Source organism: Amblyomma mixtum, chromosome 2 (assembly GCF_055824585.1).
Source record: "Amblyomma mixtum isolate Tamu chromosome 2, ASM5582458v1, whole genome shotgun sequence".
NCBI lineage: Eukaryota > Metazoa > Arthropoda > Arachnida > Ixodida > Ixodidae > Amblyomma > Amblyomma mixtum.
Window position 1 is genome coordinate 225,882,756 of NC_143013.1, and position 72,089 is coordinate 225,954,844.

At 47.5% G+C, this 72,089-nt stretch overlaps 1 protein-coding gene and 1 long non-coding RNA gene across 2 annotated transcripts; one reads left to right on the forward strand and one right to left on the reverse strand.

Moving 5' to 3' along the window:
* Positions 1–12,461: 12,461 nt before the first annotated feature.
* Positions 12,462–50,752, forward strand: LOC149362787 (monocarboxylate transporter 12-like). The gene is made up of 5 exons (XM_089569815.1): positions 12,462–12,660; positions 26,879–27,022; positions 43,898–44,240; positions 49,512–50,044; positions 50,613–50,752. The coding sequence occupies exons 1-5, from the start codon at positions 12,462–12,464 to the stop codon at positions 50,750–50,752; spliced, it is 1,359 nt and encodes a 452-aa protein (XP_089425941.1).
* Positions 33,028–36,049, reverse strand: LOC149362788 (uncharacterized). The gene is made up of 2 exons (XR_016288530.1): positions 35,002–36,049; positions 33,028–33,214 (listed from the first exon to the last, which is right to left on the reverse strand). It is a non-coding gene; the product is annotated as an uncharacterized LOC149362788 (long non-coding RNA).
* Positions 50,753–72,089: the final 21,337 nt, after the last annotated feature.

Sequence of the window (72,089 nt, forward strand, 5' to 3'; positions counted from 1 at the left end):
GGATAAATTGCGCTCATATTTGGCAGCTGATTCTACAGAACCCCGTACTGTTACTGACTGGACTGACCGTCTGGTGAAGGCCATCCAGGCGAACAGCAAAAGCATTAAAAATACCCCTAAGGCACCGCAGATTGATCCGCATCTTGGTCATCTATGGGAGGCCCGACAGGGACTTCTCAAGCGCTGGCGTCACCAGCGACACAATCGTAAATTGAGACTCCGCATAGCCGCTCTCACTCGCGAGGCAGAAGAATATGCGAACACGCTAGCCCGCTCAAACTGGGCAACATTTTGTAACGACCTCAAGGGTACATTAAGCACTAAACGCACGTGGTCCCTCCTACGTGCTCTCTTGGATCCAACAACCACAAAATCTCAGACACAAGTAAACACACAACGTCTAATACAACTAGAGCTCCAAAAGGGCACCGACGTAATTGGCCAACTACGGGACACTTATATACCCACATCTCTTCAGTTGGCAGATCCACCTAATCTACCTCCACCTAACCCAGAACTTGATGCCGACATCACCTTAAACGAAGTCCGCCCAGCACTCTTCAGTATTCGCCGCTCTACGGCGCCGGGGCCGGATGGCATAACGTACAATGCACTACTCAATCTGGACGATGTCTCCCTCCAGGAACTCACGGAGCTCTTTAATAACCACTGGCAAGCTGGGACGCTCCCATCAGCCTAGACCCATGCCAGCATGCGATTTATACCCAAACCGGGCAAACCCCTCACTCTTCAAAATTTGCGCCCAATCTCCTTAACGAGCTGTGTCGGCAAGCTCTTCGAGCATGTCATTCTCAATCGTCTGCAACCGTTTCTAGAAACAACAGGCTTTCTATCCAACGTTCAATTCGGCTTCCGCCCAAACATCTCGGCGCAAGACGTACTTCTTGCCCTTAAAGAGTCCCTCTTTTGCACCAGGCGCCGTACAGCCAGTACGCGATCCATACTGGCCCTGGATATTCATAAGGCTTTCGACACTATAAGCCATGACCATATCCTCTCGACATTAGCCACCACGGGATGCGGCACCCGCATATGGCAATATATTCGGGCCTTCCTTCAGGGACGCACGGCAGAACTCCACCTTGGGGATATTGCCTCCCAGCCTTTCCCCCTGCCTAACCGGGGTACCCCACAAGGGGCGGTTCTCTCACCTTACTTTTTAACATTGCCCTAGCGCCACTGGCAAAGGCCCTTGCTGCTATCCCAGGGCTGCACACAGCCATATACGCAGATGATATAACCCTCTGGACAACGGGAGGATCCCTTGGAACAGCCCAGGATATCCTGCAATCTGCCATAGACATCACCACCACTCATTTAGCTAACACAGGCTTCCGTTGCTCTCCAAATAAATCGGAACTCCTGCAACTGAAGCCCCTCCCCAGTGACCCCCAGATCGAACTACACATGTACGGCAATCCAGTGCCCATTGTGTCTCAGGTGAAGATTCTCGGCCTTCTCATTAGCAACACACTCGATGCAACCACCACCCTTCAGCTCTTGCAAAAACAGACCAAACAGCTCGCTGCACTTATCAGGCGGATAGCAGCACGCAATCATGGGCTGTCTGAACGGGAGACCCTCAATATGACAAATGCACTAATCATTAGCCGCATTATATACCACCTCCCATACCACATACTCACTAAGCGGCAAACATAATAGGCAGACATCCTAATACGCACGGCTGTCACCTCCGCCCTACGGCTTCCACGGACGGTTAGCACGAAACGTCTCCTGGCCACTGGTACCCACAATACAGTGACCGAATTAATAGAGGCTCAACGCACCAACCAATTAGTCCGCCTGAGTCGCACAGAAACAGGACAACGCCTACTGCGACAGCTACGTCTCAATCCACCCATTCCCACCCCAACAAGTCCTACACCTTACATGATCTCTCTGCGCACTCAGGATCACATATATCAGAAGCCCCTAACGCGCAATATGAGCGCTAGTTTTCATCAAGGTAGGCGGCAGGCACGAGCGAGCTATTACACGAAAACATACAGCAACCGCTCCGATATCCTTTATGTCGACGCGGCACAAAATTCGAAACCAGGATATTTCACGGCAGTCGCAGCCTATGAAGACGGCACAGTGGGGCCGCCGCCACTATCCGGACTAATTCGCCTGCAGAAGCGGAAGGAGCCGCCATCGCACTTGCTTTGGCCCACTCCACCATTGACAAAAACGTAACCGAAATTTGCACAGATTCCCAGGCCGCGTACCGCCACTACCTAAAGGGCGTGGCGACGATCGTATTCTTGCCACAGTCACCTCTCTCGACCGAACGGTTACTCTGTCGTGGGTCCCTGGGCATGCCTCGATCCCCGGTAATGAGCGCGTTCATGCGCTGGCCCGAGAACTCTACTCCCGGACCCCGGATGATCAGGCACCCAACCCTGCGAACGAGGCTACATCGGTCCTGTATACATATCATCAAATTACAACATTCTACAAACTCAGCCGCATGACACTGCCACCACCCCACAGTACCTTGTCGCCCTCATCCAGCGCCACATGGCGGCAATTACAGACAGGCTGTTTTATTTCTCCCCACCGTCTCTCATGCTTTCACCCCACCTTTCCTCCTGATTGTACCACCTGTGGCGTGCCCAGATCTACACTTTTCCACTACCTTTGGGAATGTCCTTCCCCAAAGGCAGTACTCCCCATCCCCAATCCCACTCATTCTTCCTGGGAGGCTGCTTTACGGACCGCTCAGCCCGCCGGCCAGAAATGGCTAGTGGATCGGGCTTTACGTGAAGCGCAAGCCCGTGGACTCCTGGACCAGTAGGGGACCACCCTGACAGATTTTTTTTTTTGGTGTAATAAAGTTGTTTCCATCCATCCATCCAACCCGGATACACCGGCCCGATAGACGAGCGCGTTACCACTGTTACCGCGGCGGGTCATAGTGGATATCTGCGTCCTGTCTCCTGGGTAATTTCGACCATCTGGAGATCTTTAATCTGCACTGACATCGCACAGCACGCGGGAGCCTTTTGCGCTCAGCCTGCATCGAAACGCCGCCGCCGGGGTCGGGTGTGGGGAACTCAGCACGGGAATACATCAGGCGTGGTCCGTAGTCGGCACGACCATCATAAGTAGAGCGAAGATGAGGTGGCGAAAACCAACAGCTGCGGAATTGGCGGGAAGTGTGGCCGACACGAGAACAGGTGATGCAGAGAGAAAAGGAATTTTAATGAGGGAAAGGTGGAGAGGTCGGCCGGATGCAGATGCAGATTGGTTGGTCGTCCAAGGTGCGGCAATCCGCAGGATTCCTGTAGCGGTAACGTGGCGCTATGGTCGGAGCCGATGAAGCAGCAGCAACCAGTGGTGCGGTGGTTGGCTGACAGGGCGACGCAGTGGGTTGGCCACACTCCTGGCGAACGACTGCCTGGATCAGCGCAATCGTAGCGACGGGCGGCTAAGGGGCGATGGGGACGGGAGTCACAGCCTCCAGTTCTTGCGTACAATTCGGGTCAAATTGAAAGGATAGAACGGCTGTTGCACTGATGGCAGGTCTTCGCACGAAGATGTCGCCACCATGTTCGGAAGGCGGTTCCGTGTTCGGAAGGAGGATCAATACGGCGGTGTTTTGCTTGCTCCAATTGCCGGCATACCTGGAGGACGACCGCTGCGAAATCCTTGCACAGGAGAAGGTTGAAAGTGTCATCAGCGATCCCCTTTAGGTTATGGCCCACCATGTCGGTCTCTGACATGGCACTGTCTACTTTACATCAAAGAGCGTGGGCATCCTGGATATAGGAGAAGTATGACTCCGTAGGCGACTGAGCTCGAGAAGCAAGGTCTTTTTAACCGCCCAGCTTGCGCCCGATTGGCAAGCCAATAAGTCCCGGAGCTTTTGTTTACAGATCTTCCAGGAGAGGAGGTCTTCCTCATGCGTCTCAGACTAGACACCCGCCGCGCCCGCAAAGTAGAAAATAACGTTAGCAAGCATGAGGGTCGTGTCGCATCGGTTGAGCTTACTGACACGCTCATACATGGTGAGCCATGTCATCGCTGCCACAAAAGGTCCCTGAGTTGCGACGCTGTGCCACAACAACGGTCGGCGCTGGTGGCGACGATGCGGCCGGAGGTGCGTCGGACGGCATAATGATGGCTTCAAGCTGACGACCGCTGTGGAGGTCCAGGGCGGGGTCCTGGTGTGATACCCAGAACGACCTCCATCAAATATCACGGGGCTTAGCTCAGCAGCAGGCGCGACTGCAGGCAGGTACTGTGTTTTCATGTGTGGGTGGGTGGGTGGTCAGAAGTGTGTCTGGTCGGTGGCGGCGGTCTCGGTTCAGTGGGGTTGTAGGTCATCATGTCTGCTAGGTTCTCATGTATGGTCGATCGATAGGGTCTAGGTCCGTGGCGACGGTCGTCGTGCCGTCGTGTCTTCTAGTCTGAGCTTCGGGCGGGGCAGAGGTGAGCGGCGGCGTCAGGGTTTATCTGGAACGGTGGGGAAGCGCCTGGCGACGCGAAGCCACGAGCACTCCGTAGAAGACCTCCGTGGACAGCAGGCTCCTAAGCTCCGAAATCCGGATATGATGAAGGTACCCAGCACCTCCATCAAATGTTACGTGGCGGCAAGTTGATGAAGAGAGGACTCCATGTTGGATGGCGATGAAATGATTAATGGCAGCGGGCCTAGAGCGAGCACACCGTGTCGCGCCACTGCCCACTTTGTCGACTTTTAGTCCATGAGACTACATCTCTAAATACCGCTATTCTTTGCCACTTGCGGCCACTTCATCCCCATAAACTACATCATCTTTCCAAGCGTATAAAACTATAATAAGAGACTCTGTTTCAGTCTTGCACCAGCCGCGTTTGATAGAAAACATACAGGAGGGCTCTCTATGAACGTGCAGCGCCTTCCAAACACTATCCTTGGCTTTTATTAGACTAAGTGTATGCAGAACTCAAACTTCATACTACATTAATGTCATTACTGCATTATTCTTGAACCAAAATTTTCCTCCTTTAGTCGCATGATCGTTCCCAACACTGGTAAACGCTTGACTGGGTAATGTCAGCGCTTCCGTTCACGTTGTGCGCTTATCAAACAGCATGCGCACTGCAAGGAGTGAACCAAACGATAAAAGAACAGAATGAAACAAGCACTCTGGAAAATCTATGTAAAAAAAATTGGTTGAGGCTTAGCTTGGTTAAGCACGGTAATTGCGAAATCAATTTCCCCAGGCTGCGCCGTTTAGTCGCGTTCCAACGTTCTACTCTAGAAAGAGATGACTCTTCGGCATTATTGAGCGCACTCATCAAACTCACACCCGAATCTTCTTCAGAGTTTGTACGTAGTCGCCGAGCTGCATATGGAGCACGTCGCCTCGAAAGTCGTTCTTCACGTTCTTCTTCTGTCTCCGTAGCTCGTTGTTTCTTCCTCGTTTCACACTGGCGAGCCGCTTTTTCCTTTAGCTTGGCAGTAGACGGCATCGTACACGGTACGACAGATCCGCCGTTGATAGCTACTGCCGCTCCACACTGATGGCGCGTTGTTGTTGTTGTTGTGACTGGAAGAAGGATGAAAAATTGAAGGCTTATCAAGGTTAAGCCCAGTGGATGCGAAGCATGTCCTTAGCGTTTGGAGGCATCTTGACCGCATACACGCCCGGCGCAAAGACGCTGCCGCGGTTGCGGACACAGAGACTGACGCGACGGCGGGCGCGCGCCGCCTCATCCCTGGCGTGACGTCACATATCACGTGATGCAGCGATGGTGGCGCCGCCGCCTCGTCGCGCGCGACGGCGCGAACCAAAGCGTGGACGCCTCCGCCGGGCGACGTCCGACGGCGCGATATGAGGCCCCATCTGCAGCCGGTGTGACGTCATCACGTGACGTCACATCATGTGATCTCACTTCAAGGTCAATGGTGGCCACCGCCGGGAGGCGACCGACGGCGCGATATGAGGCCCCATCTGCAGCCAGTGTGACGTCATCACGTGACGTCATGTCACGTGACCTACTTGAAGGTCACTTGAAGGTCAATGGTGGCCACCGCCGGGCGTCGCGCGAAGGCCCGAAACCTATGTTAATATGCTTCGCATAAAAGAAAATTGTACGGGCCTGCCTACTGGCTCGAGCCGAGCCACCACCGCTGCGTCGTGCAGATAGAAGAGAATTAAAAGATCAGAGGAAAGAGAGAATGAAAAGAGCGCGTCGCAGCAACAACCGCGTCCGCCGAAGAGGACGCTTAAAACCAATTAAAACCAATTTTATTTTCATTTTCCTTCTCTGACGGCACGGTTCGGGTGTCCACTGAGATATGAGAGTTTCCTGGCGCACTGCTTTCTTTTATTTATTTTTTATTTGTGCCGCGTGTGACGTCCCTCCTTTAGGGTGTACAAGATATGAGAGACAGGCATTTCCTTTCCTTAAAATCGATTTTCATATGATTTCATTTTCCTTAAGGCCCTTACGGCGCGGTTCTGGTATGGACCGAGATATGAGAGGGACAGGCTTCGTTTGCTTTCCTTAAAAGCAATTTTCTTTTCATTTTCCTTCTCTTACGACGCGGTTCGGGTAGGGTGACACCCTAGTTCGGGTGTCCACCGAGATATGACAGTCACGGCGGTTGCGGCGGCGGCCGCTCCGACCGCCTGCGCCTCTTTTGTGACGTCACTCGGTTCTTCGTACGCGCAGCTGTGGCTAATTCTTGATCACGGAGCATACGTCAGACCCGGTGTTGACTAGCCCCGTGAAGCTTATCGCTTCAAAATAGAACGGGACGGCCTAGAGGGAGCGAACATTCACAATGCCTTGAACGTTGTCAGCAACTCGGCAGATAGTGCAACGCCAGTCGATGAAGGCTGGTGCCTGCCGCGTTCGTTATGAAGAGGCATAACGTCTTTTAGCGAATACAAACGACATACGTTTATTTCAGGTTACATGAGACGACTGCCGCCCCAAGGGGCGCTCGTAGTTCCACTTTCCAAGCTTCCTTGGCTTCGCTTTCCTTCCGGCTTCGGTCTTGTTTTGGTTTCTGTTCCGCAACAGTGCTATCATTACAGAAGATAATGCATTACATTAGCATATTAATCGTATATTATAGAAAAGACACGGCAGCATATTCCATTATAGCCTTATTGTTGTTGTTCTTGTGACTGAGAGAAGGATGAAGAGGAAATTGCACGGGCCTGCTACTGGCTCGAGCCAAGCCACCACCGCTGCCACGTGCAGATAGAGGAGAGTTAAAAGATCAGAGGAAAGAAAAAAAGGAAAGAAAAGACGCGCGTCGCAGCAACAACTGCGTCCGCCGGAGCGGACGCTGCTCAAAAAGAAGCGGCCGAAGCAGCGCTCGCCGAAGCGAGAACAGATACTCCTCGCGGCCGAAGCCGCCTCCGTTCACTCAGTTTTCCTTATAGCCTTATTACCGATGTACACTCATTACAGTGCACAGCCTTATTACGGATGTACACTCATTACAGTGCACGTGGCGACCAGTGTGGAGCCGAGTAGGAGAGAGAGAAAACTATTTCAACATAAATTCGGGGCACGCCCCAGGGTCCCCGCACGACCCCACTGCACTCAAGTGTTTATGTTCCTGAGGTCCATAACACTGGCAGCACGGCCGGTGGCGATGGTCTGCACGGCCGGGTCCTCCGAGCGCAGCAGGGTCTCCCAGTCCTCCCATGTCTTGAGGTTCTCTAGGTCCCGCGGGGGAGGGTCCGCCAGGCAGAGGGAAAGGATATGGAGGGAAGAAGCGAAGGGTTCTGGGCATAGGGCACATGCGGGAGTGGGAAAGGATGGATGATAAAATGTTTGTAAATTTGCCCCCTAAACTACCAACACCTTCGCTGCTCAAAGCCTCTGCTATATATTTCTTACCAGGGGGTTTTATTTTTTCACGTACCAACTAGCCCTCGTTCGCACGTTAACAAAATTTATTTTTTAGAAGCAACCTTTTTTCCTTACAAGGTTTTTCCATGCGTGGGATGCACCGCGACATATTTCTGCGCCCTTTTCAAGCTTGCGCTTGCTCCTAACGGCTATAGTATACCGTTATCTCGCCCAGTGTGCTCGTTAACATTGAAAGAACACCGGTGTGCGCCGAGCCCGAGGTAACTGGGGATCGAGCTTTTCCACCCGATCGGGTGAATGTGCGGGCAAACGCTTTTATGCTCACGATTAGCTTTACCTTAACAGCAAGGAAAGCAAGCATAGCTCCATGCATCCGGTTGCCTGTCAGTTCAGTAATGTTAGTGTCGTGTCTGGTACACAGCTGCGGCTGGAAACGTAACCTTCCACCTCTTCCCCTCCCCAAACAAGGCCCCATCTTTTCAGAGCAGTTCACATGTTAGGCGGTTTTGTTCTTGTATCATTTCTGTTTGTTTAGAGAGGCGCAACATTATCCACAGCTCAGTCTCTGTTTTCACCGCCAGTACGTCGTTTTCGCAGCGCATTACTCAGTAATCAATAAGTGAGTAGAAATATTTCTGGATGATTTTTTTTTCAGTTAAAAATTGCACCCTATCCACCAGATTGCACTGACCCCCAACTTGTGCAATGTAAGGAGAGAATTTAATGGTGAAATAAATTGCTGTGGAATTGATATCAAAGCAAATAGCCAATCTCCTTAGACGAAATCAATACCTTGCGACTGAGGAGTAGGTTTTAAAAACCGGTAAAGAATATGGCCCAGACCAGATATCAAAAATGGCGTCTCCCCTTTCTCTGTCTGATATTAAGAAAAGAAAAGGACAAAGCAAAAATTACAGCACGCTAAAGTTTCATCACAATGCACAATTATAGTTTTTTTTGCGTATAAGGCAGCGCCGCATTCCTTGCGCCGCCGCTGAAAGCTAAGGGGCAAATTCACTAAATAAAAAAGGCGCTTATGATTGATGTAGAAGCACATCGCCCCTAAGGAAGCGAAAGCATCATTGAATATTACAAACAAGCTCTCGACCTCTGAAGGAGTCGCTGTTTCTATCTGTTTGAATATGCTGAGAAGCAACTATGGGAACGCATGTTCATGGCGGCTACGATAACGAAAGGAATATACGCAGTTTCTTTTCATCTCAGTAATCCAGAGGTAAAAAATTAAAAAGCGGCTACGAGAGAGTCATCGCACGTGATGTTCCTTCCAAATAGAATTACCACCACATTTCAGACGCAATATTTCTGGAGTACGTGAATATTAGCAACACTCTAAATTGAGCGTAAACATCAAGCAATCTTCCAAGAAGGCAAGTATTACACCAGTTAATAGCCGCCATATCTGTTAGCCTATTCTTGTTTTTTACTCAAAGTGTGACATAACGGCAGAAACGAAAAAATTCTTTCAAAATTATCACACGAAATTTCCCTACTTGGGGCGTACCCTATGTATTTGTCAAGACACTGTATAAGATGTGCCCAAAGGCCTATTTATTTTATTGTAATGTGACCGTCGTGAGCAGGCTATCTCGGGGGATGGCCTGACACTCCTGACTGTGTGTGCCGCTTACATCGGTAATCAGGGAATTTCCGCTCCTTGCGATCACACAAAATGGCAGACCCAAAGTACTTGATAGTTGTTCAACCTTGAAATAACCTTGAAATAATAATGAACAAAGCTGTCGGGAAGCAACAAGAAAACAAAACACGTCGCCCTGCACTCGTCTCCAATAAGTATAAAGGCTCCTCAGTGCGTGTTCCATATGCTAGCTGTAGCGGTGCGAAGAGAACTTGCTTGTCAAAAGGCGCCATCTTCGTTGTTACGCAAGAAAACAGGGTTCTAAATTAGTGCTTGAAACACGATGGATTTCAAGAGCTATAATGGACTTCGAGGTAGAAAAAAATTGGCAGTGGCTTAGCTCTGCTATGCCAGGATATACGTAGCGTGAGGTATTGGTATATCTTGGTTAAACTTGTTGTTATTAGCTTGGTTTTCCCCCCTTTCAAAGCTTGAAAATCTGGCACGTGTAACTCTGACTAAATTAAAAACTTGACAGTGTGCAGTATCAATTGTCATTGGCAGTGAAACTGCCAGGTTGGTATCGCTTTTCCTACGCTCAACGGCGAACTGCCACGCGATAACCTGGAGGTCCGATGAATTGCGTTTTTCAAATCTCCTGCGCCGCTCAGCAGCAGCTCGACTCTCTCTTTCCTCCATGGTACACGGCACAGTAGCTGTGTATCCATCCTCACGCATGTGTATGCGCAGTAGCCATGCGCATGCTCCTCGCGCATGTGCAGTAGCCAGCTGCGGAGAGCGCGCGTGATGTCCACATCTCGGTGGACACCTGAACCAGATGGAAGGCGCATATAACTGGCCTCTTGGAACGGTGGACATCACAATCGTGCTTTAAGCTAAGTGACGGTAGTGACAGGTGCGCACTGCATGCGTTGGCATTGAGAACGTTGTGCCAGAAACGCGGCACTGAAGCCATAGGCCGTTGGCGTTCGTTCTGTTCAATCGTGCTTTAAGCTAAGTAGCGGTAGTGACAAGTGTGTGCTGCATGCGTTGGCATTGACAACGTTGGGCTAGAAACGCGGCGCTTAAGCCATAGGCCGTCGGAGTTCATTGTGTTCATTGGCGTTGGAGTTTACACTCCCATCATTTTAAGGAAAGGAAGTTCGCATAATGGCTACCTGGGTGAGTGGGCGCCTGAATCGTGCTTATAAGTACGTGCGGTGATGAGAGAGAGAGAGATGTCGGTGTATGCGTTAGCGCTGACAACGGTGAGCGAATTCTCGCGATCAACCATTAACTGCCACCTGCCAGGGTGGCAGTTGGGTACCCCGCAGCGGTGAGCGCGCGCGGGGAGGCAGGCCAATGTGCGAGGTGACGTCACTTGATCATTGCGCATGCGCAGTATGGTCGAGCAACAGAGCACGCGAAATGGCGAGACTGTGGCCAATGTAGCTCACGCTACAAAAATTACACGTGTGAGTTACCGCTGGCAGGCGCGTCTTCCTAAATTTCCCGTCGCTGTCTATCTTTACAGAAAAGCCTCCATATAGGATTTTCTGCGCGGCAGAAAGCGTCGCCTTCATTTCCGCGCTTTTCTTCCCCTAAGTACTTAACAATAAATAATTCACGTATTTTCCTCAACTTCAACGGCCCAGTTGTCCAACTAGAGTCGAGCAGGGATCATTAGGTCTGTTTGACTGCAATTGCCAGCACTCAGGGAGGGGGGAGGTCGTCTATGATGCCCCTTCCAGTTTGCCGTTTTTTACCGCTTGTCGAGGTCTAGAACTCTGCGAACGATTTCCCAAATCTTCTTTGTCGCACAATTACCAGAGAGAGATCTCTTTTGGGCTGCTCCTTTCCTCGGCACACAAAAGGCGCGACACGCGATGCATTAAACGGATGTGGTTCTGGGCGAAGCTTTACTACCCGAAACAAGTGCTTAAGACGAAGAGTGCATGAAACCGTTCGAAGTAACTAGAGCGATGGCAGTGCTTGCTATGCACCTAATTACAAGAAGAACTGTCATGTGAACAGCGGCAGATGACAACATATTATGCGACGTGATGCCCCAATAGAGCGGTTAAGGTATGGCAGTAAGCAGCAGTAAACAGATAAGCAAATTACACCTGTTCTTTAAGTGAAGAGCGTGACTAATTCGGGGGCCGACATACAGTTATGGTTGAACGACCTTCCAGGAAACATTTTATCGTTACGATGTCTATTCTCTTCGGCAGACCGGGGGCGAACGCTTTTGGCCGCGCACCAAGCCCGGAGCTATGAAGGACGAATAGCCCTCGCGTGATTAAGCAGAGCTTCCCAGGTGTGTGCGGAGATGCTGGGGTGGTGGAATAAGCCTGATCGCTCCATCATTAGATTAATTTCAGCGTTGGGATTGAAGCAGCCTCTGGTACACATCCGCCGAAGTTCGGCTATTTACCAAGAATAACTGCTCTGTTGTCAAGCAAAGCCGAGATTACTAGGTTTTGGAACACAAAATTGCTGGATGGGAGCAAAGTAAATCGTAGCGAAATTAAAGCATTCTTTCTTTCGCAGTTCTTATGCACATAATACCGCCAATATCTAGAGAGTGCATGCTGTGGCGGTAAGTGGAACTCGCAGTAGCCAAGCAGTCATAACTGTACTCAGTCCGGCCCAGTTCAATTCGTTTGCCTCTCGAGTGAGCTCACTGAGCCTCGTGTAACATTTCTCGACCATGCAATCTCATGTTATTGACGCAACGTTCATTGCTATGAGCAAATGCATCGCTGTTTTAAATGTCTTGATGAATAAAATCTGAAGACGGCTGTCTCCGTTCTTGCGTGCCTTAGATCGGCGGTTTGCATTAAAAGTTTTAAATTCACTTATCATGCTTATGTTAAACTTTCCTCTTTTTTATGTTAAATATTGTAAAAGTTTTAACGCATTTCTTTTTTCTCAATGATACGCTCTTCTGCCACAGGCACATATCATCATGCGCAGAATGGCATCCTGTTACGACCCTGAGATACCGGAAAGCATGCCTGTGCAGAAATGCTCTCCGTCCGTTGACCAGTGCTGGAGCGTGCCAGTGGCATTGGCCGCTGCTGCTCTACTGCTTCTCATACCTACATCATCTTTCGGCCTGTTCTATGTGCTGTTCATGGACAAATTTGGTGTTAGCAGGGAAGACGCTTCATGGCCTCAAAACGTTGCCTTTATGGTATCCCATTTATCAGGTGAGACGGCATGAAAACGAAAGCTAAAAGGCGCATAGACCACCACGACTCTGCCTGCGCGTCATTTTTGTAGTAGATATATAACACCTCTGCACAATTTACCGATAGCACATATTGCACTTTTAAAAACCATTAGCCAAATAATTAGCCCCAATCGGAGTCTCATTACATGCTAAAAAAAATAATGGCTAAAATAGAGCGGAATGAGAGAGAGAGAGAAACAACTTTATTGCCATAGATTGGCGGGATTTAGGGCAGGTGGGCTTGGTGTGGCCCCCAGCTGAGGGCGACTTCCTGGGCCCACGAAATGAGTGCCAGTTGGATGCTCTTGTCTGGCCTTTTGAGGAGTTGGTTCCATCCGTCTTCGGAGGGAGCTGGCAGTAAGGTTCGAGGGGGTGGTGGTGGTGACAAACTTTAATCAAAGAGAGCTTGAGGGTTAAAAAAAAATAATAATAACCCTGCTGCGTGGTCGGTATCCTTAGTCCGGGACACCGCATGACGAGGCCCCGTCTCGCGCCCGCTTGACCAGAGCCCTTTGGGACTCCAGTGTGGAGCAGTTGAGGAGGGCAGTCTCCCATGCCTCTCAGGTGGGGGAGGGGGGAAGGTGAGGATTCTGAGTACATGCCCACACCATGTGAAAGATATCGCAGATCTCTCCACAGTGCGGGCAGCGCCTATCTGTGTTCGGATCGAAGTGTTTTGCTATTGCAGGACAGAGAAGGGTTCCTGTCTGCAGGCGCCGCAAAGTTCGCTCCTCCGCCTTACTCAGCCCCTTGGCAGGTGCCGGGTAGAGACGGTGGCTATCGCAATAATAAATTAGGATTTCGCGGAACCGCAGAAGCGGTTTATGAGCTTCTGAGCCATGAGAGCTAGGATGAGGAGCCCGGTGTGTGAGCGCTCGGGCGGCCGCGTCAGCGGCCTCATCCGCGCAACCCCAGAGGATGTGAGCCTGGGTGGCCATTTCTCCCTGGTAACAATTTTGGCAGACGGGGTCGTATTCCCCGTCTGTGATGAGTGAAAGTCTATAATGGCTAAGGATAGAGTGTGTCTGCAACCTGCGGAGCAAGGTGGCTTGCGCTCGATTCAAGTCGGGGTGTGGAGGCGGGAACTGGCGTCTCATCTCTCTGTAGAGGTTGGTAATTTCGGCAAAGGTCTGGGGAGCCTCGGCAAGAGCGTCTGGGTCCGTGGGGCCGGCCGCCCGGTTGGTTAGTCCTCGGGCTAGTCGGTCGACCCCTTCGTTTCCAGAGTTTCCCGCGTGGGCGGGTACTCAGACCAGGTTGATCTTATTGTCGGGAGTGCAGCCGCGAAGGATGCGTGCAGCGGGGTGGCAGATAAAACCTGCCGAGTAATTTTGTATTGCTCTTTTGGAGTCGCTGAGGACTGTGCGCGTACGTGGGTCAGCGATGGCCAGCGCGATGGCGGTTTCTTCTGCCGCTGTCGGAGAGTGAGCTACTACTGTAGCGGCGGTGACGAGAGTAGACTGTGGCGTGGTTGCACAAGCCACGTATGTGTTTGCACTTTGCCGTGCAGCATCTACGTATATTGCGTGTTCGTCGGCAATGTATGTGGCATCTAGTGCTTGGGCTTTCAGCTGACGGCACGTATCATGGCGGCCAGGTAGCATGTTTTTGGGGATTGGTTTTATAACTAGGCGGCTATAGACCCCTATCGGAATGGGCGTTGTGGGGTGGACGTCGCCTATGGGGTTGACGTTGAGACGGTCAAGTATGAGCCGCCCGTGTTTAGTGCGGGAGAGGCGGTGGATTTGGGCGGTCTTGTGTGCCTCTATGAGTTCTGTGAGCGTGTTGTAGATGCCGAGTTGGAGGAGGTGCTGTGTGCTGGCGTACTGAGGTAGCCCCAGTGCCGCTTTGTACGCTGAACGTATAATGCTGTTCACAGCTTCCTCGTCCTTCCGGCGGAGGTGATAGTAGGGGTAGGAGTAGACTATCCTGCTAATGAGGAAAGCTTGCGTGAGCCGACAGAGGTCATCCTCCTTCATACCTCTGCGGCGGGTGCTGATGCGGCGGATAAGAACATTGATCTGATTGGCTGTGGTGCGGAGGCGCTGAATGGGCTCCGAGTTTTGCGTGTTGTTCTCTATTAACATACCCAGAACGCGGATGGTGCGGACCGGAGGTATGGGACGTGTGTCGACTTGAAGCACAATAGGTTCTTGCGGGTCGGGGACGGGCAGGCGAGCTCGTCTATCCCTGATGACTAGTAATTCGGACTTCGTGGAGGAGCATGTGAGCCCGTTCGCCTGTACAAAGGAGTGTACTTTATCGATTGCTGTTTGGAGGGAGTTTTGGATTTCCCCGTCAGAGCCAGAGTTGGTCCACAGGGTAATGTCATCGGCATATATTGAGTGTTTAATGTGAGGTATCTCTTCCAGGAGCGGAGGGAGGCCTCTCATTGTAGTGTTGAAAAGGAACGGAGATAGGACTGCTCCTTGTGGTGTTCCTCGGGTGCCTAGTGTGATCTTCTCGCTGTGGAGGTCTGCAATGTGAAGTTCTGCTGTACGGTTATGAAGAAAGTCGGCGATGTAGTTGTAAGGTCGAGTGCCTACATTCATTTGTGAGAGGTTTGCCAGGATGGAAGCATGTGACACGTTGTCGAAAGCCTTGCTGACATATAGGCTTAGGATGGTTCGTGTAGCTCGGATGGGTCTCGGATCGAGGATGTCGTGTTGGATTTGCCACATAATGTCTTGAGTGGAGAGGCCGGTTCTGAAGCCGATCATAGTGGGGGGAAAAAGGTCCTCTTGGTCTACGTGAGTGTGGAGTCTATTGAGTATGACGTGTTCCATGACCTTTCCCAGGCAGGACGTGAGCGAGATGTGCTGAAGGATGCCTAGCTCGAGTCGTTTGCCTGGCTTAGGTATGAAAATCACTTTGGCATGCTTCCAAGTGTCTGGAAGGCGACCCTCATGCCAGTGTTGGTTGAAGAGGTCTGTGAGTGCCTCGACGGACTGGTCTTCGAGGTTACGAAGCATCTTGTTGGTTATGTGGTCGTCGCCAGCGGCCGCGGTGGTTTTAATCTGGTTGAGGGCGGCGTGGACTTCTCCTGCCGTGATGTCGGCGTCCATGTTGGTGTTTTGAGCACCCGTGTATCCTGAAGGGATGGGAATTTCAGTGGAAGTATTGATGTATTTGTCTTTCAGGGTAGCGAGGAGTTCCTCATTTCTTCCCTGAAAAGCGTGTATGACACGGGTGAGGTTCTTGGGAGATGTGGATTTGGTGTCAGTTGGGTCCGGTAGATGTCTGAGCAAGAACCACGAGTTCTTGCATCCTAACTGGCCGTTAAGACGGTCGCAGGTTTGATGCCATTACTCCTGACTCCGTTTGACGGAGTAAGCTTCGATCTCTCGCTCGAGGCGAACGAGACGGAGCTTGAGGGGTCGATTGTGTTTTTGGCAGAGCCAGCCAGCCCTAAGACTGCGCTGGGCCTCCCACATGTGTATGAGTTTGGCGTCGGGAGAGGGGCCATCCTCGTTCTGGGTAGTCGTGGAGGTGGCATTGGCGGTGTCTTCGAGAAGCGAGTTTGTCCATGCGTCCAGGTCGTCTATGGGGGCCGAAGTGCGTTTGGCGCGCACGTATCGGAAGGCGTCCCAGTTAGTGTGCCTGATTGTTCGGTTGGGGGCTTTGCTGTGTGTAGCCGTGAAGGTTGTGGTGAGAACATAGTGGTCGCTACCTATTTTCATGCCGAGGTTTTCCCAGCGTGCGTCTGAAATGTTGCGGGCGAAAGTGAGATCGGGGCAGCTGTCCTGTGTGACACTGTTTCCAATGCGAGTAGGCCTGTCGGGGTCTAGGAGTAGTGTCAGGCCCAGTGTTTGGGCTGTCTCCCACCCTTTGGCTCCCTTACGACCGCATGCTTTGCGGGGGTAGCCCCACTCGGTATGCGGCGCATTGAAGTCACCTAAGATGAGTAGCATCCCTGTTTGTGCAGTCGCGCAGGCCTTACGAACGAGGGTTGCCACTCGTGTGCTTTTGTCGCTAGGGGGGCTGTAGACGTTGAGGATGTGGAGCGGGGCATGTGAGCGACTGTTCGGTAGGATCTGTACGAAAGTGTGCGGAACCTCGGGGTAACTAAGGTCTATATGATTAGGTGCTAAATTTCGGTGGACCAGGATGGCGGTGTTGGGCCGGTGGTCTGGTGTCGTTTGTTGGTTATATGCGGCGTAGCTGGTAAGTTTCGTGTCCATGTATGTTTCCTGAAGTGCGATGATGTGGGGGGTGTGCGGCTGGGCCTGCAGGATGTGCTCCAAGGCTCGCCGCTTCGCCTTGAAGCCCCTGAAGTTCCATTGCCAAACTGTGAAGGGGGAGCTAGCCATCGCGTTTCCCGTAGGGTTCGGGGCGCTGTGATAGCGCGACGGGTGATTTAAGAATGCCGCCTGCACGTGAGCGCGCGGTTGCACTCTTCGATGTGGCGACAATAATGGGTGCTGGGTAGTTAGGAGGGGTTGTCGACTTCAAGGGGGTTGCTGATGTCGAGGGATTCGTGAGGGTATCTAGTCTGGCATGAAGGGTTTGGATGTTGGCTGCCATTGCGGCGCAGCTTTCTACTAGACGGTCAATGGTGGGGGCGAGTCGAAGGAGGGCGCCCTCGAATTGGGCCATTCGCGCATCAGCTGCCTCGAATTTGGCATCAATGTCTGCTTGTGAGGAGGGGGGAGGTGCTTTACGCTTCGTGCGCTTAGGCTGCTCAGTGTCCATGCGTCGATCACCTACAGGGTCGTTTGTGGGAGCGTGAGCCACCTGCTGCGGTTGCAATTTGGGGTTTGCCTGTGCTGATTCTAGGCTATGAATTTTAGCGTTTGCTTTGGCCAATTGTAGCTGTAGTTCCTTGACCATGTCTGCCAGCTCCCTTACCTGTGAATCTGGTGGAGAAGCGGTGACTTGTGCAGGAGTCTTCCATCCAACTTGTTTGGCTGCTTTGGTCTCCGGCCGGGCTTGAGAGCTGGCCCGAGAGCTGCGTGAGGCGGATGTCGAACGGCTGCGAGTGCGGCTGAAAGGGCTGTCGCTGCCGTCGCTGCCAAGCGGGGGGAAGGAGCCGTCCCGCAGTAGGTTGTGGTCGCCGCGTTTGCGGTCTCGGGACCGGGACTGGCGTCCGGGGTTTGCCGAGTTGGAGCCGGTATTGGTGTCAGTGACCGACGGGGAAGGCTTGGGCCGAGTGGAGGACGTGAACCGGTATTTGCAGCTTCTGCTGCCTGTAGGGTGGGCGCCTTTCCAGACGATACATGAGGCTTGGCACGTGGGTGGTTGTCCAGCTGGAGGAGGGTCATGGGCTGCGCCACAGCGTCGGCAGGTTGGTTGTCGCGGGTGGGGGCACACATCCGCCCTGTGGCCTAGCTTCCGGCAGTTGAAGCATGCCTCCGGACGGCTTTTGTAGGGGAACACCTCAAAAGTGAAGCCCAGATACCTCACGTAGCGGGGTAGCTTGGCATTGGCGATAGTCACCACGAAATGTCGTGTGCGGCCCATGCGGCGTGCGGCGACTACGGGGAGATCGGGGTTTCGAGCTTGGAGCTCAGCGAGGATCTCAGCGTCGGTCTCGTGACTGTAGGCTCTGTATATGATTCCTCGAACGGAGTCATCGGGGGCTGGGGCGTACGTGGCTACCCGGATGGCATTGGAGTCAATGGTTAAAGTTTGTATTTTAGCATACAGGAACGCCCGTTCTTTTTCTGGTGTGCTGATGGTGACAGTGTTGTTTGTGGGGTGGATGCGGCCTTGGTCGGCGGTGATTGCGAGGCGGCCGTCGATCTTGGCGGCGTTGTAGATGGCCATCGCCAATTTGGCCGGGCCAACTGCGTTGAGGGCGACGGTACCTTGCGGTCGGAAGACGAGTTTGTAGTCCTCTGTAGGCAGGCGAGGAAGTGGTCGTCTTTTAGTCGGCGGTGGTGGACGGCCGCGGGGTCGTTGGTCTGACAGGACAGTGGTGGCTGCAGGCGTTTGGGTGTTGGCCGGCGGCGTTGCCGGTGGTGGCGGGCGTCTGTAGCGGCGTTGCATTTCGAGCGCCGTCCAAGTGCCATCGGCCAGCTCCGCGGCGGTAACATCCGTGCCGGTGACTGTGTACTGCATCTTTAAATGCAGGGAAGCGCCGTCGAGGCGAAGCGGGCGTCGCCGCCGCAGGTGGGAGCAGAGCACGCACTAGGCGTGCTGAGCCGCTAGGCCTAGCTCCCGCGGTCGGGCGTGGCCGCAAATCGGCCGTAAAGTTGAAGACACTCGCCTGAAAGTGGTTAAAAGTCCCACAGGCGACGCCGGATGGGTGGCGGGCCGTCCTCTGAAAAATTGGTGGCTGTAAATAGCCGGAAACTGGTGAAATCGCCGGAAAATCGCAGACCGCATATAAGATGCGTCCGCTCGCTCCGAGCGCAGTCCGCCGACCAGCGGAATGAGAAATAGCCTGCGCCTGATAGGCATGCTCGCCTCAATTGTGTCATTGATTAAAAATTGGTAATCCTGTTGTGAACACCAAACGATTCACGTTAGTCTTTATGTAATCAAAATTTTTCCCGCAACAGCAGCCACACTGGCTTACATTGAACACAAATTAGGAAATTCTTCATCAGCTATCCGCAAATTACGCTATATAATTTTTTGTGGCCCAAAAAGAATTTTTTAATATTCTGTTATTGCGTTTGCTTTAAATCACTTAATTAATTCAGGCTAATTTGTACCACCCGCTTCTACTCACGCGAAAACTACTGAACCAGTATTCACACTAAGTGATCATTGCGCTAGGCCCCTTAGCAGTTAGTCAGAATTTATCCATTATATTCTAATTTCATAGACATATTACTTGCTGAACGTAACCTGGCTCAGAACACTAGAAGTACCGTTGCCTATTGCGTCTAGGTTTTGTGCGAATATTCTTAACTTTGTGATAGCGAACACCGGAAAGTGTAAAAGTAGGAGCGAAAGTTGTTTTTTTCGTGCTTAATGTATTTATTCGAATATCATTGACTTTCTTCCTAATATACATGTATTGACATCTCAGGTTGCCTTTAAAATTTTCTCGGGATTTTTTGTGTACACATTTTTTCATGGTTTGCATATACTATTTTTCATGTGTAAATGCGTATTTGTACTTTTGCGTATGTCTCCCACTTGAGACATGTCAATATGAAATATCTTCACTATCATAGCACTGAAATTATGTCTTTAGGTACAGATAGGCCTTATTTTTAATATCATGGTGTCTTGTCTCTGTTTCATGCTCATTTGCGGGCTATTTTTTGTTGTCTTCCTGTTTTTGTTTTTCTCCCCCAGATCCCTGCCGTCCCTGTGTTTATTTCTATATAATGGAAATTGAAATTCCGTCTTGTCATTCGCTGAACTCTGCCTTTGTGGAAGCAATTGTATATTTTAAAGGGGGGGGGGGGGGGAGCTAGTCAAGCTGTTTACCTTTTTTCCCAACCTCTTTCATCAAACTGATGAAAATAAAGGCTATTACTATCACTAGAATCGCCTGAACAAACCAATGTGTGCTTTTTTTAACTTATTCGAATGGAGTCATACAGGTTCCGAATTTGAAGCGTTAGCGAGTAATAGCGACTGGGCTAGGTTAAGGCAGCTGTTCGTTCTTCAATTGGAGGGGGCACTTGAGCTCCGCCTTAAGCGTATGACGCGATAGCCTAATGGGTTAATGTCCATATATGCAGAAGCTCATTCTCTACCTTCCTAAATCCCTGGGAGTCCTCACACCCCTCGTGGCGCAGTGGCGCAGCTTTTAAGAGATACGCCACTGCAGTGGCAGGTGGTTGATTCTATCAGAGCCGCCGGTAGGGATTGTGCGACCCATGATTTCCCCAAGCAACCTCTCGCCGAACTGGCACGACGCTGCTCAGAACATGACCGAACTTAACAGAGCTTACCCGGTTAAGCTGGGATAGTAACTCGGGATGGAGCGCAGCTGAAGCGGTTGCTAGGCAACGGCGACTCAAGGTCGTTTGGTAGCCGCATCGCCACGACCATACGCGACGAGCCGAGCTGGGCACCAGTAGCGTTGCTTTCGCAACAAAAACAGGAAGCTCCCTCGATCAGTCTGCACGAGAATGTGGGTTAGCCTATTCACATCTTCCGTTCGTCTGGCCGCGCTTATATTGCTGACACATGCCCTAAAATGGTGCATGGCTCGGCAGTTCTTAGGCAGGTTGTGGGCAATTCCTCTGCACAAGGACTCATAGACAGTGGCTGGAGCCAGGTCTTTATAATAAAGTGATTTACTCTCACATTGTTGATGCCGAGGCAGGGGGGTCTGGCGTCATTTGGGCAAAAGGTCCGTTGGTCATCGGGGCAGGTGTCAAGAGACCGCCTCGGCCGTCGAACCCCCCTTAAACAGGCTCGACCGCGTAGCCTGGTTCACCCTGCCCCACTCGGAAGAAAAGGTGGTCGAGAGTACCCGCGGTGAGCGGCGTGGGATTAGAGTCAGGCCGCGAGCGGGCCCTACGTCTCTCCCCCTACCCCCTCAAACACCCGTTCCGGGGACCGCCAGTAGGCGCTCGACGACCTCCGGGTCCGGTTGGGCGTCCTTGGTGTCGTCGAAGGCGGGAGGGGAGCTCGCCGGGGAACCGCTCACCACGGGCTGGATCAGCTGACCACCTGTCTTCTGCGGGAGCGGGGCGCTTGGCTCCAGTGGAGGCCCTGCCGGCAGCGCCTTGCAGAGCTCCTCGGCCGCCGGGGACAGCAGATCTGGGCGGCTGGACTGGAGGATGCGGGAAGTCCGCCTACTCCGCGCTCCCCTCTAGAGAGGCCGCAGTGGCGCAGCGGGGTAGATGCTACAGCCGCCATACACTGTTGCGCCGCCTCCTCGCGGGCTTTATGGAGCGCACCGGCCTCATGGCTGAGCCGGTGCACAGCGAGGGTGCCGCAGATGGAGCACAGGCCGGCCCGCTCCTCGTTGTTGAACTCGGCCGCTGGCTCCTGGTCCCGCTCCTCCAGGGTCAGGCCGCGGAAAGGCTGCGGCACTGCTTGGAGGTCGTCGCCGCGATGGGGCTGCGCCTGGTCCCGCCACCTGAGCCTCGCGCAGTAGGAGACGGCCGCTCCGTTGGCGACCGTGGTCCAGGTGGTCACGTGCCGCAGGACCCTGGACGCTTGGGTTGCGGCTGCTCGACGGCCGATACGCCGGCTTGGTGCTGAGGGGGGCCCTGCGCTGCTTGGCTATGGGATCTCTTGCGCTGGCCTGCACCACTGGGAGGTGCTCTCCAGTGGTTTGCCGCGCAGTCAGGCTGGCGCAGAGGCCACCGCGGCGGTGGAACGTGCGCCAATCACGCGGCTCCCGCCGCCAGCCGGGTGGCGCGCCTAGTTGGTGGCCCCCGTTCGACGGCGGTCGACCTTGCCTGCTGCTATCCGAGCCACGGATGCCGGTCCACTGCAGCTTCCTAGCAGGCATACTAACATGTCGAGAGGGAGCATTTCGAGTGAATTTTAATCGAGAGACACGGTTGCTAGCTGGCCCTCAGGTTGTAACGTGAGTTGCGAACCGTACCGATACCTGCTCGTCCTCCCGGGGGTGAGATCGCCGCATCGCACTGATTTTCCACAGCTTCGCAGTCATCATCCTAGCGCAGGCGGAAAGCCTTCAAATCAGCGACATGCACCGGACCGGCGGTTTCGCCTTTTGTCAACAACCGCAGCTGGTAGGTGAGCGGCGTAGTTCGTGCCGTAACTTCGTACAGCCCAGTCCACTTGTGCGCTAGCGACGCGGCGACACCGCGCGCAGCGTTACTAAGTGGTTGCCTTCTCTTGAGTACTAAGCCACCCAGGTTGAAAACGATGTAACGGCGACCTTTGTTGTACTGATCCGCCTGCTCCATGCGCGCGATATCGAGGCTTTCGCGAGCCGCGCGCTGCGCTGCCTCCAGGTGTTCCCAGAGCCTTGTGAAAGCGGAGGAGGCGTGGGCCCTGCCGCGTTGAGTGGGGCATTCTCTAGCCGAAAAGCGATCTCTCTCCCAAAATTGAAGTAAGCTGGTGTTATACCCACTGATGTGTTCACGGTTGTCTTTGTAGCGAACGCCACTTCGGACAGCCGCGCGTCCCAATCCCTGTGTTGCTCGGTCTTCGCGACCAGCATGCTCTTCAGATTTCGATTCACCCGCTCGGTTAGGTTACTCTTAGCGTGGTTAGGACTCGTTCTACTGTGGCGAATTGGAAGCGCCGAACAGGTGTCTACAAAGACTTTGCTTGTGAAATAAGAAGCATTGTCTGTAATGAGGTCTGAAGCCATAGAGAGGAGTTCACGGGTGCGGCTGCGCACAAAACAAAAATGACGCTGCATAGCGTCGCTACTCCGCCAACCGGGAGTTCGAGCCTAGAGAGAATGCATGCTCCCTCTGCTTTCTTATCGAACTTGCTCTACTGACGGCGCATATATTTTCTTCCTCCGTGAACGCGCACCTCGTAAATGTTTGGGCCCGGACGTACTGTAAGCAAAAACGGCCACCACAGTTTTTCAGAACAGGTACCACATAGCCAGCGGTATAAGTACAGTTAGTTACGCAAATACCGGTGAGGTACGCTTTGAAACCCAGGTTACTTTCATGTCCGTTGTAGCATGTAGGAATTAAAAAAAAATCACGCTAAAGTACGGCACTTAATTTCCACGTCATGGTCCCACTTTTTCAGCAAGGACGCTCAACCGGCCGCGGCGGTTGAATTTCTTTGGAGGAGAAATTCGAGGCCCGTGTACTGTGCGATGTCAGTGCACGTTAAAGAACCCCAGGTGGTCGAAATTTCCGGAGCCCTCCACTACGGCGTCTCTCATAGCCTTAGTCGCTTTGGGACGTTAAACCCCATAAACCAACCAACCAACTTTCTGAAAAAGCCCGGTTGTTAACGGTTCTGACTGCCGGAAAACAAACGCACTAGTATCTTCCCGAACGCCTATTATTGCCACCGATCAAAAGTTCAGGAAAGATGTTCAAGTCGTTGAACAGCCGTTGAAAAAAACTGGGCATTTTCAACGTATTGGTGAACTGATATTTAGAGGATTTGATTAGACGTTAACACTAAAATGCAATAGCGCCTAAAGCCAATACTCTTGAATGGCATTAACAGCTAAGAACCAATAGAATACTGTGGATGGTCTGTTATATAGCTTTTAATCAGGCACAGATTTCCACAAAAATTTTTTCTGAATGTTAGTCTGGTTGATTTTAACGCAACAGATAAAAGGGCGCTCAAAGAGCCGTGTATCCACTAGAGAGTTTTATGTGCAGCTAAGCACCGCAAGACTCAAAGCATAGCGAAAGATGAAGCTGCATTGAGCACAGTACACCCCTCGAACTCACCAGTCACTAGGTGAGAATTGCTAGACGGCATTGAAACGGCACACTGATAGTTTACGTTTTAAAAAAACATGCGTATTTCAGCGCTTTCGCGCGCGTTTCGCTATGGTTGCCTTTTGCGGGGTCAGATTTCAATGGCCGAGAAACGGAAGGTAGAGATGCACGAAAGTGCAGCTTCTAAATATAAGCCTACGAAGCCCTTGTCGTTACAGGCAGTTGCATTGCACTAACATTAGCTAAATATGTGACTGGAATAAGTCAAGATCCTCTTTGGTATGATCCACGTTTTTACTATCTGCCACGAACGCGTACATTTCCGCCGTTCTTTTCGGCTTCAAACAGCTTGTCACCTGATGCCAGAGCTTATATTTGTGCGGAAATGTAGGGGCTGCGATTCTGAACGAATAAAGGCTCATAGCATCACCTCGCGCAGCAAAACGATATCCAAAAGAGCATTTTGCTGGCATGACTGCTACGCAAACCACCTCAAGCATGTAACTGAACGAAAAAGAGTCGTTCATTTACATGCAATGATTCGCCTCGCAGATCAGAGGTGCTAGTTTCTAAGTACTGCGCAGTATTGCCGCAGTACCGCAAGCTTTCTAACGGACACTATGCTCCTCCGGAGAATTTCGCGATTACCGATTTTACCAGTTCAAATATTCTATCGCAACTAATTTCACCGCAATAGCTATATATATTGTTCGACAGTGTAACAAAACGCCCACCTGTCGACGCAGCAGTTTGCCTAGAGACTGGTTCTATTTTTTTTTTGAAAGCGTGGACTATTTTACCCCGTGGCTTTAATGAGTGATCAGGAGTGGGCTATCTAAATACAAAGCTTGACCTGTGACTTTCATTTAAAGAAAAGAGGTGGTTCAATTACCCTTCTTCTAGGGGCACAGTTCCGGTGCCATGCAAAGGCAGATTCATGCTTTGAAACTTGTTCAGGCGGAATATTGCATGCGCGTCCTTGCTTCATTTTTTTTTTCACTTAATACACTGTAGGTTTCTGTATCCTAGATATACAAGCGCGGATGATAAACGAGTCCTCATAATTTCCGATATGAAGGTGAAAGACAATCGTAAACCGCCTACAGCTGAGCTTATAAAGTGCTTCTGTGAAAGTGCCGAAAGAAAGATAGAATGCTGGCGAAGAGAGCAATGCATTGAGCTTCTGTATCTAATGCACACCATGGCTAACACTAGAAAAACAAAAAGAAATTGGCTCTCAGGACCTGAAAGGCGCAGTAGCTATCTTCTTTGTACGTAGACATGACAACTTCTGCACGAAGGAAGGAAGAAAGCTGCGAGTGAAACAAGGAAGAGTAAAATAATGATTTTTATCTCAAAGAAATTGCAGAAATGAAATTACGGCACGCTGCTTATAATACAAGGAGCACAGAACAATGGCAGATACCATATACACGAACCAATTACGGCCGGCAGATGCTACGCTACACCTTACCAAGTGTATTAAATGGTGCTAATATCGCTCACCCGTAATCAATGTGCTCTCAAACTTCTTACCACACTTCTGTGATTTTTATTTCTATATGTATTTTTTGCGAGTTTTAAATTTCCTAGAATTCCATAGCTATCCCTTGCCTTGTAACTAGTCTTTTTCTTCTTTCTTGTATCTTGTATTTTTGTATTGTATTTTGTATCTTGTATTCTTGTATTTTTCGCCTTTCTTGTATCTTTGCTACTTGCACTGTAATTCCTGCCTTGACGTATCTTTGTTCTTCTTTTTGTTGTACATGAAATAAGAATGCACTTGCCTTTTTTTTCTTATCATGCTGGTTTGTGCGTCTCTCCGCCATCTGCAACGGGGTGCAGGCCCTGTCAAGCCATTTTCAGGCTTTTTGCTTGCCCCCCCCCCTCAACATCACACCTGTCTAGCGGACGTCTGATGTTGAAATTTGACTTTGACGTGCAGTAGTGTAGGGCTCCGGTATTATTTCGACCTTCCTGGGGATCTTTAGCGTGCACTGACATCACCCACCACACTGGCGCTTTTGCAGTTCGCCTCCATCTAACCCCGCCCGTCGCGGCCAGGTCCGAACCCGCGTACTCCAGCTCAGAAGTCGAGCGCGCGGACCACAGAACCACCGAAGCGCTTCGGTGCATAGCCCTAAGGAATTTGTGTATCCTGGAAAAAAAAATATGCACCAGGACGAATAATGCGGGATGTGCAATAGACACGTGCTTGGGCACTCCTTGCTGCATAGTACCAAAGTTCTGTAAAGAAATTAGTTTCATTCGCTGCTTGTTCAGCATTTTGGAGAAAAAACAAGAAATCGCGAAGACTGTACCAATCAGCTCGCAAGAAGATTCATGGAGACTTTCTCATACGGGTATAAATAAAAATTGAATTGGTGAACAGGAGCAACGAATTTTGCGACATTTTGAGGCGACTGGAATGCAAATTGAGGAAACAAAGAGCTGAGGATTAAAATAAAATATTGCGCAAAGCCCTCTTCTTCCAGACCGCCACTTTAAGCAATCGTGGTGGCAACTATCTTCTTAATTTCTTACCCCAAGTTCTTGTCGTATATAATAAAAAAATATAATTCTAAAGTCTCCAACCTTTTCAGGGGTTCCCCATGGTCGTTTCTCTGCTTTTTCCACTACACTGCTACATTTATATTGTCGGCTGTCGGTGATCTTTCCTTGCGTTCGTTTCCGATTGTTGTTTTTGCATTTTTGTCTGTTTCATGGCCATGTTAACCACTTTCTCTGAGGTATTGTTGCCGATTTCCTGTGTTTATTACTCCCTTTAATGCTTTTTTGGTGTTTTCAAGGCTATTTTAAATGATGGCGTTGATGATCACGATTGGGTATTTTGATGCTTGTGAAGCAATGCCTATCCCAATACAGATGCGTTGTATTTGCAGTAGCGCTCATTAGAAATGCTACAATATTTTTCAGGAATTCTCGCCTTTGTACTTCAGCGCTTCCTGAGCAGCTACCAGGTTGTCCTTGTGAGCACCGTCCTCACTACAATAGGCCTAATTACATCTGCTTTCGCCACAAATATGACGGTAATGACCATAACATTTGGTGTTACGAATGGTGAGTAATGCAAATTTTTATAAACAACAACCCCACTATGCTTTCGGGTATATCTTATACTTCTCCCTTTCTTTCTTATAGATATTAATTAGACTATTGCTAGATAAACAAAAGAAAGTAAAATTATTTTCTTATAATGTCAGTAGCCACTACAAACCTGGCCCACACAACTAGCAGTGTTCTTACACATACCCAACAATTCTAGACGAAAGCATTTTTGAACGGGAAGAAGTTTATGATAGCAATTTTTGGTACATAGTAAGATATCTCAGCTCTATTACAATCAATACATCAGCACATTTACTGTTGACAGGCTTGCATTGTTTTGCTTTTAATTTTTTTGCGATCGTCAAAAGCGTTCCTCAAAGGTTTGCGATGCCAGTATTTGCATGCGGGCGATGGAAAAACTTTGGAAGAAAGATTTTGATACACTAAGAAGAATGGACGAATGCCGTCAATGTAGCGTTAACAGTGCCTCTTAACTTTAAAATACCAAAATTCTTCTTCAATTATGTTGAACATTCCAGGGCTAGTATTGATATACAAATTTGTGAGAATCCTCATGAATGACACATGGTTTGACTTAAACTACACCACCTGTTTTATTTATTTACACCTCTGAATTATCGTTAAAAGTATATTGCAACACAACATATATCAAGAAAAGCCGTCAATGTCTTCACGTTTTAGAACTCGCCTTTTAAAAGTTTTTTTTTTCTTTGGTTGTGCGGAAATGAACTAAAACCTAATTATCCGAGTCTAACCTTTGGACCTTGTGAGAGTCCCTCAGGCCTCCCTTCAAGAGAACAGATTATAGCACTGACAACTTGGGGGGAGGGGGGGGAGAGGGGAACTCTCGTGGCGCTGCAGAATTTCGGGATATGTTGTCGGCCAGCTACCCTTGCTCTTAGACAACGAACATTGGTGCGTCATTACGCGCTCAGGGGCCTCTGAATTTTTTCTGGAACCGTATACACGAGACCATTTATTACAAATGATAATTTAATCTGTTTTGCTAACAATTCAAGGTGTCTTATGCTTCACCAGCTTCGTCTCTCTCAGAAAGACAAATACTGCTGATAGGCTGCTTTCGTTTGAATAATACTGGTATTACCAGGTTCCTTTACCAGTCCCCATCTGTGGTACACGTCCGCAGACGCCTCTTTGAAACCACCGTTGCGTCTGCGCGCTGCATTTCACTCCTTTGATTGCTAGGTAGAGCGAAATTTTATGACTGGATGTGACCTAAAGTTTTTTTCGGAAGAAAGCGATATTTAAAAAATATCCCAAGCGCCCGGAGAAAAAACTTGCATCACCACAACAGTACATGCAATGGGCAGCGATACTCTTCTCTGAGAATAGTTTTAACGGCAGATCATTTCCTGCAGCTGCCAGCGTTTCTATATTTGCCCGTGCGCTTGTCACATCGTAAAGAGTGGAGGCGTTTAAATCAGGCGAACTGAAGAAAGCATTTTCACCCGATGGCTCACTCTATTCAAAAGCACACCGCTGCCATATATGCAACTTTTACTGATTGAAATCAACTTAGGCAGCAAAGCGCTATCAACAGAATGGAAAGTTGATCCAGTTGGATACTGTTCATGATTAACACGTGGGCGCAAATGTTACCAGAACAAAGAAAGAGCAACACGGGACAGGGGCCGCTTTCACAATGTTGTGCAAACGGCGCATGTCCTGTAGTCTTCTGTCTGTGTCTTCGTAATATTTTGCGCCCACTTATTAATCATCAAAGCGGTATCGTTCGAAAATCTCACTACCGAGCTCTGCCCCAGCCAAGGTGGAATACCGTGTCCTAGCTTGTACAAGTCTATTCCCGTACGGAAATGTCATATCTGGTTTGATATGAAAATATCCAGATATGAACAAATAGGGAATTGGGCATATAAGGTCTTATATGAATATACGGGCGTATATAGCCTGATATGCCCAATTCCCTATATACCATTATCTGAATGGAACTCATATAAGGAAATATATGTATATATGGTGGTATATGTCCTGATATGCCCAATTCCCTATATATCCATATCATGACTGAACTCATATATCACAATATATGAATATATCTGGCATATATGGCCTGATATGCCCAATTCCCTATATATTCATATCATGATTGAACTCATATAAGGATATATCTGGCATATTTGGCCTGATATGCCCAATTCCCTATATATCCATATCATGATTGAACTCATATATGGATATATCTGGCATATATGGCCTGATATGCACAATTCCCTATATATTCATATATGGATTGAACTTATATAAGGAAATATATGTATATATGGTCCTTATATAGCCAGATATGTCCTATCCTTATATGACCATATCTGATGGAGGTCATATATGGGATTTCTATATATGGTCTTTATATACCCCGATACGGCCAAATCCGTATATAGCCATATCTGCAAACAGTCATATATGGATGAATATACTTATATGGGCCATATATGGCCAAATATAGATAAATCTGTATATGTCAATATTTGGCTGGAGCTTATATATGGCGCTAGTTCTATATACGAACATATACTGACAGATCTGCACATAACCTTATATACTTTTGGTTAAATGTTGAGGGGAAATTTCCCCTAAGGCGGAGCAGACTTCCACTAAGGTATTAATTACTTTTTCGCATCCATCCAAGCACAGTCATACACCATGTCCCCAGACCAGGACGAATCTTTTTACGAAAAAGCAAAAGTTTCTGTGGAAGCTGTGTCGGGTCCCTTTGTAGCCGTGTGACTGCTTGACGGAATGAAAATGAGTGATTACTCCCTTATGAAAACGTTATAAGCTTTCATACGGAAATATATAATAAATGGCAGCCAATGTATACGTGCCCTCATACGGGGAGATCTACCGAAGGCGACGGTAAAAAAAAAATTGAAGAAATCCAACGATTTGCAGCGCGCTTCATCTGCAATCTCTGCTAGCACCTAGGCTCCCCTTCTCCAATGTTGCAGGCTGCTACTTTATAACCACACCAGCATCACAGCCAGTAAAACTATTCTCATTGGAGTTCTTTACTGCTCGCTCTCAGTGACTGCCTGCAACAGCGCCGTGGCCTTCTATCGCATTAGCCAATAAAGAGTGAACCTGGGGCATGGCGTCTCCAAACAGTGATGGAGGGCGGCCAAGCAAAAGATGAAATGAAATTAGTTACAACCATTGCAGAATGCTGTCATACATATGCCGTTATCGCCACATGCAGACGTAAGCGACTGTGCAGTACGTCCTTACCGCTACTACTTCAGATATGTAATACAGCTTAAATTTTTGACGCAGATTTTTATTTTAAAACTTCGAGAGATACGTTGGTGCTGTGTAGGGGGGGTTATACAGTATGGCTAACATTATGTAAGCGATAAACCTGATTTAAAAGGCGATCAATTAACTAACATTAACTAATGAACATTTTATTTTGATTCTAAGGGGCAATATTAAGTTGCGAAATTAAAGGCCGTAATCGTAAAAGGTGAGCGCAGTTTCTAACTTTTTTTTAATTGTTATAGTGGTTTGAAATATCGAGCGCAAGATTTTGCGCATTTCAAAGCTCGCTGAGTTGGTTTACCCGCATTGAAAATGCATAAAAGTGTCGGTCACTTTTTTTATGCATCAAACGCGGACACCGTTTGTGTATTTTATGATGTAGAAAAATTTTCTTTGGATTCGGCGACGATGCGACGCGTTTATGAATATGCGAAGCGGACAAGGCAATTCACTGAGCTTGCAAGTGTGTATATTCAGTATTTCGAACCACATTAACGATTACGAAAATTTCAAAGCTAAGGTATTCTTTTTTTACTGACGGCCTTCATTTTCGCGATACAGACTTACGCCCCAAAATCAAAATTATGAAAGCTGATTAGTTAAATATTGTGAGACAGGAGACAGAGCGCAGGATGGAGCGAGCTTTAATGGCACCCGCAAGTATGGCGACCAACCCTTCGAAGAAGAAGATGATCGATGATGATGGATATGTACAGATGAAGACGAAGGTCGCATGTTGTGCTTTGAGCGATGATGATGGATATGTACAGATGAAGACGAAGGTCGCATGTTGTGCTTACACTTTCTCCCCTCGCGTACGAAAGCGACCGGCCCGGGCGCAGATTAGAGCACAGTAGGGCGACGGGCAAAGGGTTTGAGGCGGGAAACATGAACAATCTCGGCACCTCGGCAACGACGATCATTAACAGGATGAACAGGGGCAACGCGATAGTTCACCGGGGACGTTTGTTCGAGTACAGTATACGGACCAATATAACGGCTCAGAAATTTTTCACACAATCCCGGGGTACGCACTGGAGTCCACAGCAGTACCTCATCACCAGGGTGAAAAAATATGGCACGGTGGGAGAGATCATAGGTGTTTTTCCGGGAGGCTTGGGAGGCGTCGGTATTCAGGCGGGCAATGGCACGGCAGTAGGTAAGACGAGAAGTAAACTGTTCGTGAGAGAGTCTGGAAGAGGTTGAGGGGGCGGAGAAGAAAGACGCTTCGAGGGTGAAGGTTGGGTGACGTCCATACACAAGGAAGAATGGGGAGAAGTTGGTGGTTCTTTGCACGGCACTATTGTATGCAAAGGTAACGAAGGGAAGCATGGTGTCCCAGTTGGTGTGGTCGGGCTGGATGTAGGTGGCTAGCATATCGGACAGCGTGCGATGAAAGCGCTCTGTGAGCCCATTGGTCTGAGGGTGATAAGCTGAAGAGGTTTTGTGCACGGTTCTGGAGGCGTGAAGAACTTCGGCAAGGATGCTGGAGAGGAAGGACTTGCCGCGGTCACTAATAAGGACACGAGGAGCTCCATGGCGCAGAAGGATGGCGTTCAGGAAGAAGTGGGCGATCTCTGAAGCAGAGCCGGAAGGAACAGGGGCCGTTTCAGCGTATCTAGTTAAGTGGTCGATGGCAGTGACGATCCAACGGTTGCCCGTTGGTGTTAATGGTAAGGGACCGTAGAGGTCAATCCCAACGACTTCAAAAGGGGAGAAAGGACAGGGGAGAGGCTGTAGAAGGCCCGCAGGGGCAGACGTGCTCCGTTTACGACGTTGGCAAGAGATGCAAGACGCAATATATTTTCCAACAGCGGTTGAGAGGCCAGGCCAAAAGAAACGGCGCTTGATGCGGTCATAAGTTTTCTGAAAGCCTAAGTGGCCAGCCGGGGGGTCATCATGAAAGGCCTGCAAAACTTCTCGGCGAAGAGAACGGGGTACGACAGGCACCCATGAGTCACCGAAGGGGCTGTAATTGTGCCAAAGAAGGATGTTGTCGACTAGCTTGAAAGAGTTAAGTTGGCGACGTAGGCGGGAATTCGGTGGCCGCGTAGCACCGCTCAGACGGTCGATAAGAGTCCGGCAGTAAGGGTCGGCCCGCTGCGCTGAGGCGAGATCGCCAAGACTGGGAGCTGGCATCAAGTCAATGGGTGCGGCGGTCAAGGTTGAAATAGCCGTCGAAGGGGTAGTTTGGCAGTCTGGCGGCAGAGAGGACGCAGGGATCGAGAGCACACTCCACCACTTGTGAGACAGGAGACAGAGCGCAGGATGGAGCGAGCTTTAATGGCACCCGCAAGTATGGCGACCAACCCTTCGAAGAAGAAGATGATCGATGATGATGGATATGTACAGATGAAGACGAAGGTCGCATGTTGTGCTTTGAGCGATGATGATGGATATGTACAGATGAAGACGAAGGTCGCATGTTGTGCTTACAATATAATTAATCATTTTTCAGATTATTGAGCTCTATTACGTACATAATGCCCGTCTTGCTGTACGGTCCACCGTCACTGACCAAACCGACATATCTCTCGCACTTTGTAAAATAAAAATGTGTAAACGTTAAAAAATGTCATCCAATACATCTCTAAGTGCTGCTTTAAATTGAAAAACCACTCGGTTTTATGCTGCTCTAAAGCTCCTGATAAGCTTATAGCATGGGTAACACAAGTAACACAAAGTAACACAATTACCACACAGAAATTGCGCAGGAAATTTTATTGGGGTACATTTAATGCTCTTGTGGTTCTATAGTTCTGTATGCTTCTTATCGTCGATGCTTTTCTTTCTCGCTCCTTAATTCGCTGAGTTTAGTGCCCACGGCCAGCAACAGCAGCTTTCCGGAGAGCTCCCGCCCCTTCTTGGTCGGCAGGGCCGTTGTGTAGGCTGCGTGGGAGATAATTTTGAGCGATCATAATATAAATCTGCGCAGAACTTGTGCACATGGCCACAGTAGCATAAGTCGAAGAATTATGCACTGAATCCGAGACACCCTACCGTAAAATCCATTGTGGGATATTAAAGGTGCCCTGCGACGTACATAAAGCATGGGTTCTTTAATCTTTGTATGCAGAGTAAGGGACATTGTGAGTCCTGAACGCGCAATGAGATCACCGAAATCATAATATTTGATATTTTAATCTTCGCTAGAAATGCTTGTTTCGAGCCGATGGTGTCGCAACGCGGCGGCCATTTGCGGCAGCGGAAATGAGGTGGCATCCAGATAGGGCGCCGCCTTTCTCATTGGTTGGGCGTCCAGTTTGCATATTGTTCCTTCATACTTGCGAAATGGATCCAAAATATTTTGTCTCTGAGTACTGAAAGCTTTTTCGCATGCCACAAAAACTGGAAAGAAGCAGGGAAAGCGAACGAAAACTAACAAGAATACAGCTATGGGCGACACTTTCCATTCCGCTTCAAACCTTCATGGCGGCCAGCGCTGTTCAAATAACGTTGGCTCAGACCAGAAAGCGCGCGCGTCGAGACCGGCCGTGACCATACCAAGACGGCAGCGAAAAAAAAGCAAGTCGACACACCTTGCCCAAAATGTGGAGAGAAAGGCCGGACAGGAGACGGAAGTCGAGTTTGGGGGGGAGGGGGGCTACCGCTGACAGCCTTACATTCCGACTAAAAAAGAAACTTCGGGGAGCTTCCTTTGTCGTTAGCCAGCCCTGCCCTTACTACGGCGTCGCGTACAAGGGGGAAGACGCCGTTAAAATGCGAGGCTGTCTACAGCCCCGACAAAGCAACAACTGCATGCACGCTTCCGCTGCGTGGGCGCTAGGCGCGGTTCTGATTGGTTGAGCCCAATCTCGGTACTGGGTGAGTGAAATGGGAGAGTGAAATGCGTTTTCGTCTGAGCTTTTCATTTCGAATTTTCAGAGTGGAATAACTTTGGCTTGCATGCTCCGATTTCAATAATTTTTTTGCTCTGGTCTCTGGAACGCATGATGAACCTATTTAATAACATTAACTGGTACAGAGCAAATCATCGCGATGCCCCTTTAAAAGCTTAGCCTCATGCTTTTTTTTCCGGGCTTTACCATTAAAGTTTCCTGGCACAACCGCGAACGGAAACAGGTATACGCCAATTGTTTCTGAAAAACGTTCGTACGCACTAACCACCCGAAATAAAACGCGTACCAGCTCTTCATTCCACTGCTCCTGCTTAGCTGTAGAGCGCAAGCCTTGTGGCAAATGTAATGGGGTAATTTTAACCTAATTGGATACGCAGAACGCAGCAATGCTGATCCCGTGTTAAAATAGAATTAGCACTATTACTTACGACAATGAAAAGGGTTCAGTTCCTGATACGTGCATATGACAGAATCCATGACAGGTTGTTGTCTACGTCTCGTTACTTAGAAAATACATCCGTAACTAGCCCCGCAATGTGCATAGCGAGGTTAGTCTATGTTTTTTGCGTTACAAAATTCATATCATGCACTTGAACTACCGCTGGCAGGAACGCAACTCGGTGGCGGTAAAAATTTCGCTACTGAAAAATGAGAGATTACTCTTCGACTGCATATAGCCCAGCTTACAAATAAATCATGCATTATGATACCATTTAGCTTAATTTATAGCCCTATCATCGAAAACTGCCGACAGCATTGACAAAGGTAAACAACAAAGCAATACGGGAAAAACAGTAAATGGTTGTTCAGGCTTACCTGAAATATTGATGATTGCAGGTTCACAGAAACCTTGGTATTTCCCGCTCACTTGCACCCTGGATCCTTCCGATGGCTCATCATCCCATGCATGCTTGGCGCAGGTCATTTTAACGACGTCAAAACTGTCTTCTTCCTCAAAACGCACAAGTGTGGCGCTGTACCATGATTTCAAAGGGAAAACAAGTGGATGCAACGGGTATAACCGCAAATTGCTCGCCCGGGAGGAAAGTGCGTAGCACACTGCAGAGTCCGGCTTCTAGCTCTGTGCAACAGACGACAGTGAAGGGTGGCGCCACCAATGCCTTCCTTAGCAGATATCTGTGCATATCTGTGCATGTCAGATATCGGCACCTGCGCACGGGCGCTCGCGCGCGCGTCAGAAGCGGGGTCCGGTTTACAACAATGGGAGGACCGCGGGGGCTCTCGGGGACTCTTTTTCTTCATGGCTTGAAGCTCTTTCAGCCTCCCCTAAATTTTCTTGGAATCCTTGCAGCTCCCAGACCATCTCTTGTTCACGGCTTGACATTTTTTTCAGTCGGCTCCAGAGGGGGAGCGAGCCAGCACCAGGAGCATGGAGGTTCATGCCACTTTTCGACGCCCGTCGCGGCGCGTGCTGGGCGCGCAGGCGCTTCGCGTGCATGCCTTGGAAGTGTCCATCGAGATGGGGCTTTATATCGCGTGTATCTTTATCAAAATAAATATAACTAACGATACCCCTGCTGCGTCGTGTTTTCGGATCACTCTGTAGAACGTATTATGTAAACTGAACCGAATAAATATTTCATCCTATCTACATAAACCAAAGAGAGGCTTGATTGAGACCTGTTATATTCGAAGTGATTGTTAAAGCGAATTTCGAAAATCGCTAGCTCTCTGCTCCTTGTGCTGGACACTGCGCAATGAATTCGACCATACATCACGTCAGATACATCACAAAGGTCCCAATCGCCTTTCCTAGAGATTGATACGATGCGCAGCTTGACGTTTGCATTCGCTCGCAGATTTAGCATCTGCTTGTTCCGCAGATTCGGCACCCCATGCGTGAGCGGTCTTCTCTTGTTGTTGTGGCACATAATCACGTCATTTTACATGTTTGTTGCTTTAGGACAGGGTGGATTACGGGAACGTTTCAGCTGGTTATCAAAGGTAACGGCGCGCCTTCTCTATCAAATATGTAGCTAGTCAAACGGCAATTTCCGTTTTGGACAAATAGGTTTCATGAGTTTTTTGCACACATAAATGATGTTGTGAAGGTGCGGTTTCACAATTTATATTAAGAAATGATTAGCGGTACACCACAGCGGTTTCTGTATGCAAGTTATTCGGCCAAGCGGCCGTATAGTGTGGTGGAATTATCGCCGTTAATTTCCTAACAAACCTCTTAAAATTCTAATTACTTGTTGAGGCTTAAGTGCTTGTTTTTGTGAAAACACAGGCAGTCATTGTGTTAGGGCGTTATCTTTGCCTGAATTTTTCAAAAAACGACGGCGTTCTGAGGTATCTTCAATGTCCGGTTAAATTGACGTGATTACGACCTGACTAGAGTGACCAAGGGCGCCAAACCTCTCCCTGGTGTGATGACCAGGTGCATCTCGTGATGTTTCTTCGATTTCTCTTGCCTAGAATGAAACAAAACACTTTTCAGCTTCATCTAGTGCTCGTCGTCATGAACACACAAAACTCAGCAACAAATGCCTTCTTCCAGGGAACAGCAGTGAGCATACTTCATTGGAACAATTAGATCGCTGGTATATACTGTTTTCCATGCATAATTGCACGGATTGGGTCGGAATTTTTATTTTTTTTTTGAGGGGGGGCGGGGGGATTTGTGTGCGCTGTACTCCATTGCAGCGCACAACAACATGTTGTAGTTCTTTAAGGAGAAGCAGAAGGCTGCAACGGCTGTAAGAACCGAATTGCCTGATCTGAGGGTCGCTTTTCACTCCAAAGTTGAAGACGGGGATCGTCATCATCGTCATCCGTGATCAATTTTACAAGACAAAGAACCCTACCATCGACCACCGATTAGCTGTTGTTGAATTCAGTCGGGCAGGGTCAGGCTACCCTTGTTTTTTGTCACATCTGCACATCATACATTCCATAAGCTTTGACTGTGACTCGCTGCCCTTGGAGTCCACTCTGCCACTCTAAACGCCGACCTTTGTTCGGCTCGTTACTTGGCCACCCTAAGCTCATTTTTTCCGCATTTTGTTAGTGCTAAGATATGGATGACACCAGTTTGTTCTGTAATACTCTAATCGCTCCCCTTTACGTTATCGCTAGTATTTTCCTTGCCATGCCCAATGCGTGCTACACGGCTGCTTGAAATCGCGTCGAACCGATCGCCACTCGAGTCGACAGAGCTTTGCGGTAAAATGACAAAAAGTTATCTTAGCGGAAAGTTGAGCACTCAGAGGCTCTTCGGCGTCCGGCCGACATTCGACGGTTTCAAATGCTTACGAAATGCGAACAGAGACCGCCCCTGTCATTGGCGGTGGCCATTATCTTGCCTCAGAGCCGCGCCCCGCAACTGCATCGGCCCTCTTGATTTCGACATCTGCTGCTGACTTGTTTCTTCTCCTCTTTGTTTAGCACGCTGCTTGCGTTGTCGCTAATTTAGTACTTCAAGTTAATGACTCGTCATTCAGCATTTACAGCGTGCGCGTGAAATTTCAGCGGGAATACACAAATGTCGACTGCACTGCAGTGCCACCGTTGTCTGCATACCTGTTATCGTTTGTATATGGCATAAAACGCAAGCTATGTTGAATATTCTCTTTCTGATGCGCGGATTGTAACTATGCTTGTTTACACAGCATGATCACTGCAAGAAGACCGGATGATTGCGACGAAACACCTGATAGCCGGAGAACTGGCGCTTCCCGGTCGTGGTAGATCCGCTTTCTTCCATACCACAAATACTCTGTGCTGAACTGCTTTATCCAGAAGCATGTTCGACGATTGATCGCATCAATGAAAATGATCTGATTTGTTATCCGCGAGCGGCGCCAGTGGTCGACTGTTGACAGCTCCCTAAAGCAATGCTCGGCATGCCGGGTGACACCGGCGCTTCCCGCTCGTTCTATTCGTCCTGCGATATCAGCAATCCTCCGCTAAGGGTTGCAGTTTCCAAAACTTCACTTATGACCGTTTGCATTCGCCAAAACTTGCGTATTCGCTCTGCACAAAAGCCGAGACCACATACGCGAACAATGCGGACTAGCGCTTATTCGTCGAAAGCAAGGGTCTCATCGAAGCAGCTCATGACGGCGCTGGAGAGCTCGGAAAGCGCCGTGATATGGTCTGGCTGCGTGCACAATGGACTTCAATTCAAGAGACAAAAGCTTTCTTTCTATGATTTAGTATTTTTTTGAGGAAATATGGGGAGTCATCATACTAAGAAGCAAACAGAATGAGCGTGAGCGTCAGGTTCATTATAACTAGGATCGGCTATACAATCCAGCCGGAATGAAACGCGAGCACGCATATCGCCTTCTTTTTCTACATTGCAGAGAAGTATTCACTTGGAGCCACTTAAAAAATATGTACTTAGGTAGATCCTTCACCCAGACACAGGAATCAGCCTAGTTCTGTACAACAGCTGAAAGTACACAGGCAAAATATTTTGTTTTGTTCACATGGGCTGTTCGCTTGCCTTGCTGTAGACGGAACAAAATGGGCTGTTAACATCTGACCAGTAAATAATTTACATAGTATTTTTTTTCTCACATGGTGTTTCGAATGGGGTTTTAATAGCCGAACGATGGCTGTGGTGTCCAAGTTAAGTATACGCTCCATGCGATGCAGTTTGGCGAGCACGAGTGACGTCATCTGGGTAACAGGGAAGGGGGAGGGGGGAAGGTGGACGTCGCTCTCTCGCTCAGTTTGCAGTCAGATAGGAGAGCGCCAAAATATTCCCTCCGAAAGCGAAAACAAACTTCGTTAATTATGCGTGGCTCGACCTACTGCTGTGTTTGTATATCGAAGATAAAATTACATCTCTTTCCATGGAGATCATGCATGCTTGCGCATGCACATGAGGGTCCACTGGAACAGAGTATATTTTGGAACTAAATTCATGAGTGCAAACTGGGAGCGGATTTACATAGTCTGGGGTGTTTTCAATGTGCCATCACTGGTAGGAGTCCTAGGAGTTGCTTTGTTTCTTTGTGTAAAGAGAAGGAATGCGCTGAGTAATAGGCAGTGGTTTTGGGGGGCGTTCTTGGAGCGAGCATCTGTAGTTTCAGACTACGGTTTTTTATACATCTGTGTGGTTCAGCGGGTTAGGGCGGTTTTTTTTACATGCATGCGTGCGCGTTGTGGGTACGATGTCGTTTTTCTGTGCGTGCTTATGTAGTTTCTCACGATGTCTCGCTTACAAGTTTTTCTGTATGGATTTGTATCACGTTGCATAGAGCGGTTTAAAATTTTTATATTGATATTGGTGAATTCCCGCCATCTAAAACCCTTTTCTGGATCAATAGAAAGAAAACTAGAAAGTGCATTACATTTTGTACAGTAATTTATTGCATTTCACATCGCTAAACCCTTCCTGAAGTTTATCATCGCAATGCGATACATCACGTCAAAATTCCTCTGCTGTCCCTAATTAAATTAATGCCCTGAGGAAATACCTAACACAAAAGTCCTGTAACATACTCAGCAAGAAATGCTTAGTCTTTTTGTTTACTTGCACCCATGCTTCTCTGAGCGGAATACATGTGCATAAAGCAAAGCAGTGTTCATCCTGAGACATCCAGTATATAGCACTACCATTGTGTTTGTGTAGTAACGATGCGTTTTTCGCAATTCCAGCCGACCATGTTATGTATGCGGATGTTAGGTATGCGGCTGATTTCATTATGTGAGTCAATTAGACACCTGTGCTTCAAACTGTAAGGGCTCTTAAAGGAGAATGGACACCTAACTTCTGGGTGCGTGTTTTCTTCTCTGTAATGATGCGTGAGGCATTTTTATACATGGAGTACCACGTGGTGTTCCTAGAACTGCTAAATAATTTATTATCGATTTTTTGTCTTGCTGTTTAAATTTCAATAACTTCCCTATGAGTGGGACGTCAATGAGTGAGGCATGAAAAACTGCGATTTAATAGCTGTGTCCTCGTTTTAATTCACCTAATGCTGGAGCCAGTCAGCCAGCTTCACTATCCGGACTTGTAAAGAATGTAAAACAGCGATCATATTGCACTTTTTTCATGCCTGCTGGTCATTTCCGAAATTCTGTGGGGGCACGTCGCCGGCGGAGCGCATTGAGTCAGCAACGCCTCGACTGGTACCCGTGCTGCTCGCGCTGCTGACACTCTTTCTTTCATTGTGAGCACGTGCCGTCCTGCTCGTGGGTGCACAAAAGAGGGGTTGCCGCTCGTTGTGAGTCATGACTGGAATGCCGCGACGTTGAGAGAGTGTAGAAACGTATTGTTGTGTCGTTTGCTGCCACAATAGTTCTCACAACATCAACGGCCAAGAGCAGCCAGTGTAACTCTATAGATTTCCTGGACATATGTCCCAAATTCCTGGAAAAAAAAAATCAATATTCGAAATTTGTAATCTACTGCTGAGGAAATTTTGGAGGTAATGGGGAATCTTTTCTATGTGTAGCAAAATCTTGCAGAACTTTTCCATCGCTCGCATCGAGCGATAACAAAAACATTAATAGCAAGACAAAAAAAAAACCACGCAAGCATGTCGACGGGAGGTTGGTATAGTGAAATCTTCCAGTGTATAAAAAAAATGCGTTCATACACTTTTTTTCATTCAAAAATGGTTTTCCAGGGAATTGTTGTCTGTGAAATGATTGAGAACGAGAGACGGCAAGCCTGGATAACTTCTGTGCGCAAGCTGAAGTAGGCGGTTTTCTCTTGCTAAATTGGTTTGGTATGTTGCGCGTGTATATTATTTCTGACGAATTTTCATTGTAATTCACTAAGCATGCAGTGTTTAGTCGTAGAGCTCACGCTAACGAAACTATTTTTTTTTCCTGTAAAGCCCTCCGCCGGTCAGGTAACGCAAACAAATATTTTGGAGGCTGACATCAACAGCTGCGTTAGGCAGACGCGTGTGAGGCAAGGTCAGTGATCGCCTCATTGTTCCTTTGTGTGACGCCCGGCTCAATTTCCAAGTTATTTTGCTATATGTAAAAAATGTCTAAAAGTAAAAGTAGTAAAGATATTGGCTTGCACATGAGTGAGTATTTGAATATAAGAGATGGCTCTGCAAATAAATTGTTTTGGGAATGCACGTGCGCTGCAATCGGCATTAAATTAAATGTACCAACCACTGCGTAGTGACTGACCAAACTATACCATTTTTTCTATTAGCCGTAAGCGAGCAGCTGGTAAGGACATTTCGCGCGTATTTTCGTTTTTGTTTTCAGCCTCGCCTATCTTTATTTTACGTCCAAATAAACACATACTCGTTTTTATTCGGCGAAAAACGTAAAGAAATTCCAACTATTTGGCCAAAAAAGTTGCGTCAATCGAAGTGCTCAGCTATTCAACAAAATTAAGTATTTTGCGAAAATGACCGTGCCATAAAAAAAAGGGTATTAAGCTCGAATTCCACGTCTTAAATGAACTTGCCATTTACTTGCGACATACATGTCGGCGCAACGGTGACGGCGGTTTCGTCAAATATCTGCTCCACGAAGGATGCACTGTCAGTTCTTTTTTTTTTCAGGTTCGGCGCAGAAAAAAAAAATCGCTGACCACTCTTTCATGGAACCTGCACCTGAGAGGGTACTGTCGCGATGGAAAGAAATGCGAACAGCGCAGCGCCTAATTCGAACACAAGTACGCTACAGACATGAATTCCAATTTCGCAGTGCGTAGGCAACATGCTGTTCACATTATTTTCTATCGCCCTTGTACATTTTCCTAACCGTCTTAATCTCGTCAGCGTTCTAGCACGAAGGAAAAAGCAAGCGTCAGCGCAAACAGATTTCCAGGCAGTCCAACACGTGCAAAACACGTGCGGAACTGGTTTTTTTCAAGAGAAAGGGCGTTAGGCGCAACTTCTCAATGGTATGGGTGACAGGTCTGTCCGGTCAATTGTGGGGAGTCGCGGGAGACGGTGCTATGGTGCTTTTCACTCGCGCTTGCAACGCCCCTCTGCAAAGCTCTGCTGCGTGCCTTTCGGAGCGAAAGAAAGGGGGAAAGTGACGCGGACCTGGACTATGTGTCGCTTTTCTGCTGTTCTGGGGGGGTCTCGAGGGTCCGCTTTTTCACCGCCTCAGCAACGCCATCTCTCGCTCAGTAGGGTAAGGAACATTTTGCCGTGAGTGGTACTATAGGCACTATATGGTGGCTTACCGTGGACACAGCGGCGACTCATTTAATACGCAAATAAAGGATGTCTTGCTTCCCCGTGGCGGCCGGTCTCAGAACTGGCATCTGAATATCGGCCGGCAGGGGAGGTTGGATTATGAAGAGAAGAAAAAGTTGAGGCGAAAAGAAACAGACCAACGCGCATAGTATCAAGAACTATTTGCAGAAGATTTTTTACAAACTGTTCAGCTTGGCACAACAGTCGGAGTAGAATGGCGAGCTTGGTCAGTACACCACGGAGACTCGGCGGCGCGGAAAAGGCGATGGGTAAAAGATTTGCGTGTAGCTGTGGAGTTTTTCTCGTCTGCATTGTAAACGTTTTGCTGGCAACTCTAGATAAATGAATTTCCAAACATTTTGTATTTTTTCTCTGACAATTATACTAGAGCGTTTTAATCTTCATCACTGTGCCGCAAGGAGCGATGTGTTATTTACGCTCCTGGACAAGAAATGGCTGTATGCTGCTGCGGTTTTGCAAACGTTTGTTGTCTGGCATTACCGCAAACAATGCAGGTTTCCCAGTCCTTCAGAACGACATAGTTTTGGGGAACAGCGCCCAGAGAAGGAACGTACACCGCACCACCGGCTTGATGGTTTGAGTATTCATCACGTTTGCGAAGGGGCTGAGTTCGATCCCGAAGCGCTTGTTGTACGTTCGGGACTCTATAATCTATCAATAATCTTAAAAACTATGATTTCGATCGCAACCAACTCGCTGGACTTGTAATCCGCTTATTTAGACCCAGTCAGGAAGGTTCAGTTCGTCAGGAAGGTTCGAAGTCCACCCAAGATAGAAAGCGCGTATATGCATGTATTAGTACATTTAAATCATAGCAAAGTAGAAGGTGATTTATAGCACTCTATTTTAATTCACCTTAGTTAAACACCGCTATGTAATAGCAGTCCAACTTGATTGAAGCCTCAATCATACAAAGCTTAGTACCTTGTTGTGCGGTGTGTTTCACCATCTTAATTAACCAATATTATCATGTTTGACTCAAAGTTAATTATTTAAGTTCGGAAGTATATGGCACAAGCACCCCACATATGAGGTAGGATATGTTCCATATCTGCGAGATTGTTTCCATATAAGGATTTCAAGGTCCCCATATAAAGAAAGAGCATCTATATAAGGACTCAAATACGACTATATATAACAGTATATGGCACTATATAAGGTACCTTATGGCCGTATCTGCCCGTATTTGTGGTCTTATACGCCCATATATAGCAGTATATTGCGGCATATCAGGTTTCCCATGGTCATATCTGGCCGTATATACGACCATATATGGACCTATTTAACTGTATACGATCCCATATATGAGTATATACAGCCATATATAAAATATATCTGGCCCATATCTGCCATTTTCGTAAGGGTTGCGCCTTCTGAGAGCCGCCGTGTTGCATGTGGTTTTTTGTTCTGATCGTAACAAGGATTTCGTGCCAGAAACTGTTTTCATACATTGAGGTTGTGAGTTTTCCCTGTGTGAAAGCCTTTGTAGCGAACTACATGCGGTGACGATGTATTGCATTCTTTGTTTGTAGGATTCGGGTACGGGCTCTTCTTGATATCGGCTACGGTATACACACTGCCATATTTCGACAAATACCAGGGAGTGGCGACGTCGCTGAAGTTTGTCACTTCGGGATTGGCTGGAGTCATCAGTCCATTCGTGGTGACTCGGCTGGTGGACACGTACGCCCTCAACGGGGCACTTCTAATTCTCGGTGGTCTGCTCATGCAGACGATACCAATCGTAATGCTGACCAAAAACCCTTCTTCCATACTTGTCTGCAAGCTTCGAGCCAACACGTATTCTGTGCAAGCAGCAAGTGCCGCATCCCGCCCAAGCGTAACTACCGTAGACAGCACGGTTTTAAGTGAGAGGTAAGGCAAGGATGCTTTCCCGCATTTCTCTATTCAATCTGTTCACTCGAATAATTTAAACATTTCCTCAGATACATTAGCTTCACATATTGAATAGTACCTGTAATTCCAGTAATTGAAATGTAATTAAGCAGCGCATTCTTAGAAGAAAATTTATCGGTATGGAATTTATCCGATCAAGTGAAACACATGGTCACGAACGGGCAGCTTCGCGCGCGCTGAGAGAGCAACGCCTGCAGAAGAAACCAGATTTGACTGTCACCTCAGTCACGTTTACAGGAAAAGCATTTTCGTTCGCAGTAATTTCTTTCAATCCAAAGCTAGTTGAAAGTAACCTTCCGCGATGTAAATCATTAGCGCTCGTTCTGAAACTTCGTGCTACAAACTTGGAGTGTACAACGAGTAGTAACACGAGCCTTTGAAATCCGACAGCGTGTAATAGGGTGAGAATACGCACTGACTGCAGCAATAATATTCGTGAATGATCTGTTGTTGATGAACAATTGGCTTAATGGGCAAAGGTGCATGAGAAATTGACGCCCACCTTAATCCAGCAACGAGCTGCTTGGTAGCCCACCATGCTATGACTCCAAAGAGGTTGCAGGTGCCATCTGGCATTCAAAAAATAAATCTTAAAGCGACACATGTACACAGATCCCTAAGAGTTTAACGCGCTCGACATTGTTACACACAGGTGAGCTTCGCTCATATAGTATTAAATTTAGACCGACACAACCATCACAAGAAGTTTGGGTAATTGGGGTTTAACGTCCCAAAGCGACTCAGGCTATGAGGGACGCCGTAGCGAAGGGCTCCGGAAGTTTCGACCACCTGGGGTTCTTTAACGTGCACTAACATCGCACAGTACACGAGCCTCTTGAATTTTGCCTCCATAGAAATTCGGCCGCCGCGTACGGGATCGAACCCGTGTCTTTCGGCCAGCAGCCGAGCGCCGTAACCACTCAGCCACTGCGGCGGGGTATCACAAGTGTTCAATCATTTCTGGAGAGCTGGTGAAATTAAAGCACAATTCCAATATCGCGTTTATCGCTTCTGTAAACTCGTGGTACGAATTGTCGGTGACAGAGGGAGAGAAACAAAAACTTTTTTTGTGATGCGATATTTCCGCGAATGTTTGTTCAAAGCTGCCGGCACGCCGCTTTATCGCTTTCTTTGTGATGCAAGCCGCGCCTTTATTTATCTCGATTGATCGTATCCAGGTGGAACCGATTCTACATTGTTCAAGAATGTTCTGGCAACTTTCCAAGCTTTATCTCGAAAGTTCGCTATCAGCTTTAAAAAGAGCATGGCCGAGAGCGGCAGGCATTCTGTTCGACGAGCACGCTTGGTACTACGCCGCCGCCGAATGATTCAGTTCTTTGCGGGCGCAAGTTAGCTCAAAGAAAGAGTTTCGTTTAGAAGCCATTCTCGCTGTTTTCCTGTTCGCCGGACTGCAGTCACCACTACGTCAAAATATTAATCGTTGAGGACACCTCTGGGCCAGGATCACGAAAGAAAACGGGGCTGTCAGCTGATCCGAGGCTAGCCAAGTCCGCTACGTAGGGGGATGTAGGACTGTGCCTGATTAAGGCCTCGTAACCTTTTTGATTACTGTACGCAACTGGCCCGCGGCTAGCCAAGCCCGCTACGCTGTAGGATGTAAGGCCGCACCTCATTAAGGCCTCGTTACATTTTTCATTCCTTTAGCTTGAGGCCACCGTAAGCCTCTAGTTGTTCTCGAGAGTTCTCGGTGCTCCAAGCGGGCGCGTCCCCTAATCATACACAGAAGTAGGGCGCATACATACCTCATTGTAGGCTTAACAACGCGGCTACGACGGGCGAAGACTGTTAGCGTTGTTAACCGCGAGTCCCCGGGCGGTGCCAAGGGACTACCTACTGCGTGACACCGTCTACAGGCGGCGCCACTCGATTAGGCCCTACGTTCTCACGTCAGCGGATCCGCATACCGTACAGCGGAAATATGCGGCCTGCAAATAGGTAAACGAAAGCTGTCCCTTTCGCTTGCAGGCATTAATGGCGGCTCCGCAGCGTCGCGGGGCTAGTTTCCTGCCTTGCGCGTCGCCATCCACCACTTCGCCGTCGACTGTGTTATGACAACCGGCGCCAACGCGATTACTCAAGGCACCGTGCCAGTTAGCGAAACGGACACGCCATCCTTGACGAAATGGCACGCAGGTGCGGTGGTATACGTCGAACGTGAGGCTGCACGTACAAATTGCAGAGGAAGAAAATATCACGCGGAGAGGGTGTTCTTATTGTTTCCGTGATTTTGTTTTCGTTTTTTAGCCAAGGCCTAGCTTCAAAGTTGAGCTCAACCTTCATGGGTTGTGGCTATTTCGCATTAAAACTTCTTTGTTTAATCGATATCTAGGACTGGCCTCCGAACATGACCGCTCTAACTTCTTTATTTGTGAACTGTATAAAAATTCAAGAAAAAGCCACGTAGGACTGTCTGAGTGAGGACTCCTTGGTTGGCACGTACTTTTTCAAGTAAGGTCGTGTAAAGCGTTTTCTCTGTGCGAGAATTTTCGCTTTATTTACGGTTTCCACAAATTGTCTTTGTTATAGCACCGTTATAGTTAGAGTTATAGCACGTACCGCAGCTCTTTCCCCAGCGCTTCAATGTTTGACACCACTGCTCCATGGTACGATTATTCGTACAATTAGCGAATAGTAGCATAGATTCTCGATTCATATTATATTCAGTTATATCAGTATTCTATTCGTATTCGATTCGGCAACGAAGTTGCGCTATTCGTATTAGATTCAGCTAAGAAAGAGCAATATTCGCACAGCCTACCGTAAAGCAATTGGTGTCCACTAAGAAGCGCCGGACATGGGAGAACCGAAATCCCCTGATTTCCTTGGTAAACTAACTTAATATAAATATTTACACAGAGCTCTCTTGTGCTTATATGTTTGCTTCTCTGCTTCCACCGCTAGCACGTTGCGTAATATGAATCTCAACCAGCGGGCTCTTCAAAAATCGCAACAATGTGCGGCTCTTTGTAATGTGTTTGAGGTGCTTGCCGACATCTTAGGCATTTTGTCTCCACTGTTCGTTTTCACTTTAAAACTGAACACTGTCTAGAGCATTCGATATAACGGCTTTTGTCGACAGCTAAGTGCACTTCTTGCTATCGCCGACCCACTAAGCTTCTTTTCAGGGCACCACTACTTCCAAAAATAGTTTTTGTTAGAACCATTCTACTTTCTTGGAACAATTTACTCGCAGTACAAAACTGAACACCAACCGCTCTCGCATATAAGTGTGTAGCAACCTATTTCGCAAAAAATGTGGTAGAGCGCATATGGCAGCTTTCAGAGATCATGAATGGCAACTTACCAATATCCCTCCATAGAAAAGTATACAACAGCTGCATCTTAACGGTACTCACCTAGGGGCAGAAACACGGAGGCTAACGGAAGGGGCCCAGCTTAAGTTATGGACAACGCAGCGAGTTATGGAATGAAAAATTATCGGTGTAGCGTTAGGAGCCCGCTAGCCGGCAAAGTGGTTGGGTCCAAAAAAAACGCGGATTAATGACATCCTAGTTGAAATCAAGAGGAATAAATGTGCTTGAGCAGGCCACGTAAGGCGAACGCAGGATAACCGCTGGTCCTTAAGGGTGACAGGCTGGATTCCAAGATAATGCAAGCGTAGCAGGGGGCGGCAGAAAGTGAGATGGGCGGATGAGATTAAAGGGGGCGGCAGAAAGCTAGGTGGCCGGATGAGATTAAGAAATTTACGGGGATACGGGGGCCGCAACTGGCGAAGGACAGGATTAATTAAAGAGATATGGGAGAGGCCTTTGCCCTACAGTGGGCGTAGTCAGGCTGCTGCTGCTGATGATGATGTTGATTTTTTGCGACAGAAATAATTCGAAGAAAATAACTTTCACCGAATTTCTATCTTTTCCAAAGTATTAAGGGCTGCAAATGGCAAAATCTTGCCAAGGATTTAAACCACTACCAAACTCTTCATACTGAATGATATATTAATTTACTTCTCAGACGCGCCACATACAGGTACTAGCGAGGAAGCGTATCCTCAACGATGTCACTCACTTCGGCACACTAATGTACAGGGTGTATCAAAAGTTCCCATTCCAAAGCGCCTGCTTTAAGACATATATTGTGGCACTTTGGACGCCTTTGGAATTATCAACTTTTTCAGCGGATAGGAATTTTAGTTTCCTATCCCGCACAGAAGTTTCCAAGTTTTCAGATGCAAATTTCCAGCCACAGTGCACAAAAGCACATCGTATGGCCTGGAAACTTTTGACCCTGCCTTTATAAAAGTCCCAAGAGAAAAAGCTGTGGCTTAGCTCTGGTTAAGCCTGAGTGATTGCGAAAGCAATAGCTCCCTGGCTGCGGTTGGCTCTGCTGGTGGTTTGGCATGGCTTCGCCTTTTGTGCAACTAAAGGATTTACTCTGTACACAACATGGTTTGCACTACTCATAGACGATTCTTCGGCATTCAGAGAGTCCTTGAAACTACTCTCGCTCACTGAACTTGTAGAACGCCGCCTGGCTCCCCATTCTGCAGCATTGGCGCGTTGCTTAGCCAACCGCTCTTGCCTTTCTTCATCTGTGTCCTCGGCATGGCGCCGTCGTTTGCGCGCAGCACGTCGCTCCAGCGACGCCTTGAACAACTCCTCAGACATGACTAAGCGGAGCGCGCCTGCGGCGCCCCGCTTATCCTCTCCTAGCGAGCGCCCTCACGCGGCGGGCCGAGGAGGCCGTCACGTGGTAGGCGCCGCGCCGAGCGAAGGAGCGACTACGGCCGAAGAGACGAGTTGGAGCCCCTGCTCTCCTCTGGTCGTGACGTCACGCTGTCACGTGGTCGTGCGCCGCAGCTGCGCCGGAGCAAAGGAACGACCTCCACCGACGGCAGAAAAGTGCTAGCAGTATTACTTTCGCAATAAAAGTTTAGCGCTAGTGACGTACCACCGAGGTGGCAGATAGCAACGCTCGCCGTTGCGGTTACCAACACATCGATAACAAAAGTGTTGTGCGCGTTTGCAAAGCACGGCGCCTCACCAGCCGCGCAGTGCAATTTTCGCCGGTACGGTGACGTCATTGCTTTAATCTTTAGTTCCTCGTGAGTGAGTGACATCTTTGAGGCTGCGTTGAGCAGTTACTTTATCGCATTCCTTTCGAATGAGAATTTACGCCACATGTGCTTAAAATGTACAAAACACCAAGGTACTGCATCATTGCTATACACAGAGAAATATCACTACGCAGGGCAACACCGCAGTTGAACGGCCAAGGAGCTAGGAAGGATATGGACCTGGAAAAGATAACTATAAATCATGCGCTGGCTCTCTTCCGCATGCCAGCGTTCTACGTTCTTCTGGTAGCCTCCGTCGCAGTCGACTACGCTGCCATCGAGTTTATGTCTACCATCGTAGACTACGGTGTCGACAAGGGGTTGGTGCTCGACAAGGCCAAACAGCTAACGATGTTTGCTTCGATGGGAGAGTGCTTCGGGCGCCTCGTGATAACGCTGTTCACAGACTTCCTCCCGTTTAGCCGCCGCCCAATGTACGCAGTCAGCCTCCTTGGCATCTTCGTTTGCATGACGGCCATGCCTCACGCCTCAAGCTTTCCGGCAGTCACCACACTCGCTGTGATGGAAGGTATCGCTCACGGTTACGGAATGTGCATCAAGTACGTTCTAGTGGCCGAGTGCTTGGGTGTCGAGAGGACAGCGGCTTGCTTCGGTGTCGTTGGTGTGGCCTTGACCCCCCTGTCTCTCGTAAGCCCCACAATAATAGGTAAGTGCGAAAAAGTGTTCGCGAATGAGCTCACCTCGGTGTGAATAATCAGCCGCACGCCTTAGCTCTGCCTGTTCCTTGAAGTAAGCATAGAGTTTGAAGCAAACATGCATAAAATATACTACAAACCTTTTATTTCTGGCGAGGCCAAACACGCAAAATTCAGACTTGCTACGCACATGAAGCCTTCCTAAATTACCCTATTATTTGCCCTAAGTCAGTCTACCGTAGCTTCGAATATGTGCAGGCGCGCACATGGCAACATTCGCGGATGTTAGACATCCTTTGGTTTAATCACCTATCGTTTCATTCAAAACCACCCGACTTCTCTATGGAGTCTAAACGTAAGCTTTTGAATTACATAGATACGCGCTCGTTAAGATATCTTAATTTAAAAACTTCAGTACACGAAAGGGAGACTTCGACAAGTGGCTGGAGCACACTTTCACTTTTGTATGTGCATTTCTTAGAAACTCTACGGGAGTTACAAGCAGACCGCACTCTCACGCTGAGCTTCTCACGCAGCTGAGGGTTGCTCTTTCATTTTTTCTTTCTGCCTTCATTCTAGGTGTGTTCCGTGATGCCAGGGGATCATACGACAACTTCTACCGGATGATTGGTGGCTTTGCTTTAGCTGCAGCTCTCATGTTCGGGGCATATGCCTTCTGGACCCTGGTTCGAAAAAACTTCAACACCGATAAACAATGATATAGTTAAGTGCCTTCTGAATGTTTAGAAGCGTTTACGAAAAAGTGGCTGGGTTTTTCGCTGCTGAAGTATACATACATAAATTTTCAAGAACATTCTGCGTTCAGCCTTAAACCACGCCGTTTACAATGTACCTTCCGAAGAACGACCATGCTTTTGAGGTGTTGCCGTTTGTATTTTTGTTTTGTCAGATATCATGACATTGCATTTTTGCAATAAATTTCCAGTGGTTACTATTACGTTTAGACACGGGGCATAAGCTAGAGCCACCCATCTGCTATGCGATTTTAAAGCATGTTACAGAGCGTCACGTTGCCTATGTGCACCTTTGACTTGCCAATGTTCCAAAATTTCATTATACTAAAGAAAATTTTTCATTTCCTTTTCAATATGCACACTTCGAAAATTTAGTTTTCGCATACTCTATGGTGAAAACATCATCAGCATCAGCCTTACTCCGCCCACTGCAGGGCAAAAGCCTCTCCCATGTCTCTTCAATTAACCCTGTTCTTTTCCAGTTGTGGCCACTGTATCCCCGCAAACTTTTTAATCTCAACCACCGACCTAACATTCTGTCGCCCCCTGCTATTCTTGCCTTCTCTTGGAAAGCAAAGCTACTATGTATTAGTTATCGACTCATTTAAAGACTTCAAATTATAATGGTGTAAGCACCTATTCTGGCCTTGGCACTGCCAAGTGTTAGTGGAGCCTTTTCGCTGGCACATAAAGTGTTCAAATGAAGAAAAGTAAAAAAAGTGATCACCAATAGCTGGTGACTGGGTGAAAGAAAAACAAGGAACGGATGCCTGCTTGTGCTTCACTAGCAGTGAATGTTATACAAATTTCCTGTTTTTTTAACTTTGGCGTATCAGTAGCAAACTTTAAAAGCAGACAATACCCCCATCTTCAGCCTCCAGCAACGCCAGCCGGCGTAAACGCTCTCCCATTCAGTCTGCGAAATGCGCGCATGAATATACGGGTGTCACTGGGCAGCTCGTTCGTGGGTGGTGTCCAAATGGCATGCTACGTATGTTGGACATCCCGTATGTCTTCGGGTTCTCGCCTCCCGCTAGATGTGGAGTCTGAGAGGCATTTTGAAGCATATGGGGCACCTTCATGACAACGCGTCCTATCAAATTGCGCTAAAGGGTCCACAAAGTGGCAGGAGGGGCACCCCTCCTTCCCCCTTAGCCCGCACCACACCTGAAAATGACGAAGGCAGAGCAAGAATCCCGCACAGGGTGGTCATGTGATCACAGGTCAAAGCTATGCGTAGGTCATCCAGGGGCGTGGTTATCTTAGCTATACTACAACATTCAAGAAATATATTCTTGGCTGTCAAGGCTTCTGAAGCGCTTAATACGATATAACTGGCACGGTGAAAAAAAAAACGTTATTCAAGAGCAGCGCTTTTCTCTTTAAATTGGGAATACATTGCAGCGACTTAAGGTTGCCTTCAGGGAACGTGAAGAAGTGAGCACTGCGCAGTCTATAAAAGTTATTTCTGACGATACTAGCATTCCGTTTTCGCGAAACGCAATTCTTCCAGAAATGCATCATGGCAAAACATGGTTGCTCAGGTTAAATCGCACTAATTTTTTTCTGACGTCTTCAAGAAAAATGTGCAAATTGTCGACAAGCATTTTCGCTTTGAAGCATTCTTTTATAGTGCGGCGTTTAAAATGTACATTCAGAACCACCCACAAAGGCATTACTGAAAGGTCAATTGTCGGGGCATGACAGTAAGGTCCACAATTTACCATTTTAACAAATTTTCTGCAGAAGTCCAAAGCATAAAAAAACCTGCTTGGTAAGAAGTGGTAGAAGTTATCATTGAGACCCTATTCAACATGATGAATGCTGCTGTTGAGGCCACACTAAACATCACCCTTCAGATCTTGCGAAACAAAAGACATCAAAACAAAGCACTTTTCTTCAGGTTAAACATTTAATTGTAATGCATTGTTTTCTAATAACACTGCTAAAACCTTACAAAAGATTTGCGCCATGTACAGATTCTCTGAAAGGAGCGGGTGTGAAATGAAAAAAGTAGATATAGTAGCGGATGCTGCTTTAGAAAAACTGAGTAGATCGCAAATAATTCACTAAAATTTCACTTTTACACAATAAAGACATTATACGTATCTTAGAAATAAAAGAATGCGATCGATGTCACGAAGGGTTGGATAGAACTCTGATTATCCATACTGGCTTTCTGCTTGAGAGCACGTATTTTACATTGATCCGTAGATAAGATACAGCACTGCATATAGCTTTGGTTGAAAACGTAATAGAGATTAGTCATAATCTCACACATGTGTTGCTGATTAAGAATTGTAATGCTCTAACCCACGACCGACTTTCCCACTAGAGAAATCACTCCGTGGAAAGTTAAGAGCTCGTTGAAGTCCAATTCAAAAAAGACGCGACATTATGCGTGATGCGGCGGAGAAGCACCTGTATTTACTTATTTGTCAATTTAATTCAGATATTCGAAGTGTCCGGTGAGCATTTCATTGAGGCACGGAGGGAGAAAAATGCTCAGATGAACAATACCTTTGGAACAAACTAAGATAACGAATCTAAGAAAAGAATTAAACATCCCAAAGTAACGAAACAGACAAAGTTTGAAGCCAACATTGCTTCCACCGTTAACGCCAAAGATCTTGGGTGCACACGCTAAACAAAGCTGTAGTGTTGGCTAATTTTTAACTTGCAAGCATTGAAATTCGTTCAGGCCTTGAGTACGAAGGGCATCCGTGGCCAAGCCTGATGCGTATCAAAGCAAATGAGCATGAAAATTGGCGATACTGCATTAAGAAATTGTCAAAATCCTCAAATGTGCTACAATTTTTTTCTAAGTGTGGCAAGCAAACAAAATCTGGTGTCGACAGTCCAATAATTGCAATTATACAATATTGCATTTGAACCACTACCAATACTCAAACCAATTACTCTATGATGGCGCTACCTTTATTGCGACTAAGTGCATTCGTAGCACAGCCGATATTATAAATGCCATTAAAATAGTTTGCAATACTTTGGCTCCCATAAGCCGAACAAGTGCGAAAAATAGTTTTCGTCAAAGTTCATTTATGGACTGGGACATATATGTGTTGAATAGAAGTTCCTCCACAACCGGGGGAAAGTACTGTTTGCCACGTCTGATGTTAGTACTTCGGCGGTAGACATTTTTCTCCAAGGCGGGGTGTAGCCACAAACCAAGGTCTCACATCCTAATATGCAAAACAGGAAATTGGGCGAGTTGGTGTGCGGTCATGGCAAAATAGCGTAAGGGGAACCCCAATCAGTACGGTGCAAACAAACGCTTGTCTGCGTCGTCCTTTCCGTTCTTCGTGTTTTCTTTAATCTATTTTTAATCATTAACGTACACCAACTCGCTCAATTTTTAAATTTTGCTGAATTTACTTTAGATTAGAGCTTGTCTGCATCCTCCTCTTCATCCTTCTTGGTTTTTTGGCGCAATTGTTCGTCATGAACTGACACCCTACCTTTTCTTTTTTTTTCCATGAAGCCGTCATAGAAGCTACCACTATAACCACGACTATGTTCCTTCTTCTGGATCGCACGAAGCAAACTTTTAATTTGCCTCATTGCGGAGCATATGAGAAATTGAAGAGCATTCAGGAAACGATTGGTTTTGCAGTCAGGTTTATTCAGGAAACGTCTTTAAAACGTTTTCCTCAGGCCTCCGCCTCCTGAGCATTGCGCATGGCCGGCTTTCCAAACTGTGAAGATAGCAGGTGAGCAAGTGAAACACATTATGCGCGCAAAAAGTAAAATCACTTCACATCAACAACAACAAGGCTATTTAATTCTATTTTCTGCAATTTCACTTTTCGAGCACTAACTCGTGTGAATGCCTTGGTTTTACCTGCAATTCCAGATGTTTCCGCGAACACTTTGAAGAGTTTTCAAAAATAGGCTTTTTAGTGTAAAATATGTCTTTTGCGTCACAATACTACCGTGTGGGCGTACACCAGAAGACCGGTGAGTCGTTTGAAGTAGTTAGAGGGTTAACTAATTTTTAATAAATAACTTGTTACCTAGAGCAGTAAGGCACTTAGTTGCAGTTAGAGGTTTGTAGCCGGTTGTTGTTCTTAGCCATATCAGTTTTTAGAATTTCGAAAACGTTATTACCTTTGGCGCTGTGGCTCGACAAAACTTGGGTTTTTAGACTAGTTATGTGCACTGGAGCTATGGAAAGAAAAATGATAGGTGTAACGTTAACAGATCGGAAGCGGGCGGAGTTGGTGAGGGAACAAACGAGGGTTAATGACATCCTAGTCGAAATCAAGAGGAAGAAATGGGCTTTGGCGGGGCATGTAATGCGAAGGCAAGATAACCGCTGGTCCTTTAGGGTAACGGAGTGGATTCCAAGAGAAGGCGAGCGCAGCAGGTAGCGGCAGAAAGTTAGATGGGCGGATGAGATTAAGAAGTTTTCGGGGATACGTTGCCCGCAACTGGCAAAGGACAGGTTAATTAGAGAGACATGAGAGAGGCCTTTGCTCTGCAGTGGGCGTAGTCAGGCTGATGATGATGATGTGCACTGGAGGGGTTGCTTAGCCTGCATGCATTCGGAAGGGCATGTATTTTCGCAAGATGCAACTAGCTTTAGTTGAGCCACAGCGGAGAGAGTAATCGCGTTTTAGAAAGCGTTTAGAAAGCGTTTTAGAAAGGATATTGCTGTTACTAACGAGCAGCTACAAATGTCTAATTGTAACTAGGACCTTACTATACTATTCGAAAAGTTAACTATTCAAAATTAGTAAATCAGCATTCTACTTAAGACAATTAATTCACTGGTTTTCTCGTGTCCGCCAACACTTGTATATACTATGCCGCAAAAAATATATTTTTACCCTCAAAAACCTATTTTCGAAAGTTTTTGAAAATGTTAGCAGAAATACCCTATATATCTGCACTATTCTTAATTTTTACAAACATGCTGGTTGTACTGAGGAGAAACCAAAAAATTAAATTTCCCTGTTTACGCCTAGCTGGATATAAAAAAAGCACTTTACATTACCCGGACACAGATTTGTATACCTTCGAAAGTCCTTCCATAAATACTTTTAGACCGCGTAGAACACTAGTGGAAAAATGCTTTCGAAACAAAGATGTTGCTGTTTTAACTAGGGCGGAAATCTTTGCGTGTATACTTGTATTTTACTTTCTTTTTAAAGCTCTCAATCTAGCCAGACGGAGCATACTTTTTTAGAATGCATGTTACATGTAATTCTGCTTCAAGCACAAATTATTCTTTCTGGCCAAGTATATATGTGATCAAAGTAGAACCTTCAGAGGTTATAACTACTTCCCATATCTGCACACGCAAACTCACGTCAAGCAACGTAAACTTCAGCATAATAACCAAATCGCATTCCTTGGCATGAATAGCTTAATGAAACATAACCTGTTTTATCGCAAAGAACCCATTTTTTCAGCCTTCTACGAAAATTCTTTGGTAAAAAGGTTCTTGCTAACACTCTTTAGTAGGCGACCGCAAATACAGTGTCGTGAAATTCAAAACGTCGTCAATGCGTACCTTTCCGCTGCGACCCCGCTCCCGCATTCCAACACCAACACGACCCTAAACCAAAGGCACAAGGGACACAAATTTGAAATATCTAATAAAAGGCACGCGCATTACATTTGCAAAATACGCGTTTTACAAGCGTTTATAACTAAAAGTATTTTAATTTCATTTCATTTATGCAAGTTCATGCAAGTTCATGCATTTATGCAAGTTCTTCAGGACTGATATCCTCGGAATGCAATAGATGGCGTTTAGCTTGCCTATATCCGTTCGTAGACCTGAGTTTTGTCATTTCTGCGCCTACCAGCTGGAATTTTGCAATACCTTTGCCGATACAGGACAGTTCTGTACATGCTCTTTGCACATATGCCCACCATATATCTCAAAGTAAAACACAAGAGGCCTGGTTGCTTGTAAAACAATACGAACACGTAACAAACTTATATCACCGACTTCTTCGATAACTGGTTTCCAAAGTCTAAAAGTTCTACTCAGGGCTTTCAGCGGTGGCTTACAAGAGCCGCCCACCAACAGCGGTGGCTCTAATTGCTTTATGATTTGCCAGCTAGAAGTACTTGACTAAAGCGAGAAAACTTGCTTACGAGGGACTCAGACCGTCCTCCAAAATCACCACCTCTCTGCGAGAAGGAAAGGAATAGAAGTATGTCTTGAAAAACCTAAGCACAAACACACCTAAGCACACAAACATAAGCGATTTACTTCACTAAATCGCGCTACGTTCTAATTCATGCCCCACATCGAAAGCGGAAATCACAAACGAGCCACGCTCAGTTCTAAATGCACGCCTTCTAAGTTTTGTCATTTCTTGAGTATACTTCTTGATTGCGCAGACCCTATATTTTTAAAACCGTTCGCTAGCATTTGCAGTGATTACTACTGCTACTCTCAACATGCGTAACGTGCATATTTGTACCTCCGTTTGCTAACAATACAAATAGTGGTGCCAACAAGAAGTGTGTTTTCTTCTTGCTTTCACAGAACTCATTTTGCAGCTTCAGTGCGCAATTGTTTTTTCAGCACTCTCATAACAAATGCTAGAAGAACCGGAGGCATGCTTGTGGCGTAAACTGATTGTTTTTTTTTCACTAACTCCTTAATTGGCCAACGACATTGTGATGTGCACGGTCACTGCAATTGAGACACTGATTAAGTTCTACACAACTGTGCTGATACTATGTCTAAGTGATTCGGCACACACCTTTCAATCTGAGGGCGTCTGCTAAACCACTGTGGACTCACCACAGTGCTACTATATGAACTGCAGATGCTGCTAGACGTTTTTTTTTATTCTTCAATCAGAAAACATCGGAAGTTTTATATCAAACGTCTTTTTTGGTGCGGTTTTATGCGGAAGATTCAATGCCCAGAAGCCACATACAATGGATATTATTCGAACAGTTGAATCGTACAACGGCAACTTTTTGTCAGATATATCAAAGCTGCCACTACCGCATTGTCGAGAGCAGATTACGTGGCGCAACGTTACAGTTATCAAAGCACTGCTGGTATTTTCTTTTTGTTTGAATTCTATATTTTCTTTTACGTTTGCTTCGGCCTTCATTGCATCCAGAACGCCTGCATGATTTCTGTTCATGCCTTCCGGCGATTACGTAGCTGTTAAGAAAGCAGCGATTCATGCTCCGAAATAATGTGCTTTGTTTCTAGCCTTTCAGATGTAGAAAGGACGCCTTTGAGTTGATCGTTGATGCAGTCTCCACGGGCAAAAGTTTCAAAGTGCCTCTAAAGTGAAACGGCCCTAGTAACGACGTTAAAATCTTATTCTTCGACACATCACGCAGCGCCAACACATTAGCAACACACTAACATAATTTTCCCCGGGACAGGTGCAGTCAGGTGGCGCAAATATGCCGGCTGATATTTTTACTCTCAGCATAATACGAAGTGCACCCACTACTCACAAATCTCATATATTTCAGTGCGGTGAGATGAATAAGCACAGTGAAAAACGCCCCGCCTTAAAAAGGCCGCATACAGTGTTTAAACATTGCGATTAACAAGCTCAGGTCCTGCGTAAAATCGGGATGTTCAGCTGTGAAAAATATCAGATCCATGTGTGGTGTACCACGCAAAGCGATGAAAATTTTTCATGAGAGCTCGTTCTAAATCTGATTTTTTTTTTTTAAAGCAATATTCTCATCCACTGCGCTCCTGTTCAAGATACGGCTCTGACGAGAAAGGCCCTAAGCATTTCACTGGCAATTTGTTCTGATCAGCGAGTCAACTGCGCACGGCGTGTCCACGTTTGCTAATAGCTCTCGCTGTTTTATGCTGCTGCATCAGAGCACTTATCATAGATTTGGTCATAACCATCTGCACTAAGGAAATATGAGTTGTTTTTATGCAGCATTTCCGCTCTTCTCAGTACTAGTTTATGCGTGATAAAAGCTGACGTTGTGTTGGAGCCCTGCCTAACCTACAGCAATCAAAAATGAAGTCCATTATGGCAGCATTCATTAACGCCTTCACCGCGTTGCTCTACGAAAGCGGTTCGTACAAAATGGTGTAGTTATGTTTTACTGTACAGGTACACCCGGCCAAATCTTTAGCTGGTGTCGCAAAGCGCAGAAGCGCTTTGCGACAAAGCAAACTTTCGGAAAGCTCAATACTAAGCACGGGCTTAGTGAGTCTCTGCTTAGATTTTATATTTTCGCAAGTTTGCTCCGTCATAAGCTTCAGGAGCACGGAAAACGCGGCCATCGCGCAAGCCAGATAAAGATTTGGCCGGGTGTAGTTTCTCAAAGAAAACATTTTTCGCTCTTTAAAACAAGAGCTCCGGAGGATTTAGTAAATAATCCTTGATAGGGTGAGTGTGACTGGCACAGGGCTGGGCTGACTGAAGATCGTCATCAGGGATATTTGTCCTGCAATACAGGCAGCCAGTTGTATCTCTAATAATCATGACAAAAAAACAACAAACAACAGTGATATATGAAAACTCCCTTTTTAAGCTTGTGCTATACGGCTTGGAGCACCAAACGCGCTCGTTCGGGATATCCGTCGAGGATTATATTTACGGAGCAAAGGCTAGATAGAGTTGGGAAGAGCTGATTTCGAACTTATGTTACTTAACCTGGAGTAACCTGACATTATTGCCGGCCTTACCTTTGTGAGAGATGTAATTTTTTTTAACACTTGCTGGATATATAGAACGAGTTGAGGCCTCAGCAATCAAAAAGCGAATGTGAGCCACTTGTCCAGTTTTGAAGAAAGAAAGCTAACCAGTATTGCGCAGCTTTATATCTGCTTGCTGTCCGAGTATGCTACTGCGCAGGGATAATTCCTGCCTTTTCTAATAGGGCCCACAGCTTCCTGTGGAACCGATTAAGTGCACATGGATACGCGAACACCAAATAAACTCCCAGACAAAAAAGAACACCTTCATCCAAGTACAACTATAACCTGAGACTTTCAGATCGCTTTGATGGGCTCAAATGCAGCTTTGAATATATTCGTTTACCGCTGACTGAGAAAAACAATAATGATGGAATGAACAGTTTGACACGGAACTGCTGATGCACGATTATTTTGTATTTGTTCCTTCCAGTTTGCAGGAGAAGTACGCCTCGTTTGCAAATACAAACTGGGCTTAACCTGAGATTTCTGGTGTTGGCGGCAAGCTTAGCTTGTTGAATGCTTTACAGCCAAGCGGTGTCGTATGCAGAGGGATGAGAAAGCGTACAAAATCTTATTCTTACCCTTTCTTGCGGTGCGGCTAGACGCTGCATGCTGTCAGCGTCGCAAAACTGCGGAAAATAGTTGGATCCCTTCTACAACGTGTTCTCGAGCAAGCACAACAAAAAGCTTGGGGGATTTTGATGCCCACTATTTCTCGTTTTACGATTGTAACAGGAATTCAAAGCTTATGCCTTGAAACGGTTTACCCTCTCACATGCTGCCCACAATAAGGCGCCTAAATGATCTCACAAGTCTTTTTCTTTTCGTATCGGATCGCACTCTGGCACTTTCTGTAGGGAGCGGATATTGAGAGTCTCGAAAAAGTAGTAGGCCTATAGGTTATTCTCGGCATGTTCTTGGTGGCCTGACGCGCCATCAAAATGAAAACACAAAGCAGTCGTAAAAAGGTTTCAAATGAAGTAATCTGCATAGGTTAGGTCAAAATTTCGTAGGTTACAGGCTTAGCCTTTCAGCTGCACAGTCGGGCACTGAGGTACCAAGGTCCTCAGATATTTAATGGGGCTCCCTTTCGCCCTGCAGATATTTTCAGTCTTGAAGATTTATAAATGCCCGTTACACGGCTCAGCAGCAGTCACTAGGGCCTGGCACCTTTCCCCCAACCCAGAGTTTTTTTTTCTTTGTTTGACCAGACCCAGAACTCTTTGGGGGAGATGTATTCGCCCTTAACCACACTAAGCGAATTCAAGCAGCGGAATTTCAGATTGTGGAACACGCCACCAGAAAACTAGAGATCAATGCGATGCAATCATGGTCTTAATTTCACTATTCGTCATAACAGGACGCCAAAACATTTGATAGCTTTTTCTCACCGCTGTAAAACTTTAACGCTACTGACACAACGCCCTGGCCTGTTATAAGTTAAGCTCACGTCTAAACGCTTCTCAGTGCCATTCAACATAATCTGTGCAGAAATAAATATTTTTAGCGGGCGAAGAAAGGCCGCTCAGAGCCTGGAAGATTCATGCGTAGATACCAAGGCGTTCAACGCCTGGCTAATCACGTACGGAAAGTGTGGGCATCCACTCAAAAGGCAAAGTGAGCAACGCTCTTTTCTCAAGATCACTTTCATAAGCCCTCATTCATGCTTCTGGTTACTTGGCCAAGAAATCTAGCTTGTCTCTGCTTAATACTGGCGCAATGCTATTTAGAAGTGCTCATCAGGAGTGGTCAAAATTATAAAATATGATGATAGTCATTAAGTGCCCTTGTATGGCTATTCTCTAGAAAGTTCACGATATCAGTGATATCAAGGCATACACCACCAAAAATAATATCTGACCACTCTAGACTTCGCACAGTCTATTTAAAAAATACACAGCGCAAGGGGTTTGCTTCTAAGCCGTGTAGCGAGCGCTCTTAATTCATTTGATAGCACTAAGCTTTCTAGAGTTGAGGACATAAATTACTCCTGCCTTCGTGAGATTAGGGTACTTGAGTATTTAATAGCAGCCGCATGGCACGGGTCGCAAGCAGACGTCTTGGGCTGTATACTTTTTGCAAAGACTGTACATGAAAGACCAAATTACTTGGAAGGGGCTCTGAAATAATTATAAGTAGCAAATTGTGCGGTCATTGGTGAATACTTTGCCGGAAGAAAACCAGAGGTATCCAGTAACAACTCATGGCAGAAATTGCTTGAAACAATGGAATAAGGTTGTGGATAAGCGACGATGGAAATATGTCATTCAAGATGTTTTGCATGGAAATAAAATTGCCTACGCAAGTCACGCGCATACATGTAAAATCACAGAATGATTCACATCTAGACCGCCAATCTTATACTGCCCAGTGTATCTCCCTAGTGAGGAAGGATTCCGTACTGTCCAAATGAAGAAAGAAGGGCACACTTTTAGATACTGGGCACCAGTTACTTGAATAAATCGTGATAGAGAATCTCAGATTTGGCATAAATGAACATCGATCAGAGAGGTATTTGCCATCGCGGCTGAACAGGATGATGATTGTTATCACTCAGTCATCAGGATGGTAGTGTAGTCTAAACTCGTGCGCCTATCCCGCAAGCTAGAGGTGATTATTTATTGGCATTCACAACAGCCATCACAATTGCGCCATTTCGCTGCAGTTGTAAGGTGACTCGCCCTCAAAGGGGGGGGTCGCAATGCGCCGCTTTGCGAAGGAAATAATTCAGGGCTCTGAATTTTAGTGGGAAAAGGTCAAAAGGACTCCGATCAAGAAAACCAACAAAGCCATGAAAAATATATGTAAATATAGAAAAAATATCGTGGAGCCAAAGCACACTAGAAGGCGAAGTGAAATGCGCAGTTAAAATATTTCGCGCTTTAGTTAGGGTGTAGATCTCAAGAATGTATCAGAATTGCGATGCGTTCAGATGGCATTTCGAAAACATTATATGAAGTTTAACGGAAAGTATTGAACTTACTCGAATACTCAGGGTCATCGTCAGCAGAATTACCACAACGACCAGTGACAGCGGACGATGCATTGCGTAGTATGTGTGCTTGAGGCGCCCTCAGCCTACTTTGCTTCAAAACACAAAATTGCTGTAAAGAAAAAATCAGTCATAGCGCATGATGCAACTGAAGCACTTCATGAATACATAGAGGTGCTGTACTTTCAACACTAAAGATAGCAGAAGCTTCACAGTCTCCGTCTGGAGGCAGTCAGAAATTATCCATAAAGACACATTTCATGAACGCTGCAAGGAAGAAGTATTACCGAAGTTCCATTGCGGAGTTATGCTTAAACGACAACGCTGAATCAAAAGTAGTATTTCCCTTACATATATTACTGCTAGAGATAGCTAAGGGCATTCGCAAAGAGGTAGCTGAATTTTTTAGCGTTCGTGGATCGCCGAAACATCCCAATAGATATTCTTGTTAGAAGTCGAAGTCGAAACAAAATGCAATGAAATATTTTTTCCTCTCACATGAGTCGTGCGTGTACAAATCAGCTTATTTTTAAAGCATTTATTGCCTAATTTACCGACATTCAGCACCTTATAGGTTAATGGCCCGCAATGTATCACTGGAGGTATCCTCTACTTGCCACAATGCAGATCAGAGAGTAATCCATCTTACCTGTTAAAGCGCACACTTTGCTACAGTCACGTTGGCCACAGCACTGCCCAGGCTAGATAAAGTTTCCAGTCTTATACGGCCTCTTTATAACGGGTCACGTGGTGGTTTGGCAAACACCCGCACAGAACCGCGATGCTCGGACAAGTCACCGACAGACTGATGTCGCGAATGCGAGTCGCCATCTGTCACATCTGTCCGGCCCCAAGCCGTTCATTGTCCCGGTTCTGCAGAACTCCTCAATCGCGCCTTCGTTAGGCGCCCCCGACGTTTCGCCGACAATCAGCGCAGCGTTAGAGGATTGAGGTAGAAGAGGAGGAGGGTGACGGTAGCGGAGAGGTGTGCAGACGCGTGACGCCTTACGCGGATCGGGGCAGATCAGCGCAGGCACAAGAAGTGGCTCGTTTAGACTACCAAGGAAGGCGAACAAAGCGCACATGTTGCCCCGCGCGTTCTTGAATCGAACCGCTTATTGGTCGCGATGGCACGCATTCGCCGCTACGGCAAAGACTGCTGTCCGGTATGGCGAGCACAATGCGCCCGTGTGGCCGGCGCTGCCCATTGAGGGGGCACAATGCGCGTTAGAGTGTATGCCTGTCACGATTTGTGTGCGGTACCTGCGGCTACACCAGGGCTAAGAATCCACGGGGCGCGGGAAGAAAACAGGGAGAACCTATAGCGTCTTCTTTGCTCTTGTGCTTGCTTGTCCAAACGCAAGAGCGTAAAGCTTCTTCGGGGCTACTTTTGTGCCGCCGTCTCTTTTCATGTTGTGTGTACATACCAAGGCCTCCCACGAATGTACGCAATTCGCTCCAATACACGGGGCCCATTAGGTGAGGAATACACAAACACTGGTTAGCGGGTTCGGCCAAACTTTGCTCGCAGAGAGGAGCATTAGATTAATCTATTTTTGGGTCCTTCTTGCTCGACTCAGTGATGTTCCTCCAAATGCTAATCTTGCTTTCGTGAAGCATTTCATTATTGGAATACAGACGGAGGTTTCGCTAAAGGAGCCCGGACCTCAAGGCGAGAGGGAGGAAACACGCCTAACAAAGAGGCGAAATGCAAGCTCGTCACTTCTCGCTTACGCAGCTACCACACGCACAATAGACGAAACGCAGCTGTGCGGATTTAGCCAGGGCGTAGATTTGTAGCCAGCTGCCTCTGATCTTAGCAGGTGCTCGCTGTCATCCGTAAGCCCATGGCCCACATACTGACCTTTTCAGTGATCTTCCAAAAAATTGACAATGGTTGCCTTTCACGCTTATGCGAATGGACGGAGTAAATGAGAGGGGGTGTCGCTTGTCGAAAGCTTGTTACGCTGTCTTTGGTCAGCGTTTTCACGCACGACACCGACAGAAGAAACTTGCTCTGGGGAATGACTGCGATCACAACATTCAGGGTGCCATGTGTCCAACCCGAGCGATTCTCCCGCGCGCTTCATTGTTCCTCCTCTCTTATCTCACCTCCTCTGCCGCTTTTCTTTTTCCCCTTTTTGAAGTTTCAACGACGATCGCCGCTTAACCCATCGAACGGTCCAAAAACAGCTGCGCAGTAAATGTACTGGTCGATAAGAAATTTAAAGCGCCCCGCATGTGCTTGGGTTTGTGCCGCTGACGCCATTCGACCGGTTAGTTTTCGTGTCGTCGCATTTTCGCATTGTTGGCTATTTCTTTCTGCCACTTTTCGTTTTACAGATCGAAAACTGTAATGAATGAGTAATAACTGCCGCACCTCGAAGGGCACAGGTAACCTTGGTAGCCGCTCTTTCCGTGCTAGTTAGGGGCGGTCACGCAGCAGGTGCGTCGCTGTGCAAAGGCATATAAGCGATCTCGCTATAAGATTCTCAATTTATTAGGTCCGGATTCAATGATGTTTTGCTGCCCAGACGGAGCCACTGCTTCTCTTTGCCACTGCATCTTCAACTAATCTCGTTTATCCTTCCTCCTAACTGTTATCTCTAACACTGTTCCGGTTACGGCCTCGTTATCACTATTGCTCAGCGCGTTAACAGGTCATTATTAGCTACGATGCAAATCCACGGTCGCGTGCGCTTGCATTATACTATCTCGTCGATTAGGCTTTAAATTCAGGGCTTAGAAACGGATCAATGGCCATCTGAAAAACGATTCGGGCGGAAAAAGGTCCACAAAGAAACGAGCAGCGAAACTATGCGAATCGCCAGCGTACTCAATCTAGCACTTATAAGAAGTTCGTATGTTCCAATATCCGCATCTTATCCAGCTAACACAATGTATAGCTTTCAAGATTCACTTTCTCACTCCAGGCTTTCATAAGAGCTACTTAACACTAAAGCTTCAATATAGAAGATAGTGCGAAGAGGTAAGCACTGAGTTTGGAAATATGCGCCACATGCGTGAAGTATGGTTATACATTAGTACATTGAAACAATGGGCTTATTTTTCTAAAACAAAGGATAACATAACCCAAAACTATTAATGTTAACAAAACTTATAAGCCACTCGCTTTCTCTATTCTTTATATTACTTAATAAAATTGATAGGAAGAAAAGCGCCTCTTCAGGGTGGCTAAATTCCAAAATTGGCACTAAATGTGGAAGACAAGGAAACGAAGGAAGATTGTGTGACATGTGTTGGATACGTAAAAGAGAGGAATAATAAAAAAATTAAAAAATTGGAACCCTCCAAAGTGTTGTTTCAAAGGTCTGTAGTAACATATGCATGCCGCCCACAACAACCACTTGCCGAGGACCAGCAGAACATTATGTTAAGCGACGCCTATTTCTTAGTGTTCCCACAAGAGAAATAACTGCAACTTCACTACAACTAAATATTGAATAACTTCAGACACCAGCGTACCTGTTATATTCAAAGGGTCTGACATCAGTACTATATATGATAATGAGACTTTCGTCAATAGCTGGATGTCACAGTAGTAATACAATGTGAAACAAAAATAAAATAACCATTGGCTGGTTCTGTCCCTAAACTACACTAAGAACAGGTCCTGTTCAGCGGCCACACTTCTTAACTAACACAAGATGAGGAAGGACGTTTTTATCTTTAGCGATACGTAACGGACACTACCGTTGACTCTCATTGCATTTTATCAGGAAGCATGTGACCGAAGCTGCCAGAAACAACACCAAGCACATTGAATGTCAGCCCTTCGGATGTATTCCCCCGAGTGGCTTTCACAAACACGTGCGCAGCAAACAGCAACTTTCCATGTTAAGGTGCGACTTCCAAGGTAACGTGAATAATATTGCTCATAGAGAAACCACCTGCTGCTTTTCACTCTTTTCTAAAGTTCGGCAGCACAAAATTATGCACACACTTAGGCGGCTTAGCCTTGACTTCAATATTTCAAGGAAACTTTTGGTGCGAAAGAATAAGAATGTTCATACAAGAAATAAACCTCCAGCGTCCGGTAGGATCCGCCGTCGTGTGTCGTAAAATTTACCGATTGCTTAGCGGAGTGCACGGGCAGTTTGCTTTGCGCTGGTCACGTGACTTGGACGAGTACGGTGGCAGATCGGTGTCAGTTGGCAGGTGCGCTTGGTCATGTGAAGACGTGCCTCGACCGCAGCGCGTATCAGGCGGGATGGAACCAGAATCAAAACTGCGTGCGTCTACCGAACGGAAAACCTCCGAAAGCAGAGGGGTCTACCACCGAAGTATGTGTCTGAAGACGTAGTAGAAGAGCCTGTGCGCTGCGCCTGCACAAGCTCAGCGCATGCGGCGAGTGGCAGTGACAGAGGAGGCGAAGGAGGCCTTGTGGACCTCAGACTATTAAGGCGGAAGCCTTTAATGCCTCATCGTTGTAAGCAGGAGCTGTCAACAGAAATGTCACGCTTTTCAGTTGGTCGAAACGGTCGTAACGTCACAGTGCGCGAATTTCAAACGGGGCCAATTGTACTTTGGCTACTAACCATGGAACCAATTAAAGGGATCGTATAGTGATGCTTCAAGTAAGTTTGAGTTTAGCTAATTGCTTACTTAACCAATTAGTCCAATTAACCTTTCTAGTCAGACCACATAAATAAATAAAACCGAGTAAGAAATTGGCCGAGCTTGGGAATCGAACCCCGGTCTCCGGAGTGCGAGTCGAGCACGCTACAACTCCGCCATGCCAGCTTTTTTTTATTTATTTATTGCCTGACTTCACACACACAAATACACACATACAAATACACAAATACAAATACAGTACACAAATACACTTACAGAGCGCAATGAGCAATAATTAACAACACTATCCGCCCGGGGGTGCGTGGCTTCGTCATATTAAAACTCCTTAAGCGTCACCAAAGGCTCGACTCTTTCGAGCCACTCGGGAGCTTCAGGAGCAAGTTTCTGAACTTCAATATACTTATGCATGCACTCCCGAAAATAGATCCGTGCTGGCCGTGCATCAGGATCGCAATGATATCCTGCCATTCTGGAGCGCCAAATACAATGGAGGCCCATTAGCATAATGAGGTCGAATGGTGTCCCATCCTCACTCTCTACAGGCAAGTACCGGATACCATGAGCGTCGAGCGGAAATTCCTTTTTTAAAGTCCGTTGCAAGATGTCCCAAAAGTATACCCCCTCCCAACAGTGCAAAAAAACGTGGTCTATTGTTTCTGGTTGTTTACAAATTAAACAATGTGATCCCCAAGGTAGAAATAACTGCTTCCTTTCCAAGAATTCCTTTACTGGTAGTGTTCCGGTATGTAATTTAAAGAAAAAAGTTTTTGCACTTGGCGGCACCTGCATCGCCTTCACACGCTTAAGTACGTCGCGTCCCTGGCCTCCATTGTATAAGGCCCTGTACATAGGTTGTGGAAGAACTACATCGCACAAATCTTTATACAACTTTTTCCTGCTAACAGAATATAAATATTCATACGAAAATCGAACCGACAGGAATCGAACACTCGCGACAACCTCTCTAAAGTAACCAAAAATACGTCCCGAGAAACTTTCGGTTGTGACAACAAAGTCCGGCAGTGCATTTCCGAGCCTTAATTGGCACACAGTGCGCAAAAACGGATCGCTTACATCGCGCACAAAACAAAATCTGCTTACAATCTGCCGCAGAAATAAGTGTCCCAGACTCAGGCCGCCATCCTTCACCCGCCTAAACAAATTGGTCCGGCTGCAGCGTTCCCAGTCCGCAGCCCACACAAAAACGGCAAAGATCCGGTGCAGTCTCTGTACGTTCATCCTTGCACAGTGCAACACTTGCATCACATACCACAGCCTAGACATAAAAAACAGATTGCACACTGTGGCCCTTGCGAAAATTGAAAGGTGTCGCCCTTTCCACCTTTCCGCCTTTTCACGTGTGGCTTGCGTCTGTGCTTTCCAGTACGAATCGCTATCGCGATAACCGTCCAGTGGGACGCCTAAGTACTTTACTGGGGTCGTCACCCAGGACACGTTTGCAAAATTACCGGGCTTCGTTGGCCATTCACCGTGCCAAAGCCCCAGGGACTTTGACCAATTCACTTTACTACCGGTGATCGTGGTGAATTCCTTTACGCATGCCACGGCCTCGGTTATACCTTCCCGGTTCACTGTGAACACCGCGACATCATCCGCATAAGCCAGCAGCTTAACTTCTGCTGCCTGTAGCTGGAATCCTCGAATTTTTTCACTTTCTATGATATTCAAACACAACGCTTCAATGTAAATGCAGAATAGAAGAGGGCTGAGGGGACAACCCTGGCGCACCGAACGCTGCAGGCTAATGGGGGCCCCCAAACTCTTATTTACAATTAATCTTGTCGTGCAGCTCCGGTACGCCAAGGCCACTCCCTCGCAAATAATGGACCCTAAATTCACATGGTCGAGTATGCAGAACAGGATATCGTGCGAAACACAATCGAATGCCTTCTCAAGATCTAGCTGAAGGATGGCTACCCAGCTATTTGTGTAATCACAACATTCCAGCACACACCTCGCTTTATGAATATTGGAAACAATAGAGCGTCCCTTGATCCCACACGTCTGGTGGGGACCGACTATATCCTGAATTACTGACTGTAGTCTACAGGCTAAAATCTTCATGAAAACTTTATAATCCACGTTTGTGAGGGCGATAGGACGATATGCTGTGACCTGCTTTAACTTTTCTGCGTCATCAGATTTAGGGATTAGCACTGTATGTGATTTACCATAAGACGGGGGCAATTCATTTTCTTTGTAGGCTTCGTTAAAAACTGCTGTCAGTACTGGCACTATTTCGTGTTTATATGCTTTGTAAAAAGCGGCGCTTAACCCATCAGGTCCAGGAGATTTTCCCAGGTTCAAATTTTCTATCGCTTGCTCGACCTCTGACGCAGTTATCGACAGCTCCAGCCTTTCTTTCTGTTCGTCATCTAATCGCGGCAAAGCGCCAAGAAACTTTTCCTTGAATGCGCTCACATCCACTTCTTGTTTTGCAAACAGCGCCTGATAATATTCAAGAAATGCCTGCTGGATATGCCCGCTTTCTCCAGATAACGCCCCGCCCCATTCAATCTGTTCAATGTGGTTTCGTTGAGCATGCGTTTTTTCCATTCCTAGCGCTCGTTTTGAAGGTGTCTCCCCATCAGCTATATCTTGCGCCCTAGCCCGCACCAGTGCGCCACGATAGCGTTCTTCTTCAAAGAGTTCAATCTTATTTTTTATTTTCCTAATGTCATCCATCCATTTTCCAGGCTCTTCGCTTTCTCTTTCGAGAAGTTTAGCTAGTAAAGATCTTAAATTGTCCTCCTCACGCTTCTCCTCTTGTCGTATGCAGCTTGACCTTTCGATTGCTGCTATTTTTATTTGTTGTTTGCAAAGTTCCCACTGCTGCCATACTTTCAGTTCCCCGCTCGGCTTTAATTTACTGATTTCTTCGTTGACTTTCCTGCTAAAGATGTCGTCTGTAATGAGCTTATTATTTAATTTCCACATCTCCCAAGAAAACTGATTTCCTCGTTTCTTTGTCCCTATCCCACACTGCACTAAACAATGATCCGAAAATGATACCGGTACTACATTGTAGCTACTGCATTTTGAAATAACGTTCGGTGACACATAAATGCGATCTAGCCGTGCATGGCTTGACCGTTGAAAATGGGTGAGTCTCACACAACGCTCGCCCTCTAAACACTCGGCCACATCATCGAGGTTGCACGTGTCTATAATTTCTGAGAGTACTTCAGTGCTTCTGTCCCTAAATGCCGTTGCACTGGTTTTGTCACAGCCTCTCAGGACGCAATTGAAGTCGCCCATTACGATCAGGCATTTCTCACAACTGAAGTGCTTTTGTACGCGTTGAAAAAACTCTGTTCTCTCATCCACCGCATTTGGGGCGTACACACAAATGATGCGCCAATATGTTTTGTCGTACAGGAGGTCAACCAAAACAAATCGACCCGAAGGACACGCCGTATATGCCTGAACCTCAAGTCCCGGTAAATTCTTTACAAAGATGACACAACCCGCAGACGTTCCTACAGCGTGGGCAACAACTGCAAAAAACCTAGACGTGAAACGTCTCACCATGTCCCCGGTCTGCTCTTCCCCGTCAATTTTCGTTTCCTGCACTGCCAGGACGTCAATGTCGTGCTCAGTTAAAAGGCGGTACACCTGGCTCTGCTTCTTCTTACTTGCCAGTCCCCTGACATTAAGTGTACCGACTTTCATGGGGAACGCATGAGCCATTTTAATGCAGAAGAAAGAGGCCGGGGATATGGTGCTTACCCTTCACGTCTAGCGCTTGGCTAGACGACATCATTGACACCGGAGCCATCCGGTGCTGGTGCCAGGCCTGGCAGCGGGGGCGGCTTGTCAAGGGCTCTCCTCTCCGTCGACACATTTGATCGTAGCCGGATGGACGACCGCCGTCCTTGGGTCGTTTTTGCCGGCGGCTCTTCGACGCTGGGGGCCTCCGCCTTGGCGTCTTCGGTTCCAGTCTGGGCGTGTGGCCGCTTCGCTGGGGCAGGGACGCCGGCCGTGCGGGCGCCACTCTGGTCAAGGTTCTCCTCGGTCAGAGACGCTGGCTCGGTTTGTTGGAACGCTGGCACGCTTACTTCACCGCTCGACGCCTTCGTCTCCTTTCTAGTAGGTTCTGTCTCTTCAGGCTTGCGTCCGGCATCGCTGCTGGAGGGTCCCGAAGAGCCCGTCAATCCTGCTTGCGGTTCGGGTTCCTCTATGCCTTTCGCTGATTCTTCAGCCTCGACTACATCCATCAGGAGTTCCGCAGAGTCGTCTTTCGACGCCCCGCCCGTAGCCACCGCGTAAGTGCGGACACACTCATTATCCGCGTGGCCGTACCGCCGGCATTTCGTACAGCGGGGAACCTTGCATTCACGCCGCACGTGGCCTGTACCATGGCAGCGCAAGCACTGCATTGGACGCCCAGGCGCTACGACAAGAGCCAACTCTCCGGCGACACGTACCTGGTGTGGCAGGTCATCCACTTTCAAGCCGGGCTTCAACTTCAGTAGGACCGTTCTTGTCGTTGAGCTCTTGTCATTGACGCCTTGTATCCGCCACCGCTCACGCGTAACGTCGGTCACTTTGCCAAACGCCGCGAATGCCGTCCTGATGTCGTCGTCGGCCACACCGTGAAGCATCCAGTGTAGCCGCAGCTTTACCTGCTGGTCTTCGGGGTCGATAATGAGGCAGCGGCGTTTCTTAACTTGCAGCTCGTTGAAGGCGAGCAACTTCTTTGCTGCCTCCGTGTTCCGCAGGGTAACCGCCCACACGTGGTTGATTTGGTACGCCCCCAACGCGACCACGTCGGGGAGCATACCGGTCTCGGCCAGGGCGTCCCGGAAATCCTCGACCCGGAACGGCCTCGCTCGCACGTCGCCGTGAAGAAAAACGGTGTTGAAAACAACACGTCCTGTTGGCAGTGTCGGCAAAATAATCTGGTAATCCTTATCACCGCAGTCATCGATCCTGTTTCCGCGGCCGTCAAAGGCCGCTATCGCTGCTCCGCTGGAGCCCATGACCCTGCGATCCGTTCAGCTCGGCTG

Excerpts from the sequence above, each read along its gene's own strand:
- LOC149362787 (XM_089569815.1), top strand. The coding sequence starts at position 12,462 with ATGCCTGTGCAGAAATGCTCTCCGTCCGTTGACCAGTGCTGGAGCGTG. Across the intron at positions 12,661-26,878 it reads TATGGTATCCCATTTATCAG|GAATTCTCGCCTTTGTACTT; the intron begins GTGAGACGGCAT and ends AATATTTTTCAG. Across the intron at positions 27,023-43,897 it reads AACATTTGGTGTTACGAATG|GATTCGGGTACGGGCTCTTC; the intron begins GTGAGTAATGCA and ends CTTTGTTTGTAG.